The sequence below is a fragment of the Mercenaria mercenaria genome, chromosome 13 (assembly GCF_021730395.1).
Source record: "Mercenaria mercenaria strain notata chromosome 13, MADL_Memer_1, whole genome shotgun sequence".
NCBI classification, from domain to species: domain Eukaryota; kingdom Metazoa; phylum Mollusca; class Bivalvia; order Venerida; family Veneridae; genus Mercenaria; species Mercenaria mercenaria.
This window is the reverse complement of record NC_069373.1, coordinates 3,084,767-3,156,855: the sequence shown is the minus strand read 5'-3', so window position 1 is coordinate 3,156,855 and position 72,089 is coordinate 3,084,767. Positions and strand designations below refer to the sequence as shown.

At 33.3% G+C, this 72,089-nt stretch overlaps 2 protein-coding genes across 3 annotated transcripts in view; one reads left to right on the top strand and one right to left on the bottom strand.

Annotated features, from left to right (window-relative positions):
* Positions 1–1,625, top strand: part of LOC123549566 (baculoviral IAP repeat-containing protein 1f-like) — a 12,392-nt gene extending 10,767 nt beyond the window's left edge. The window contains exons 5-6 of one of the 2 annotated variants that reach the window (XM_053521021.1): positions 227–385; positions 750–1,625. In XM_053521021.1, the coding sequence (XP_053376996.1) occupies positions 227–385; positions 750–937 (347 nt within the window). In that variant the 3' untranslated portion in view covers positions 938–1,625. Of the gene's footprint in view, positions 1–223; positions 386–749 lie in introns of both variants that reach the window. The other variant, XM_053521020.1, reaches the window with a different exon arrangement.
* Positions 1,626–15,025: 13,400 nt separating this feature from the next.
* On the bottom strand, positions 15,026–28,806 carry LOC123549558 (uncharacterized). The gene is made up of 6 exons (XM_053521019.1): positions 28,511–28,806; positions 27,264–27,384; positions 25,054–25,237; positions 21,878–23,447; positions 21,241–21,336; positions 15,026–15,201 (listed from the first exon to the last, which is right to left on the bottom strand). Exons 1-6 carry the CDS (start codon positions 28,629–28,631, stop codon positions 15,041–15,043), a joined length of 2,253 nt encoding a protein of 750 aa, XP_053376994.1. The 5' UTR covers positions 28,632–28,806; the 3' UTR covers positions 15,026–15,040.
* Between the last annotated feature and the right edge of the window lie 43,283 nt (positions 28,807–72,089).

The window sequence follows — 72,089 nt, the reverse complement described above, 5'->3', positions numbered from 1 at the left end:
TAAGTAAAGAGATTAACGACACTGAATATATCGTTAAATACTACGTGAATTTAGTTATAGGTAGATAATAATTACTAAATTGCAAGGCATTTTACCTAGTTATGTTTCCTACGTCTGTTTCTCATGTTCGATCTTGTGCACATGTGTTACGGGAATTTGAATGTCTATGAAACAAAATAAGTGATAATATCATTTTCATGAAACGAAATTACTATACGCATAGTAGGTTGCAGCACCAACACGTCAAGTGCGGGTCTGTTGCCTTATAAGATGCGTTCTCCAAGATACCAGACAATGGCTTCCAGGCTAGCTTCCTTAAAGGACTTTCCCAGGCACATTCATATTTCACACCAGCAGCTTGCTGTGGCTGGACTCTTCTATACAGGTATATCCACATTTTGCTGTAAATCTGGATTATATGTACCATTTTCAGTCTTTGATGTTTGTTTTTGTTTCCTTGCATAATGTAATTATCATTCACCGAGCGGCCAGCAGCACTAATTTTGTCTGGTCTTGACGAGTTAAGTAGTTTGATCTTATATGTCAGTATATTATCCATAAAACATTGAAATATATGATCTCTTAAAAAAAAACAACTTTTTTTCATATTCCGCTATTCTACTACAAGCTATTTTTACTGTACATAATATATGTGTATATTTACCATAAATTGGTCCAGATTGTTTTAATATAGCAGGCATTGAAAATCAGAATGTTAATTGTAAATAGCTTACTATATAAACGTACAGGAAAAGGAGATTTGTGTCGCTGTTTTACATGCGACGGTGGTCTAAAGGACTGGAGTGCAGGAGACGATCCAATCAAAGAACATGCCATGTACTTTCCAAAATGTACCTACATTAGTCAGCTTAAAGGGCCTGAATATGTAAGAGTATTACAGCGTACCCGTCAAAATGAAAAATCGACGGTAAGATAAATAAACATAAAACTGAATGGGAAAAAATAAAATTGTATGGAGACACTACCCCGGACCGGAACATAAATTTCATTAAAAGAAAACATGACATGTTTCACGGGTGTAGAGTAATGTAGTTATAGGCAGGTCTTTTCCTAATAAGCAGGATGTTCAAATACAGCGAGATATTATTCTTCCTTTCTGCTCAATAACATTGTGTTTTGTAATACAGAAGTATGTGTAGCACTCGTTGCATACAAATGGTAGATAAAAATGGTGGCGAAAGAGTTTAAAGTCCCGAAAAAGAGTTCCTGTAAGAGGAGTGTAGTTATTGATGCGTATCGTCATTACATAAAAGCTAACACGTCTTTCTTTCTTTTTTCGGCAGAATAGGTATAGATCCTTATGAGAATATAAGTCGCTAAAAGTCTGCTTGTCTAGAAAATGTCAAAATCACATTATTATGAAGTAAGATTTTGCATTAAAATGAAAAGCAAACTGAATAAGTGGTGTTCAACCCTTTTCGTATAATATCAAAAGACGATGTTTAATTTTCCATGTACTCTTGGATACTTTACAAGAATCCGCGGTTAAATTTTGGTTCTGTTTAGCTTTACTGAGCTCCACTTACGGTGTCGCAATTTAGAAATATGAAGCTGTAATACAGACATTAAAAATTATACGAGGCGAATGTCGTCTTACTAACTGATGTTCTTTACTAGTATCATTCAGTGCACTTCTGATAGAGCATGTATTTGAAATTGATAAAAAATGCATAATCATATGACTACATTGTACATGTCGTATATAACAATGACAAAAATATATATATTTATGCATTCTGATGTTTCGAAATGATAATGATGAAAAGAATAACTTAGTTTATTTGTATGACATCACATAATGCCCTATCTGTTATCATCATTTTATTACTTTATCATGACATTTTAACACATATATATTTATGTCGAAGCTAAAATGAAATATTCACATTCAAATGACTCATTGGCCGTAGTTTAAGACTTTATGAAACATTTGAAATGACATTTGACCTGATCAGAGTTTTAAGCGCTAAATGCCCACACGTTGCCAACTGATATCATATCTGGTATATCAGAGGCTTACTGTTTTATCCTTATGGACATGTCGCACACAAATATATCTTAAGTCAGATGATTTTAATTTTAGTTGCAAACATTTCCCTCGTTTAGATGTCAATATACCCCTTGGTAATAGTAAGAAACATGATAGGGCGTGTACTTTAGTGAACGTTATGAATATATTACCAATAAACTGTTTCAGCAGGGCTACCGTTTTTATAAGCAGTTTTAATTATTTTTTCAGACTTCAGTAGTAATTTGAAATACGACACGGTAAATAACAGCATGGCTTCTATTGGGATGTTATTTTCAAACTTCTTAAGATAATAGCACTTTTATTGTCTGCTTATGAATGCCATACTTTCTTCCTTTATTTTTGTGGTTAACGTATCATGACTTTTGATCGCATTACATGTATAAAGAATTCACCTTGCAGGAATAATTTTTGTTTACACTGTCTTGTAACCATGGAAAATGATGAAGGTTTGATTTGAAGTTAAGTGTATTTAAATAATCGATTTGATCTCCCTGATGGTGTTTCTTCGACAGGTCCTTAAAAACGGTACCCTTTTTTTTGGGTTTGAGCTATCCGTTTTTTTCTCGTTCCCCCATAAAAATGTTTGGGTACATAATCTTTTGATTCATTTAAATTAAAAAGCACTAAAAATTTTTTATTTTGAAACTCGATATTTTTCATCACAAATTTTCGGCAAATAAAACCTGCAATTTTTTTTTGGAATAGCCCTTTTAAAAAAAATTTATGTATGCGGGTTCCATGAAAAAACCCTTTAAAATAGAACATGATAAATTATTGCTTAAATAATAGTTTAAGAAACGCAGGAATACCCTTGCTTTTATGTTAAATGCAGAAAGCTTTTAAAACTCTATTCACTTATCTAAAACAAAAAAAACAATATATTCCCCCCAATTTTAGAAATTAATGTCATTTCGGAAAAACCGAAATCCCAAAAACCCATGTACCATGAAATGAAGGGTTTTTTTAGATAAAAAGCTCAGGGCCCAAAAACCAAAAAAAACGGTAAAAAGTTATTTTTACTTAAAAAAAATGTAATTAAAATTTTTGCATAAATGGCATAAAAAATACACGCCTTTCACAGGGACGCCCATACTGTTTTCATGAGGTTTCAAATAGAACGAAAACGTCCCCTTTCATGTTTTGATTTCTAGTTTAAAAACCTTTGTAATTTTTTGAGATTAAAGATAGTTTTTTTGTTTGTTTGATTTTTTTTTTTTTTAAAATTCAAAACGTTTCTTCATAATTTTTTTGTTATCTCCCTTTTTTGTCCGAAAAGGCCAATAAATTTTTGTGTCGAGGGGCCAAAGAAGAAAAAACTTTTATAAATTTTATTCTTCGTTTTAAAAAAAAAGGTTTTACTTTACCGGGGAAAAGGCGCTACTTTGAAAAAACTTCCCCCCTCACCATGTTTGTCCGAGCCCAAACTGGGTGCATGAATTATTCGGGGTTTGGAAACCTTTTCCAGACAAAAGGGAAAGGGGCCGATGCTTCTAACCCAGGTCCCCGACCATGAGGGAATAAGGCAAAACCAAGCACATAGGGTTTTTTCACACCATTAAAGCGGAAAAGTCGCCAACAAAACCCAACAAAAAAATTAAAAAGGCCAAAACCTTTTTCTTTGGGAATCTGATTGCACGTACACTTGTTTCTTTTTTCCAAATTTTCCAGAAAATACCAGGGGGCCGGGTTTTCAGCTCAACGGGGACAGAAAGGGGTTTATGTTTTAAAATTTACAGGAGAGAAAAGGGGGAAAAACCATCAAATTTCGGGGAGCGACAGGCGGAGAAAACCGGGGCCTTACAAGAAACAGGGGTGGAGCTGCCCATGCAGAAAACTGGCAAAAACAAGCAGAAACTTGAGATATTAACTTTTTTAAGAAATTTCCCCAAAATAGGGAAAAACAATAAAGGAAAAATAAAGCTTTTCCCCCTCATTCAAAAAATTTTACCAATTCTAATTATAAGTAGTAAATAAAAAAAAACCCAAAAATATTAAAATTATACCGTCGTCCCCACAACAAAATTGACCTGCCTATAATTTTTTAAATATAATTGCAAAAAAACAAAACGTAAAAAAAAGGGAAATTCTTATACAAGAGGGTCTATCAATTTGTCAACTTTTTTCAGACCTTAGTTTTAAACCATATCAGACTTTTTACCCAAAAAATTGGCTATTTTGAGATAAAAGTGATTACAGCGAGAACTGAATGGAGGGGGAAAAGGGTAAATTATTTTTTAAATTTTTTTTCTCGTTATTAATAACAAAGATAAAACAAAATAGAAACGGCCCATTTCATAAAACAGACAAAATTTCTTTATACAAAAAATAACTATGTGTGAAAAAATGAAAAACAACCACGCCCAAATTAAAGGGAAATTTTTCGTTTAAAAAAATATATGTAGATGTTTATTTGGTGTTTCCATATACCGCATGTTTATGACACTCCCAAAGATATTGCTAAACAGGAAAATTTCAAACTCGTGTAAAAAATTTCAATGAGGAGTTACTTTTAGAGTTAAAACAATGAAAAAAACTTTTTTAATCTGATTTGTCTGTACATTTTTTTTTCCCCTTTCCCTTTTGAAAGTAAAAAGTTAACAAAAAATAATCAAGCCAGCAGTTGTAGTCTCGTTTTGACCCGAGTCCCTTCGTGGGGGGTTTTATGAAGAACAAAACCCCATCTCTTATACCCCTAAGACGGGTTTAATGAAGTACCTACAAACCCTGATCTCCATATCCATTAAATAAAAAAAAAGAAATCAAGGAAAACAATTAACAAAAATTATTCAAACCGAGTTTTTCCCCCCCCTCGTCTTTTTTTGGTTTCACCCTTTTTCCTTCCAAAATAAAACCTTACAGATTTTTTTAAACATCACAACAGCAAATTTTTAAAGGGGTCTTGGCGGTTTGTAAAAAGTCCCCCTTACTTGTCCCATGTCCAGATGTAATCAATGGTTTAAAATCAAAATCTATCTGGTGGGAAACAAGTAAAGAAAAAATCTGGCATTCTTTCGTCATCGAAAAATATCGCTTTGGGGTTTTTCCCCAAAGGGCCCTTTACTTGGGCCTCTGCTTTTTTAAAAATTTACGAAAATGCATGGCAGGTTTTTTTAATAAAAAAAATTTTTTATTGTATGCACATGATTCGGGTTGCCTTTTGGCTCAAAGCCTATTAAAAAAAAAATGTGCAAACCCTTTCATATATATGAAAAGGGTTTCGGGTTAAGAAAACCAACTCTTTAAATTATTTGGGGCTATTTGGATCAAGGGTTTGAGTTATGAGATCGGGTTTTACATCAACCAAAAAACAAGCAAAGCAAAAACCTTATTTTTTCTGTCCAAAAGAAAAACTTTTTTGATCTTTGTACCCTTTTAAAATGTTGTCTTTCCCCCTTGACCAAATGCCCCATTTTGGGAAAACCCCTGCCCCTGTAGGGGTAATAGGGTTTTTCTCTAGTCTGAAGAATGGGTTTCGGGTTTTCTCAAAAAAAATAAAAAAAGGTTTTTTCCTTAGACTTGAAAAAAAAAAGTCATTTTTATACAGAAATTTCTTACGGGTTGGGCTGGTTACCTGTCCCCAAGAAGAGTGGAACAAATAACTCTAAATCACTTTTTTTAAAAATACTTCATTTTCCCTAACCCCTTTTTTACATAAATTGAGTATTTTATTTCAAGCCGGGTTCTGTACATAGTCAAAAAATACCAATTTAGTAAAGGGCCATGCTTCAGCATTCCTAAAGTCAAAGGTTTTTGGTTTAAAAAGTCATTCTGCTTTTATGGTTTTTTTCTGTGTGGAATAATTATCCAAAAATTTTTAAAAAAACGAAAGAAAGCATCATTTTTTGGTTTTTCAGTACAAAATAATTTTTCACATTTTGGGAAAGTAACATTTGTCTTTTTTTTTTTTAATACTTTGTTTTCCCTTTTACGGGTTACTTTTTTAAACTAAATAAAAACTTGCTCTTTTTACCAAAATTTATTCAAAGTTGTTGTGCCTTACTGGGAAACAATCATTCAATTTAAAAGGGACCAAAAAAGGAACGTAAGGGGTTTAAACCTTCCCCTTTTTTTTCTTTCCTTTGGTAAATGAATCCCTGTCCGGGTACTTTTTTTTCTGCATTTTTCGGGATTTTATTTTTATAATGATTTTTTAATTTGTCTTTCAATTTTTTAATTCCTAGTCATTGTAAGTAATATTTAAAATTTTGGGTTTTTAATTTGGTTGTCCCATCCCTTTGTTTTTTTAATATACTGAAACCAATAAAAAATTTCAATCAATAAATCAATGGGGGGTAAATTAAAGTCAGGGAGTACATTAAATTTTACTATAATAAACCCTTCTTTTAAAAACGGCGCTAGGGACGTAAGATGTGTTTCCCAATTTAACCATTTCCCCGTGAAAAGATTTCGGCAAAAAAAATTTCTGACTTTAATTTGTTTGGGTTTAAATTCTTTGCTTCCAAAGGATCTCCGGCACAGTTTTTTTAATAATACAGGAAGTCCTAATATACCATGTAAATTTAAACTTTTAAAAGATTTTAAGGCTTACGTTTTTTAAACCCCTCATTTTTAAATAAAAACAAACCTTTCGGGTAAAATGAACCCGACAGCAGAAAAATAAAAATAAAACAATACTTGATATTCAGGAGAAGACACAAAATTACTGATCGAAATGTGTCCAGACAACCCCGCGGGGAAAAGGTAAATAAATTTTGTATTTTTTAAATGTATTTTGCATAAATTTTTGCAAACCCCTCTTTTGTGAAATTTTTAAAAAATTTGAAATTTTTTACGGGGTTTATTAGAAATTACATATGGTAATTACGAAATATCCTATTTTTTGAACCCCCCTTTTTAATAAATCTTGAAGAAACCCAATTTTCCTTTTTCAATATATTTTAAAACCTTTCTAAAAAAACCTCCGATATTTTGATACTCGTTGATATATAATGTTTTTTTCCCTTCAGAACGGAAATTGTTTGATTTTTTTTCTAAACAAACTTTTTTTTGTTAAGAGGGGGAAATTTTACCAATATCAATGGTTTGCCTGATGCCCCTATCAACAAAAATTGGCTGAACGGGGTTTTTCAAATTTTAAAAAAAAACAAAATTTTTAAATTCGTTTGTTATTTTAATTTACAGGCGATTCTGAGGAAAATGAGAGACTGCCCTAAAAGGGGAACACGAATTTTTATGTTTTTAAAAATTTTTAAAAAAGGGGATATTTTATTCCCTGCCATGTACTAAACCATCGAGTGTGAAAAAACTGGGGCAAAAAGTTTTTTTTTTGTCCTGTCTGTGCCCAACTTTATAAAGGAAAAAGTGAAAACCTACGGGGGCGTAAATGACCTAGAAATTAAGGGTTTTAAAAAAATTTAGGGTTTAAGTACGCAACAATATCACCCTTTTGGGTTAAAAGTAATAAACTGTAATACCACGGGAAACCTGTTTTCCTTTTCCCCCCTTTTTTTTTAAAAAACGAATTAATTCGAATTTTGGGCTTTTTTAAAAAAAAATGTTACGGGGTAGTTTAACTTCATCATTCAGAATTTGACTCGGGGAATTTATTTTTTTTTTTTGTGGGGTTGTACGTTTTAAAAAAACGCTTTTTTCCCTTTTTAATAACAAAAATCATCTAGTTTTGGGTGTTTTTAATAGAAGTACCCCTTGCCCGTTGATAGTCCCCTTGACAAATTAACGTGTTTACCTGGGGCATTTCTTTGTGCTTATGAAAAAATCGACTTTTTTGAAAACATTCTTTATAAGAAATTTTTAAATACAAAAGTTTTTTAAATGCAACGCTTTTACGTAGGGGCGTCGTTTAAAAAATTGATTTACCCCAAAGCAGGGGTTTTTTTTAAATTAAATGATCGTTTGTAATCAGATGCGAAGGAACAAATATATAACAACGGGCCCACTCGAATGATATAATATAAGCATCTAAATTACAAACAATGATTTTTTTTTTCAAAAAAAATACTGCTTTAAACATATCTTTTCGATCTAACTTTTTTTTCTATTTTCCTTTGAGGGCCAACGGGCAAATATGTACCTGTTTTGTGCGGATTTCTTTCCAAGGGGCCCCGCGTCTTTTAAAAGACGATGTTTTTTTAATTAAAAAGTGACCTAAAAACAGAATTTTTTGTTTTAAAATAACACACGGTTTTGTCTTCATGTTTAAGGAAACTATTTCGTTTTCCCCTTTAAAAATTTTAAATTTTAATTTTAAAAGAAATTTTACTTAAATTTTAACCCGGGACCTTTTTAAATTTTAACCTTAGCCCATTTTTTAAATAACAAGAACTTCTTGTACTGCAACAATACTTCACAATACATTATTGGCATACAGAAGGTCGGTGGTTCTACCCAGGTGCCCGCTCGTAAATGAAAAAATGCACGGGGGGCCCACCTGGGGTTCTTACTCCACCATCAAAGCGGAAAGTCGCCAAAAAAATTGACCTTAGTTTTTTGGGCGACTTTAAAACCCCAAACAAAATAAAAATAAATAAAAAGTAAAATTATTGAGTTTGGGGGTATCGGGCCGGGCTGGTCTTTTTTGGAAATATTAAAATGAGAAACCCAAATTTTTTTTAAACACGAAAACCAAAATAAAGAAAAATGTTATGGCAAAATAATTAAGAACTTCAGTATTCTAATTAAACGTTCAAAAAGGAATGTTTGTTTAAAAGGCAAACTAAATTTCAGATTTTCAAAGTTCAGTTCTTTGAGCATTCGCGGACGAGTCAATTTGGGTGGCGAGTTTTGAAAAAATAAAGATGCCCAAACCAAGAAAGTCCCCTTCAAAAAAAAGTAGAATTTTTTGCCCATAAGCAAGCTGGGGCCCCGTGGGGGAAAAAGGGGAACAAAACCCAATGTCCAACGGAATACCGCACCAAGAAAACCCGCAGCCATTCATTAAACCCACTCCACATGGTTTTTTACACTTGCACAGGGAATTTACACATGTAAACATTTATAAAAAATAAAACGCAATAATAAAAGCACAAACAAGCAGGCAAATTGAATTGTGTGAAATCTGACAAGTATGTCTGCACATAGTAACTGAGTAAAAAACCAAAGTAAAACCAAACTAAGTATGAAAAAAAAACTTAAAAGGTTTTCATTTAGAAAAAAAGCTCAAAAAAATGTTTTACTTTTTTTTAAAAATTGTCTTTTTCTTTTATTTTGGGATAAAAAAAATAATAAAAAAATGATAATAAAATTTTTTTAAAACGAAGTAACATATCTGGCTGTAAAACAGCCCCTTTACATATGGAACACTTTTTAAAATAATTTTAAAAAAAAAACCCTTTTTGTGTGTTTTAAAATACATAAATTTAAAAATTTACTAAAAGGTTTTGGGGAAACAAACTTATTATTGGGGGAATAAACACTAAGAAATTTAAAAATATTTTCGAGGGAACACCCAAAACCCCCAGTTATATAAATATAAAATATAATATAAATATATTATTTTAATAAAACTATTTCCCGCATTGGGGACCATCCTTTTTTTTTTTGCACCTTAGGTAGAAAATTTTTGTATATATCAAAGTCCCCTAATTTTTTTCCAAGGAAGAAAAGCATGTCTAAAGTTCAATAGGGCCATAAACCCCCCAGAATTCCCTTCCCCTTTTCCCCTGTTTTGCTTTTTAAAGGTAAAAAATATATAAAAATGTTGGTCCCTTTATATTTTGTAAGTACAAGGGCAAACGTTAGGGAGACCATTTATATTTTTTATGCTATTTCCCCCTTTGGGGGGGAAACCAAACCCTTTATTATAAAACCTTACGTGGACAATTTGTATATATTAAGTCCCTAAATTAAAAAAAAATTCTAAAGCATAACTCAGTAGAAAAAAAGCATTTTTACTGAAAAATTTTTTCCAAAATGTTTCACCGGGAAATTTTTGTGCCTTTTTAATGTATAACATATTACGGCCCGGGACAAGACCCAAAAGGGGAAAAAATTTGCCCCTCACCTTTGCCCAAAAAAAGAACACATTTCAATGGGGCCGTTGTTTTCAAATGGAGGGGTTTTGGTATTTTTTAGCATATTAATTTTTAAATATTTAATAGTCCGTTCAAATTGTGGTAAAAAACTTATGCCAAAGTGCCTTCATTCAAAGGAAAATTCTTTTTTCTACAGCCCTATGTCTATCCCCGACTTTTAATTTGGGAACAAAAATCATAAAGCCTTTTCCCACTATTAGTTTCCCAGGTGGGGGCCGAGGTTATACGGGGTTGTTTTAAAAATTTCCCTTCTCAAAAATTTAAGGCCTTTTCCCCCGAGGCCGATTTTTTTTCCAAACCCCCAAAAAATATTTAATAGCTCATTTCTAAGGCTTAAAACCTCCCGGTTTTTCATTTCCTACAATAACCTTTAAAAGAGTTATCTACAACTAAACCCAAAATCGCTAGACACTGCGGCCCTTTCCCCAACAAGACATTGAACCTGTACTTAAAAAAGAAAACAAGGGCCCGACTTCGGGGGAGCATCCTGGGTTCAAACCGATTTTTCTTGCGTTTTAAAGGAAACAAAAAAAAAAAGGTCGGGAAAATTTCACTTTTTAAATTAACTTTAAAATTTCATAATTCATTTTACAAGAAAAACAAGTAAATTTCATTGACAAATTTCAACAATCAAATTTAACAAGTGTTATAACTAGCCCTATAAAACTGGGGTTGATAAATACCCCACTCATGGGCCTTGACAAAATTCCCTTTTTCAATTTAATTTTTTGGGCCATATAAAACATCATACCCACCAAAAGAAAGAAATACATTTTTTTCTTTTCCAAATTTTTTTGTAATCCCAAATTTGGGTTTTTTTCAGCATCACCCCTTAAATTGCAACATTAACCTTTTTCCATACCAATTAACATCCCAGATATAGAAAAGGGTTTAAAATTTTTTAATTGTTAAAAGGGAAAATTGGGAAAATTTAGGGTTTCAGAAAAAAATGCCAAGGCTTGAAAACCGGGACAAAATAATTTTTTGGAAAAATTTTTACTTTAAAATTTATAAAAAACGGTGAATCTTTGGGCCCTCTTTGAAATCATCCCTGGGGAAGCGGGGGGCCTCTTTATCAATTTAATTTGCCATAGATATTTAACAAAACATATACTTTAAAACAGGCTGGATTGAAATCATTTCCCCATGAAACATATTTTTATACATTTTCTCAAACCAAGTACTGTTTTACAAAGATATAGTGGAAATAATAGTGTATACTTTCTTTTTTAAGGTGGGGACTGTATACACAATATTCTTCGCCCACATAATTATGTAAGGCAGCGACAATATTTACAATGAGAAGAGCATGATGATATTATGATACAAGCTCGTATATATACAATGAATAGCGTAACGTTGAAAAAAGTAATTTCAACAATTGAAAATTGACACTTGCCATGCTGACGACTTGTAGGTCAGCAGAAAAAAACCCTTTGGGCCCGCGGGGCCATTTACCCAAGGTTTTCAAGCCGCTGACATTTTTTAAAACATTTAATTTTTAAGATACAATATTGGGTAGCTAAGAGCCTGAAAAAAGGGAAAACGCAATAACCTTTTCCGTCTTGACGGCTTTTTTCCCCGATGGCCAAAAAAATAAAAAAAACGGGTTCGTAGGGACAAGGTTAAACATTATGCATTTACAAAACTATTATTGCCACATAGGGGTAAAACAACAGTATTAAATTAAAAAAGTTCACAAATACATACACCCCCGAAATGTATAGAAAGGGGCCCAGTGAAATTTTAAAAAACCAACAAATTTGAACTTTTGGTTTTCCCCAGTTTTTCTTTTTAAATGAACATCAATAAACCCTAAAAAAATTAGAATTAGAACGTGCCTTGTTGCTAAAAAAAAACGTATTTTGCAAGTTTTTTTTTGAATACTTTTTTGTTGTGGGTGTAAAAAACATTTTTAAAAAATTTTTAAAAATTTTGGCCAAAGGCAGTAATATTTTGGAAGACATTCATTTCTAATTTCTTGATAATGTTGACATACAAGTACAAAGTGGTATTCATCTTCGACAACATTCATACTACACAAAGGGAAAAGACCCAAAAAATTGTAATGACAATTTAAGTCCCAAATCAAAGGTTTTATAAGATTTTCAAAATTTTAAAGGGTTTAGGGAAAGCAAAAACCCCAAAAATAGAGTTAAGTTCTATATGTAAAAATTTTAGAAAATAGTCTTTTTCGACACTACTAAAACCATAGATTAAAATTTTTGACTTTTGAGATAAAGCAACAACCCAAAAAAGGGGGTTTTTTTTTAAAATTTTGTTACAACCAAATTTTAGTAAAATGAAAAGATTTTTTTCAACATGAAAAAACACAAAAAATTCCCCCAAGATTATAATTATCTAATTTTAAATCAGGGGGAAATTTTTAAGGGAAACCCTCCCTCAAAAGAAATAAATGAAAGTGGCATTTAAATGAACCCAAAGTGAATTTATTTTTCCCTTTAAATTTTTATTTAGGCCAAAGATTTTGAAAAAATCAAACCCAGTTTTAAATTTGATAAAACTTTTGGGGGAATCTTTTATGGGGAACCAAAACTTTTTCACAACATTTCCATAACACTGAAAAAATACCTGACAGGTTTAGCAAAAAAGTTGAATTTTAAGGGGGAACCTTTTTTTTTGTGGGGGAAAATTAATTTTTTCCCCAGTAAAATTTTTGTTAACTTGGGGGGCGACCTTTTTTTCTTAAATTTTTTTTCTCTCATTTTAAAAGTTTTTGTTCTTAAATTTTCCCGTACTGCTCCCTCAATGCAATTTTTTATCGACTCTTTAAATTGGGGGGGTTTGGGGTGATGAATTCCAAGATTTTTTGTTTAACCCGAAAAACAATAACAAAACATTTTTTACTTAAGGAAACAAGTTTCAGAAACCTATTGTACAACTTTTTTTTGTACAACAAAATAAATTTCACTAGGGCCAAAACAGTGACCTCCAAAAAGCCCAAAATGTTCAAACCCTTTCCCCTTAAAACATACAAGACCCTTTTGCTTTATAAAAGACTCCCAAACTGGACATATTATGGTGAAATTTTAAAAAAAGGGGGTTTTGGTAAGTGTCATAATTTTTTTTGATCAATTTCATTATACAGGGTCATAATTTTTTTTTAAAATTAATATCCTTCCAAAAATGGACAAAACCCCTTTTTATTAAAGAAACAAAATCTATTGCCCATGTTTGGGTTTCCTTTTTAAGAAGAAAATCTTTGTTTTGGGGAAACAAATACATTTATAAGCTTTCTTTTAAAACATATCCTTTTTACAAAAGTTGCGAAGCTATGAAACAAAAACAAAGGATTTTTTTTCCCGAAATAAGGGATTTTTAAATGTAAGTTACTGTGTTTTTTAAACAGAAAATTTGGGTTTAAAACATTTTTAGAGACATTTTTTAAACCCGAAAAGGCCCCCTTTTCTTAATCATAAACCCAAAAAGGGTCTTTAAAAAGAAACCTGGGGCCCCCTAACCAGTAAATGTAGAACTAAAAAACAATTTTCAGCTAAGTTAAAGGTCGCTGTGACCTTGACCTTGCTCCGACATGACCCATTTTCAAACTCGTTCGAGATATTATCGGGATACAACTTCACGCAGGGTTAAAAAAAAAATCAAAACAACAAGAACACCGCAGGGGCGGGGGGCTAAAGCTCGGCTGTTAAAGGGCAAGGGCATCTGGGGGGTCAAAATCACAGTTGCATAGTCACTGTGAGCGTGGGTTTCCCCAAGGAACAATGTGTGCAAGGGATGAACCCCAAAACCATGGGGAAAAAGAATAAATTTTTAACCAATATTTAAGTTTTTTCCACGCGACAACAATGACCAGGAAAGCAAAACCCGCCCAAAGGGGTTTCAATACCTCGACTTTTTTTTCGAACAAACCGAGCTAAAAAAAACCCTTTTAGAGTGTTAAAAAGCCAAAAGGCCATTTTCAACTTTAAATTCAAGACGCCGTGACCTTTAAATTCGTGGGGCATGACCCCTATTTAAACTTGGCGAAATACTAAGAGATACAACTGTATACCAAACCCTTTAAAAAATCGAAGCAAAAATGAAGTTGCTTTAGTGTTAACGGGGGAAAATTTTTTGACGACATATGGAAAGGGCAAAAAAAGGATCCTTTTAAATTTTTTTGGGTGGGACTAAAAATTTATAATTTATATTAAAAATCATTTACTCACAATTCATCTTTTCTGATTTAAAATATCATTTTATATAATTTTTTAAAATAAAATATGAACCAATGGTCATTTTTACTGCATGCAAATTAAGGGGGATGGGGGATTTGGGCCCTTTGCAACAATATGTTTGCATCTGTGAGGGATTCATTTTAAACCCCAAATTGTTAAAATTTTGCTTTTGGGTCAATGCATATACACAGGGGGGGAAAGAGGTCACGCGAGAGGGTCCCCTCTGTCGAAAACCCTCCAAAAAAGGGAAATTAAAAGCGAAGATCCCCTGTTGACCCTCTATACGCCTTCATAAAACATTATTTAAATTTTTTCAACGATACGCCTTTTATATGCGTTATTTAGAATTTTTCAACGAGAGGGGCTTTTAAGTAGAAAATCTCAAATAAACTTACTAGGCAATCTCCCTTGTTTGCTTCATTTTTTTTCGAAAATCAGTTCCCCTTGGGTGTAGCTTTTATTTTGTCACTGTCCCCTGTCTGAAACCCAAAGTACTGCAAAGGGGAAATAAATTTTTTATTGTATTTTTTTGTTTACTTGTACACCTGAATGGGGATAGGTACCAACAAGTTATTTACAAATCATGTTCAATGCCACCAGCAGTGATAGGGTACAGTAGCGTCTAAATGATTCTGACAATCAACTTTCACAGCCGAGACACATGGTTTCCCTAGGAATTAATCAGAAACCATGTAACTGACAATCAAACACATCATCTACAAAAGACCAATATGCCTGTTAAAGCTGGATCATCCTTGTCTATGGACGGTATTAATTTACTTATTAGAAAACAATTGGTTCAAAAAAAGATGCATCTTTTGAACAGAATGTTTAAGAAAAATAGAAAAGACAGTTGGACATCTAGGTAATGCCAAACATTTACCTGATATTCGCCTCTGTTTCATTGGTGGGTCTTCGTCTTCGTCACTGGCATTACCTAATGTATAAACAAATTGTGCGACAAATTTATCATAAATATCTACAAATGCATGTGAGCAAAAAATGCCGTTCAATTTCATACATAAATAAATTCATTTTGATTGATTTTGACAATGGCCTCATTAATTTCAGCTTATGGTTTCCAGGGAGTCCCCAGAAATTTGGGTTTTTTTTAGTTTTAAGCTTAAAAAAAAATTTCAAATAAAAAGGATCTTTTAACGTCCTGGGGGGGCCCCTCACCAGAGCTAAACAGCTCATTGTAGCTATTTTTAGCTTATCAAGGTCGCTTTTCCCTTTACCTTGAAACCCAACATGATCCAATTTTTAACTTAAACAAGCTTTCAAATGGCATTTTCTGGGCTAAGTCCAAGGGCGCGTGACCCCGACTTTACATGACCCATATTTTTAAATGGGGGTTTAAATTTCTATCAACTAAAGCTTTTAACCAAATATTAAAAAATTTCCCAAACAATAGTGCCGACAGACTAGTGGGGCAACCCAAAATGGTCTGTTATGACTAAGCCAAGTTTCCCCTTTTGGGCCTTTACCCCTTTAACCCCAATGACCCATACGACTGGGGTCCAATCCAATATAGCTAAAGCTTCATACCTAATAAATTTTTAAAATTTTAAAGGGAAAAGTGTCCCCTTTTTAAACTGGTGGGCAAACCCAAATTTTCCTTTTTTTTGGGTAAGTTCAAGGACGTGGTGACCTTTAAACCCCCCCCTGACCCATAGCAACTAGGTTCCAGATACCCTCTTGCCGAAGCTTTATACCCAAAAAAATTAAATTCCATGCAATAAAGTAGTCGCTACAAATGGTGACAAGCCCAAAATGGGCCTTTTTGGGTAAGTCCAAAAATCGCTGTGCCTTGGGCCAGACATGGCCCAATTCCCACCCGGGTTGGGGAGATACTAACTAGCTGAAGCTTCATACCAAAGGGATCAATTAAATTCCATGTGGGTAATGAAGTCGCAAAACTGGTGAAAACTAAATTGTTGACAGAACGGGTGGACGACGGAAAAAAAAAAAAAGTGCCACTGCAAAGGCTTGGGGGAGCTAAAAAAAGCCCTTGAACCCATTAGGCTTTTCAAAATTGAAAAAAAAACTCGGTCCCCTAATATTCACAGGGGGGTTAGTAAATCAAAAAACAAGAGAAGTTTTTTAAAAAACAACTTTCCAAAGGAAGACACCCGCAGGGGAAAAGGTTTTTCCCGACCAAGCAAAATTTTAAAAATTTTTTGTTTTTTTTTTGTTGTGGTCTTTAAAAACCTGTACCGTTTAACAGCCATAGGGCTGTTTTTCTAAAAAATCCCCTTAAAGTTGTGGGCCCTACTTTTCCCTTCCCCGGGGACATTTAAAAAAAAATTTAAATTTATCAAAAAAACCCTTTCGTTGTTGTTTTTTTTCTAAAAGGGCCTAGAGTCACAACCAGTAAAATCACAAAGGGGCCCGCTCAATTTTTCCCCCCAAAAACAACGATTTAAATAACTGGGAAATTTAAAACCAATAAAGCCCTTTACCCAAGTAAATAAGTATGACCTTAAAATCTAGCAAACTTTTTAAAAAAAATTCTATGCTTTAAAAGTTAAAAAAACCAAACAAGAGGCCAAAAATGTCAAAAATTTTAAAGCCCGCCAGCAAAAATTTTTTCCCTTAGCAACCCCGTATCTGCAAAGGGAAATTTTTTAATTTTTTAGTTGGGTTTTCAAAAGTTTGTTTTTTTTTTTGAAATTATTATAAAATTTTTTTATTTTTCTAAGCCACAAAAAAAAAACCCTTAAACCCGGTTTAAAATAAACCCTTTAAAAAAACCCCAAAATTTTAAAATAAAATCAATGTTGTACCCCAGGGAAATGGTCTTGGTTTTTTTTTTCCCTACAGTCAATTATAAAAAAGTTACAATGTAAAATTAATTTTTAGTAACAACTAAGGGAAGTTAAAACTTTTAAAAAGAGAAAAAAAAAAAAAAAAAAAAAAAAAAAAAAAATTTCAAAACCACAAAAAAATCCTTAAACCCGGGAGAAATAGCTTAAAAAAAACACTTCAAATTGGGTGTAACAGATGTTTACTACAGAAAAAATGGTTTTCCCGATTTTTTTCCCCACCTTGTAATGAAAAAGTTACAATATAAACTATTTATAGTAACAGCAAAGGGGGAAGGGAATTTTAAAAAAAGGGGGCCAGTGGGATGGGATTCCTTTTCATGAGGTGTAAAAATTGGCCAATTTTTACAAAATCCCTCTATGCATGAAGTAAAATGTTCCTTTAAAAAGGGTCATTCTTTTTTCTGACCTTTGGCCTCAAAGTGTGACCTTTACCTTAGACCTAGGGAAACCCCCGGGTTTTTGACATGAAAAACTGTCCCCATGAGGGGGAACAAAAAATTTCCAAAATTGTATCAAAAAAACCCCAATGCATGAAAAAGAAATCCCGACAAAGTTTTCATTTTTTGTATCTTTGACCTCTAAATTGTTTACCCTTTGACCTTTGGGGAACCCTGGGACCTGGTTCTTGCCGAAAAAACACTCAAAAAAAAAAAGGGGGGCTCAAAAAAAAGGGGGGGTGGGGGGGGGAAAATTAGGGGGGGTGGGGGGGGGGGGGGGGGCCAATCCCAAAAAAAAAAAAAACAAAGGGCCTTTCCCAAATTCCCAATGAAAGGGGGGGGAAGGATTAAAATTCTTTTTTGGGGAACCAAAAGGGGGGGTTTTCATTTTACCCCCTTGGTAAAACCTTTTTGACCTTTTTTTAAGTGGGGGCGCTTTTTTACCTTAACCCTAAAGGGACCCCTTGGTTTTTTTGTCATGACCTCCCTCTTCATTATGGGGAACCAAAAAATGGGCCCAAACAAAAAAACCAAAATCCCCTTTAACAAAGAAAAAAAAGGGGATGCTCCGGGGGGGCCAAAATCATTCTTGAATTTTCATTCTTTGTATCAAATTTTGGGCCCCCAAATGGACCTTGAACCCTTTGACCTAGGGATCTGGTTTTCAAGCATGAAAAAAAAAAAACTAAATCCGGGCCCCATGAAAGGTGAACAATTGGGGGGCCCCAAATTTCATCAAAATTTTCCCCCCATCATGAAGGGAAAAAATTAAAACTGGACAAAAATCCCTTCTTTTTTAAAAATTTACCTTTTAAACCCCCCTAAGTTTGACCTTGAACCCCTTTGACCTAGGGACCTGGTTTTTTGCGCATGAAAACCCGTCTCATTTATGGTGAACAACTGTTTCCCAATTTTTTAAACAAAATCCCCCCCTCCAATTGCTGTAGAAGAAAATTCTCCCGGGCAAGGTCTGTGGACGCCGCCCCCCGCCCCACCAGGGGGGTTTTCCCATAATACTCCCGTTTTTCAAAAAGGGCGTATAAAATACCTCCATCATATCATGTTTTTTTTTCCCCCTTTAAATTTTTTCCCTTTCTTCCCGTCCCTTTTAAATCAATCGTGCTGAAAAACCCAAAACATTTTTGTCTTTGGGTATAAAAAGATTAGTTTTTTTATAAATTTTATATCCCCAAAAAGTAGTTCTGTACAGAGCATTATTCCTCTATGGTTCTTTATAAACTATACTGTGTTCGCCCATTTTTGCGGACCATCATTTTTCACTTTTTCTTCAAAGTGTAATGGTTTAGCATAGATTCTTCGACATTTTTCGGGCTATATCCGGTGAACGGTGTACAAGGGTAATTAAAGAATTAAAAAAACAAGAGCTGTCTCCATAGGAAGACCCAAACCCCCCATGGCAAAATTTGAAAAGAATAGTTATGGCCGAGTTAGAGTTTAGGCCTTTGACCTACGGACCTTGGGGCTTTTCGCGCGACAAAGTCTCTTACTGTGGTACACATTCATGCCCAATAATTTTTAAAACCATGCTGAATGACAAAAGATATTGGGCCGGACACGCCCATCAATGCCTATCTTTTAAATATGGGGGCCTTTAAAAGTCCCAAGTTGGGCCTTGACCTTTGACTACGGACCTGGGTCTTTCGGGGAACACTCGTCTTACGTGGGACACATTCATGCCAAGTTAAATTTTAAAATCCATCCATGGAAGAAAAGATATGGAAACCCGGGCAAAGAATGCACTACATAAAAATGACCTTTTTAAAGCTAAGTGGTTTACCTTGACCTTTGAGCAAAAGGACCTGGGGGCCCTTTCGCGTTTACACGTCTCTTTCTTGTTTAAATTTAAGCCAATTAAATTTTAAAATCCTCCATCGAAGACCCAAAAAAATTTTGGGCCTTCCCCCAAGCATTAAACATGAAAAAAGACCTTTAACCGTCAAAATGGGGACCTTTTACCTTTGAGCTCCCGACCTGGGGGGTTTTTCGCCCCGACACGTCCCTCCCTTTCAGGGTTCACCCTTCATGCCAAATTAAAAAGAAAAAACCCCCCTCGATGACAAGATTGGACCCCCGGACACGAAAATTGGGGGACTGACAGCCCGCCCGCCGGTTTTTAAAAACAAAATGCCCCCCCTCGGGGGAAAAAAAGTACATATTATAAGTAATAATTTAGCTAGGCAATGTACCCTTTTTTTTTACCTACAAAACCCCATGACTGTAAATTTGATTTTCCTAAACCCCGAAACCCGGTTTTTTTAAAGTAAATTTTCAATTACATCCAAAAGCAAACATTTAAAAAAATTTAAACACCTTTTGATAAATTTTAGAAGTTTTAAAATAGGGGGCCCCCCGTGGGGGAGTGGTTAACGTCGCTACTTGTAAAACCCCCTTGCCCCTCCCCCGCTAGTTGGGGTTTGATCCCACCAGGGCAATTAAAAAATTTTGTAGAAAGCCCCCAGCTGGCTTTCGGAAGGTCGGGGGGTTTTTACCTAGGGGCCCTTGGGAAAATTTGGGTTTTTCCTCCCCCCATCAAAGCTGGAAAGTCGCCAAAAACCAAATAATGTGTTTTGGGGCGACGTTAAACCCAAAATTTTAAAAAAAGAGCACCACCTTTCGGGGCGACGCTCATCTGATTTTTTTTTTTTGTAATAAAATATTGTCCTACCCATGTTTTTTTAAGTCTAAAAAGGGCCATCATTCTTGCAAAAAGCAGGGGTAGGATTATGTTTTTTTGAAGTTCATGTCCACTTTAAAGGTGAAAAACTGTTGCAAAAATTTTTAAACAATAGCTTTGATAGTTTATGAAAAAGTTGACTTTAAAAAAAATCCCAACCAAAAAATGTTTTCTAAGTCCCAAAAAGGGGGAAAAAAATTTGCAAAAAACGGATTGGGGTTTTTTGCTTGCTGTACAGGGGCACTTTGAAGGTCAACAAGTGTTGAAGTTTCAAAAACAAAAGCCTTTTTTATAGTTTAAGAGAAAAAGTTGACCTAAACAAAAAAACTTAACCAAGAAATTTTGATATTTTCTAAAGTCCCAAAAATTTCCCAAAAACTTTCAAAAAGCAGGATGGAGTTTTTGTTTCTTGCTGTACAAAGGGGCAACTTATATGGGAACAAGGTGTTGCAAGTTTTTTAAAACACTAGCTTTGAAGTTTTGATAAAAGCGACCTAAACCCTAAAAAATTAAAACCCAAAAAAACGATTTTCTAAGTCCCAAAAAGGGGGGTAAATCTTGCAAAAAGCAAGATGGAGTTAGTTTCTTGATGTAAAAAGGGGCTGCTTATGATGGTGAACAAGTTTTTTTCCCAAATTTCAAAACAATAGCCTTTTATAGTTTAGGAGAAAAGTTGACCTAAACTAAAACTTTAACCCCAAAAAATCTGATATTTTCTAAGGGACAAAAGGGGCCATAAATCTTTCAAAAAACAAGATGGGGGTTTGTTTCTTGGGTAAAAAAAAGGGGGGGCCAGCTTTTTTTATTGGGGAACAAGTATTTCCCAATTTTTAAAGCAATAGCCTTGACAGTTTTGGAGAAAAGCTTACCTAAACATAAAACTTTCCCCGGGAACGCCGACGCAGACGCCGACAACCGCTCAAGTGATGACAATAACTCATCATTTTTTTTCAAAAAATCAGATGAGCTAAAAAAAGAAAAAGTTTTAGTTGTCTCCAGAAATGAGATGTATTTACCTGTACCATTACTTTGATCTTTGACTATAGGTTTATGGAAGTTTGAAGTTTGCTCAACATCTGTAGCTACATCATCAGGGACGGTGGCAAAAGAACCTGTACAGATCAAGCAAAATTTGATACACAAAGCCCAAAGGCATTATCTGAGTTTGCTGTAAGCAATTTTTTTCAGTATCTTTCTGTCAATAATCAATGCAGTAGCTTTAATTAAACAGAAGAGTTTCTGCATTGTCATAATCAAATAAACCTACATAAAAATTTTAATCAAGGACTTATTGACAAGTTTTTGTAAAATGTATGACTCAAGGTCAGTGCCCTGGAGAGGCGAGGATACTACATCAGCCTCTAAACAGTGAAAATCAACAAAACCTTGGTTCCGATTAACACTAGTTTAAGTTAGTTTGTTTTCTAGCCATTATGCCGATTACAAGCTTAGAAGGTAGCACTTTCATGAATTACTGCAACTAAATTTATTACAAAATATGTATAGCAATGAAAAAATAACTAAGTTTGCTTACAGACATCAAAATTTTGTGTGCAGACAATTTTTTCTGCACAAAAATCAAAATATCATTTACATGCCTATGTTCAATGTACGCACTTGAAGAAGTTTAAGAAACAATTTATAAAATTTCACCTTGCTCTATAGTCTTCAAGATCTTCCCCATCACCTTCACTGCTTGGACCCCGCGAGGACATTGGTAGTTGTCCTCATTGATGTGTTGCTCATGACCCATATGCTCCAGGAAGATCTTCTGCTGTTGTGCTGGCATGTTGAGAGAAGCATAGATTGTAGACAGCCTGTGTCGCATTCCTGTAGCAGTAATTGGTATTTTCACCCCAGCTGCATCACAAACTTCACTCAGTGCATGCCACCCTGAGCAATGTGAAGTTCCCTTTGCAGTTGCAAACACAAAATTGTTGCTCTCAGGTATGTTATAGTTGGCCCTATCCTTCACAAGCAATCTAATACCAGGAACAATATCATTCGGGATCAAAACTGGTACAAACTTCTTCCCCTTTCCTAAAATGTAACAAAGTTTATATTGTCCCACCAGAAATTTCTCTGCCTCATCGCTGATTTTCTCTATCTGCTCCTCTGGAAGCCAAACATTCTTTTCAGCAGCATCCCATTCACTTAACAGCATGCGAGGGGACTCCTCACCTCGTCTAGCATTAAACAATGTTAACCTTGACACTACTAATGTTCTTAAATATTTGTAGTCCTTCAATTCATAATTGTTCACAATCTTTTCAATGTTATGTTGAATGTGATCTTGCAGTTTTCGCAGATCCATCTCACAGGGCAGATTTGCAGGTCTTCTTGATTTTTGTATTGACTGCTTGACACACGCTTGTCTAGCCTGTGGGAAAAGTTCACTAGATTTGTACTTGTACGCTTCCAGATACGCCTTGAGTTCTTTCTTTTTTTCATCCTGCATAGTTTCGGAGAAGTATCCCATTAGAGTTTTAATTGAGCGGAGAATAATTGCATCCAACAGTAATTTTAGTCCATGCTTCTCTGTCTTGTCAGATTTTGTGACCATTTTCTGGATTGCTTCAGCAAGGTCCTGCAAGTGTTCCCTCTTAAACATATCTTCAAATGTCTTTTCTTCCCCAGTAATTTCTTGAAATTTCAAAAAAAGTCTTGCAAGTTCTCTCATATCAGACATTACTACTTTTCTTACTTCATCAGCCTTTCCTTCTTCATGTTTCCTCATATTGAAATGCTTGTACCCTATAATCTGTATTTCTGTATTTTTACGTATGAGATCACCAGCCTGTCCATCTACAAATCTATTAAGAATATCTTGGAATTCCTTGTCACAATCCATTTTGGTTTTATTCACTTTCTGAAGTAAGATCGGTTTGATTGCAGTAGGGTGACTACTTTTGCATTTGTGTTTGTAAAAGTACTTATTTGAATAGTAACCTTTACACTCAGCACATGTTCTGAGTTTATCTTCAAAGACTGGCTTTCTTTCTCTCATTGCTGGATCCTTATTTTCAGAGATTAAATTCAAATTGTACTCTGATATTCCTTCCTTCCTCTTTTCATTAAAGAACTGATTCTGTATTTCTACCGGTATACCTTTCTTCAATATGTTCTCGACTTCTGGGATTTTTGCATGATTTCTTGTGATATGTCGCTTTAACTTCCCATTTTTTACTATTTCCTTGCAGTAGACACAAAAGCGGTCAGGTTTCTGAAAGAAATAATAAAAGAAATGATGATCAGAGCTAAACTCACTACACACATTTATATGTCAGTTGCAGTAGCTTACATATACAAAGGACCAAGCTAGCTCAGAATTTTAGGGAGAAGTAACCTCCCAAATAGCAAACAGGGAGATGCACACTGATAACCAAAACAGTAACCTATCTGCCGAAAATGATGCTTTTGTACCTTCTATAAAACTTATGAGCATGATTCAAGCTCTTTTAAGCTCTGTTCATTTTGAGTTCCGTGACCAGAAACAATACTATTTTTTTATTTGGCCTAATGTCACACAAGACCTGTCAGTCAGTGACACATGCCCCTGAAATGTGTGACTCATCATGTTAACCATTTTACCAAATAAGTGGCCCTATAATCATTAAGTTTGAGTATTTAGATGGACTTTGCATCTTTAAAATTGCAATATTCTGGCTCTCTACAAAAGAAGCTTATCTCGAAACTTTTCTGAATATACTGATAAATTGCTTAGTGAGTGGCACATCTTAAAGCTATGTTGAGCATTTTTTCTAAGCTATTAAAAAATAAAATTATTAAATGAACTAGAACTTTCACTAAAGGTGATTAATACCCCCACATGGGTGCTTGATACTGGAACTGGTAATGCTTAGAATCAATGGCATAAGGTAACACAAGAAACATGGACACATGTAACAGTGACCTTGACCTTGACCCCACCCGCCCCACTTTCAATCCCAAGTGTTGTCTTCACACAAGCCACCTAAACAGCAAGTTTCATCACATTATCTCATTCCTAACTTTAGTAATTGAGTGGAAACACTTTTTTCTATTTTTAGTAACAGTCACCTTGACATTGATCCTAACGGCCCTATTTTTCAATTACAAGCATCAACTTCACACAAGCTACCAATACAGCAAGTTTCATTACAATATCTCATTCCTAGCTAAAGTTATTGAGAAGAAACAGTTTTTCTATTGTTATTAACAGTAACCTTGACCTTGACCCCACTGGGCCCACTTTCAATCCCAAATGTCGTATTCACAGAAGCTACCTATACAGCAAGGTCCATCACAAAATCTCATTCCTAACTAAAGTTATTGAGCAGTAACGGTTTTTCTATTTTTAGTAACAGTGACCTTGACCCCACGGGCCTCACTTCCAATCCCTAGCGTCATCTGCATAGAAGCTACCTATACAGGAAGTTTCATCACAATATCTCATTCCTAACTAAAGTTATTGACCTTGACCTTGACCCCACCGGCCCCCAAAGTCGAACTTGACCTGTATCTTGTGATGTAGACCTGTGTACCAAAAATTATTTAAATCTGTGAAGCCTTTCATGAGTTATCGTCCGGAAACCATGAAACCAACAGACAGACAGACAGTCAGACAGACAGACAAGCTTACTCCTATATACCCCCCCAAACTTCGTTTGTGGGGCTATAATGAAGGCTTGGATGTGAAAAACACAAATACATGTAAGTTTAAAGTGACATCTTGAATTTTATCAGAGAGACCTAGGTTGTGTAAGACTACTTTTCTTTGCCAGACAAGCTGACATGTTGAAGTACTGACTGACCTATAGTCACCAATGAGTACTGTATACGATATTTACCTTTGATCCCTTTTTTCCTTTGTTGGGTATTGAAAGGGGTGCTTCACCACAGTTAGTATTGTCCTGGCATGGTATTTGAAGGGGTGCTTCACCACAGTCAGTATTGTCCTGGCATGGTATTTGAAGGGGTGCTTCACCACAGTCTGACTCAGACTTGTCCTGGCACACCGACTTCTGAAGTAATCTGAAAACAAATCATCAAAAAAATTTCTAAAATTGTTCCTTTGTTTCAATTTCTTTTCACATATTTTTACATATAATTTCAAGTCTTCAAAAGTTTTAAAAGGCATTTTCCATGTAAAACAAGGACACTGGTCACATCCTGCGTTTGAGTAAGGGTAAAAATATGTGTATAAAAGTTTTATTTCAATGGTGGGCTTAAAATGCAAACAAAAATGTAAAACAGTGCCCTCGACTTTTCTCAGTGTCCTATGAGAGTATAATCCAATGCTTGATACTAAGGTCTGATGCTTGATTGTGAAATTCAAAGCTGGATAGTAAAATCATATGCTAATTGTTTGAATGTATGCCTGAAATACACTCCAGTTAGACAAATAAGAAATCAACATTAACCGCATAAGCAATGAAAATAGTTTTTTCATTATATATTATATAGTGTACCTTAAGGATTTTCCTTTCGGTAGATAGCGTTTTCGGTAGATATAACTTAAAGCGTTTTATGATGTAAGACTTTAAAAAGGTCAAAATTTCAGAATTATATTTGATTAAAGCTTCAGCACTCTATTATTAATGTATTTGAAGACAAAATCTGTTCTTAAATTGCATCAGTTGGTAAAAAGAGGACATACAGTAGTTAGTTTTTCTAAGAGCACGCTCAATAGGTAACCTTTTGATTTCTAATTATTATCGAATCGTTTTCTTAATACCAACTTTAAACTTTGATTTGCAAAACCAATGTAATAAAGATATTTGGTGGTGTTAAAGATCAACAAAATTCCAACAATTATGACTTTGAGAGCTCTGAACATTTCATTTCGGTAGATAGTATTTTTAGCGGGACAAACATGTTAAGCGGAATATTTTAAAAATTAAATTCAAGTAAGATCTATAAACGCTGTCAAGCTATAGTCCAATTCCTTTTAAAACTACATTGGGTTCAAAAATATCAGTAACTTAACCGGTTTTCTCAGAAAGTCAGCTCCGAAATATGTACAAGTCAATCTGGACAGCCAAAATTTACTGATTTTTCCCTCATTGAGGCATAAAAATACGTATTTTTCTCAGTATTACCATTTCTATGGGGTAAAATGAAATGTAGGAGATAGAATATGAAAATTGATTATTGTATGGTAGAAAACCTTTTCAAAATGCAACGGGATAAAAATGAGACCATCAGGACCAAAGTATAAAAACGATTAACGTTTTCTGTAGAATCACTGGTTGATGATAAATGAATATGTGAAAGTATAAATGAATATCTTAGTGCTGAAGTAGTGTTTGATTGAAAAAAAATTTAACCTTATAATACATTGATTTATAGGATAGAAGTATGGAAGGGGGCTTAACTCTCAAAATACTTGTTTTAGGGTTATGGGCCTTGCTATTATGGTACAGATGTTGATGATCAATGATCATGTGAAAGTACAAGTGAATATCGTTAATAGTTTTAAGTAGTGGTTGATTAAAAAAAACTTAAACCTTACAATGCATTATATAGGCAATTTTCTAAGTATAAAAGGGCCCATAACTCCCAAAAAAGTGGTTTGAGGGTAATGGGCCTTGCTAGTATGGCAGAGAGGTTAATGATAAATAACTATGTGAAAGTATTGTTGGAAACCTTTGATAGAATTGAAGGTATGCTTGTTTTAAAAACTACAACCTTGACAACCCCGACGCCAACAAAAGAGACCATATAAGCTTTCATTTTCTTCGAAAAGTCTTGCAAGAAAACTATTCATTTAAAGGTTCATCAAGAGGCACATACTTACTGGAGGCCAAATATGCCTCAATTCAGCTCAAAATATAAAGTGTTAATCAACACATTACAGTCCCTCATATGGTATGTGATATCATATGTGGGACATAAAATATGTCATGATAATATTTAATGATTAGAACAATTGAATATATTCTAAGCACATTCTAGAGCATTTAACTTGTAGGTCAACTTTAGGCCAATGTTTATTAAGCTGTACTTGATAGCAAAGTTTCAATATTTTTAACTTGCAATCACAAACAATCCCACTGACTTCTGTTTATCCTGTTTTGCCTGTTCCTCAGCCTTCATCTGCTCCTGTAACTGTTGTGTACAACTTTCTAGCTCCAGCGCTTTCTTGTCCAAGTTCTGCTTCCTCTTGCCCTCATATGTTACTGGAATTAACTCTACTCATGATGAATCCAGCATATTACAGGTTTTGCCACCAGCAAAGGTCAGCCGGCACATAAAATGCCTTCTGACAAGGATCTTTACTGATGGCTATTCAAAAGGTGAAGGTTCACAAATGCATAATATATTGGCCAAACACATCCCATTCTTTATCTTTTCACCAAATTCTTGTGTAAAAAAAGGAAGACTGTTGACGTATGTGCTGATGGTAATTTTTTGAAGTCAAAGTGCCCAAAACATAAAATATTGAACAAACCACAGCAATTTGGAAAAAATATATGGGTCATAAAGCCAATTATGTGATGTCTACATACCAAATTTCCAATAAAAATAATAGCTAACGTTTAAATTCAAACTTTTAAATGTGGATTCCTATTTAGACCAATTTTGGGTGTTTGTGAATTTTCTCCTTTAGATCATACTGTATGAATAGCCAACAATAAAGAGCCTGGTCACACAGCATGTTATGTGCTGGCTGGCCTGGCTATTTGCTGGTGGCCTACGCCTTAAAATCAGCATGACAAGAGTTAAGATGGCAAAAAATAATTTTTTGAGGGATTTTAAGAATATTTTGGCATCATGGCAATAATAAAAACTTTAACTTAAAGCTCTTATCCACTGGGTGGAATCGTGGCTACAACGTGGAGCGTTTCATGTCCACAGGTTGGTAATGATTTATGACAATTGTAAAGCAAATACGTTGATTTTCAATACAATAATATGTATAGTAAATCGACATGAATCTGAAACTATCGACATAAAACTGTCACGGTTTAGGTTTCATGTTGATTTCCAATACGTATCATTGTACTGAAAAACAGCGTATTTCCTTTCCAATCGCCATGAATCCTTACCCAACCTATCGACATGAAATGCTCCATGCTGTAACCTCGATTCCACCCAGTGTTATCTCTCATTTATGAAAATATTATCATGATTTGATAAAGGTGTTATACATAGTAATGTAATAAGAATATTTACAAAGTTAACACAGGAAATGTTTGAATTAAACTACAGATATTCAAACTAAGGTAATAAATTTCTCAAGATAGTGCCCATTTTTGTACTGGTGGCAAAGCCCTTTTGAAGGTGCACAATGATAAGACCTACCAGGTGAGACATTGACAGGCTCCCCATTAGACACAGGTCGAGGCTGCATACCCATAGATCCTACCAGGTCTCCAAATCTGTTCTGATTCGGTACTGTAACATAATTGAGGTGATTATACATTTTACCTAATATTTAAAATCTTTTTAGCTGCATTTGATACCTGTGTATGCTTTTCTTGACCAGTACCTTTACCAGACAGGTCAAAGAATGAGAAAATTTGTACCAATAATACTTTGGGTGTAGTAAATTGAGGAGGTTAGATAAGCTGATCAACAACAGTCGTCAGATGTACGGGAAGGGAATGTATTATTGTTGCTCTCGCTACTTTTAAATGTAAACAAATGAAGTTTTCAATCTTTCAATCTTTTATGTATATAATATTAAACTGAAACAGAAAAAATGTTTTATGAAAAAGGCTTTTATTTTCATCTCATGATATGAAAAGGGAACGTCACTTGTGAAATATTTTATTTTCATACCAAATGATGAAAATAAAAACCACATTCATGAAAATAACTTGTATATCATCTATATATGATATGACATGATCATGATCATGAATCATTTTGAGTTAAATACACTTACTGCATGCACCAAATGATTACAATTGAAAAATCAAATATTTCAAATATGACAAATGTTTCGGTTCATTTAACCCATTATTACAATAATTTTCGCAGATAGGTAAATACAGTTTCATCGGATAAAAGATATAAAGCATAACGCTGTGCATTCTCTACGTGTGTGCAGATAATCTAAGATGTATCTGTATATTTCATTGAAACTTCATTATGACTATTAAAGTTATCAGATGTAACTAAATTGAATTATATTTCTTAGATTTCACTAATTTCCAATACTTATTCTACAATAGATTTTTTTTTCTCTTCGAAAATATGCTTTTAATGCGTAATATTCGATATATATGACAACAATATTTATGAGGATTTTATTATATTGTTTCTGACAATTAATTGAAAAGTAGTTTAGAATTTTCCTTGAGTGTATTTTTAAGATATAAGAGTACATCTTTCGCATAAGTTGCACATAATTTGTGTCTTTTCACTGCATTTCAGTAACTACAGTTGCGTACTTCATTTCCATATAGTGTTAAAAAATAGTTCGGTACTACAAAAAACATCTATATGAATAGCAAAGTATAAAATTATATCAGTATCAGCAAATGCTTATTTTGATACAGTACCCAAATGGCAGCACACCAAAATTTAGAGTCGCATGATAAAGGACGCTGCACTAACATTTCACGCAAAAAGTACAGACATTGACATAATACATTATTTTGCATATTAATAATACGAAGCCTCGGACAAATGGTGGGAATTGTTTATATCAAATTTAAAACAAATAGTTAGAATTTGGCTATACAGTTTGTAGGAGTGCGCTTAAGGAAATGCAGAACTGCCGTTGACATCGACATCTCACAGCATACATATTCAGTATTAATGTACACATGCTCATATTTGCATGCAAGCATTAACTCTTGGGACTAAGCAAAGATGTGTTGTTTTTCTTTTTTCGACGTCATTTTTCCATTTGGGGATTTCAATAATTGATAATTATATCTAAATGCAACTTGGTTTTGAAATTCCGGCTCATAAAGCCCTCTTTTCCCTCATCTAATAAGGTATTTCTCTTTTCCCTCATCTGATAAGATATATGCAGCTCTCGGTTCATTTTTCAAAATTTTCGTTTTCAAACCTTTTTCAATTAGAGAAACGTTAGCGAACAGGATGGATCAATGTTGAATGGGTGGTGTTGGTTTTCTAATGATGCGCTCAAACAGCCGGTTTGATATCTCTGAATGGAACCGCAATGTAAAACAGAGATGGGCCGATTGACAATCAATTTGTACCATAGAAGCAGCTTTCGAGCATCTAAACAAACTTGGAGATGTGGCATAGGATATGAACAAGGTCTTTGTGGCCTGCACATTATTATTGAACTGACATTAATACTGTAGCTGTCAAAAAATAAGATGTAGATGGACTACTCAGTAATGCTGATGATGATTCTAGTCATCATGACGAGAAAATGTAAACTTTACAATATATACATGTCAGTCGTTCATACCCAAAGTCACCAAAATATATCTAATATAATAAGTTTTATATACTAATATGAAAATAGAAGAGGATCACGTTAATTTATAAAAAATCTTGTAATGATACTTGAATTATCTTCTTTACTGGCATTTACAGCAACTTTATCGCAAATCATTCTACTTCTACATACTTTATGTTCCGTCTGTTATAGCTTTGAAATAAGACAAGCCCCCCCCCCATTTTTATCCACCTCTCAGGCTTTAAAAGCACTATTTGGAAACTAGGGTATTAGCCTAAAATAATGGCCTGAGTGGCCTCGTCTAAATCTATACTGTTGTTTTTTTAACGGTGTATGCTGCAGTAATAGTTTGAAAATGCTCGTTCAAGTCAAGGAAATAAGAGCAATAAGTCTATGTTTCTAGTTTTAGAGGGCCAGAACTCATGGAAAAGCGATAGAAACTATCCTCTGTAAAACATCTGAAAGAAATATTCACCTTCAACATTGATTAGTTCATTATAATTCAAGATTGTGCATTTTTTTCTTTTAAGTGCAAACAGAAATACAAATGACAGTTTTTTTAAAATAAGTGCTTTTCTAGAATTGTTGCCTTTTCGAGTGATGTTTTCAGGAGTCGAATACCTAAAAAGTAGGATTTTTATGTATTTTGGTACCACTTGAAGCCTCGTCGCTCTTTTGTTATAAAATTACTGAGAACCAAAGTGTTGTAAACTTGTTAATTATTAGAAGACTCGTATCATCTGGAAACATCTACATATTTAGAGTTTTAATAAAATTTATAGGGATTTCCTTTTTTGGAGTTTTCAAATGGATTTCGTCTTTTAATTGAACAGTGATATTTATATGTACCTCTAGCAACAAAACTCGTGATAATACTTGCAATCGCTGTCCAATAATACTTATTAGGAGATATACCGTCTTTTGGAATTTTGCGGCCATCTTGCGGAAATCTTGAATATTTTCAAAATGCTCATGTGGCAAAGTTTGGGGGGCATCATTCAGTTTCTATGATGAGATACAGTGTAGAACCATTTTTTTTTTTTTTTTTTTTTTCAATGTAAAAATATTTTTTTCATACTCCAAATTTGGGTTTTCTGTTCGCATACTGACAATAACCATTTGTGCTTTGAAAGCGTTTTGCTGAATATAAGCCACTGTTCGTTGATCTGGATTTACATCCAATATAATACTTTATTACAATGCCTATACAGTGTATTAATAGTAAAAAATATGTTTCCTTTTGTGAAGAAAGCATCAAACCTTGGTACGTAACTATTTTGAAGTATGCTTATTTCCAAACAAAATAGAGGAGACACGCAGTTCGATAAAACCTAATTATCTAAAATGTGGTCGCCAAAGGGAACCTACATTTCATTTACTTTACTCTAATGTTTGAACACATGTGCAAAAGATTAATCTTTGCCTAAAAATAATTAGTTTTGACATAATGTTTATCTAGGTAACATTTTAGACACATTTTATATAAAAAGTACTTCAGACAAATGAACATAGACGAGGCCTTAATGGGAAACATGTTTAAAAAAGTCGCATTTACAGGATGACTTAATTATTGTGTGAATGTGTGAGGTTTGTGTACTATATCACTTAGGTAAACAAACATGAGTTCAATATTTAATTATATCAAAGCATTATTTAAACACTCTTTAGATTTTGAGGTTCATTAAGCGTATTTTATAAAACAAGTTTGCATATACATACTTACTGTAATTTATATAATCGATTTGACTGTACTTATATAGTACAAGGGGTGCCGATATTTAGATTTTCTCTATGAATATTATTTCTTGGCATTCAAAGGATGCTATAAGAGGTTATATTCAAATATAAATTCATGTAAAATAAGATCAAAACGACAGCATGACACCGCAAATGCAATATTTTTATAAAGTAGGTGCCCCTATTTCACTGGTTGTTTGTCAGTCTTGTTTGTCTGTTGCTTATCTTTCTTTTTTTGTTGTCATCGTATCTTCCTCCTCTTCGCTCCCCCTATTGCCCCCTCCATTCCGTTGCATTTACCTATTTTTGCATCCCCTCCCCCTTTACTTTTGATTTCGTTTTGGGCTCCCCTTTGTTTTGGCATCCTTGGCAGCCGAACCTAAGACGGTACACAACTGTTTTTCTACTTGTTGTTGGTGCGTTTGTATGCTTGGTGAGTCTATAACTGTTTTTCTTGTTCGCTTTTTCCTATGTTATTCATCAGTCGTGGCTGTCATGTTTATCTGGTACACGAAGAAGTTTTTTTGTGCTTGTGTTTTACTTTTGTTTTGATCCCTGCTATTAAGGAACTTGGCATTCCCTTTGTATATTGGTCCTTGTTTCACTTTCCAATTCGAGTTCCTTATCCCTCCCCGCCCCCCAATCTCGGCTCATTGCCCCTTACTATTTCCTTTCCTATCATCTCTATTTGCATAATTAATATGGTACTCGTTATATGTTTGACGCAACACTCTGAAATATTTTCCATAGAGCTGCTTTTTATTGTTGGCCTACTATGCCAAATTCTTTGGCTCTGTACTGCGTTTTAGTGCAACTGTGCTTCCGAGAATCTACTTACCTATTTTTAAAAATTCATTGTTAAGAGAGGAAAATATAATAAGAAAAACGAAAGTAATTCCAAATAGGTTTAGAATGTAAATCTTTGACAGTTATATAATCGGACATATATAAGAAAGTTTCCTTAAAACAGCTAAGCTATAATTATCATTACATATTAATACCGTTTTGGACAATAATAAAACGGTACTGGTTGAGTTGCCGCAGGAAGAGCCTCGTTCGGTGGATTCTTGAGTCTGACATCTTCATCCCATTAGAGACATTGAAGTAATTCTAATTTTTTTAAACCATATAAGTCCTGCCTTTTATACATATTTCATTAGCACTGCCATGACATCTTTCAACTTCTCACAGAAAATCCTTCTGCACTTTAGTACCTAATATGTTTGTTTGTTTCTTGGAAAAAAACGGTCATTTTCATTCAATTCAACAGTAATTTCTGTTCATGTAACGTCATGCAGTTAAACCAACCAGGCTCCTGGATTCCGCCCAGTACAACCTTCTCCGCAATAACTCCAACTGCCCCAAATTAAGCAAAGTGGAGGACAAGGATTTCAGACACATGTCGTTTTATCAATGGTCAACGGACAAAACAGCCCCCCCCAAGGATCAAACTCACGATCCCGCAATTCGTACAACTAAAGGCTCTACCTACCGTAACTAAACTGTGGTTTAACTTCCGTACGTAGATAACTGTACTGTATGAATTGATGAATGTTTAAAATGCTACTGTTGTTTCATGATATTTCACTATAAAAACGATACTACAAACAAATAAACGGTGTACAGAATGTTGGTTGCCTTTCTGAATAAACACATCATGTTTTGTACCGGTGAATGTTATGATTCAATTTTACATTGCGACGATGCTGTAATGATCCTTTTAAGAAATAAGATACATTTGATGTCATATGACCCCAAGCTTACTACACACTACAAGAAACATTACGAAAACGGAATATATAGAAACGAAAAATGATAATACATAAAGAAGTACGGTTCATGTTATATTTTATCATGTTTCCTAATATTGAGCAAAAAGAAAATTGTAAATAAAATTCACACGATTATGTCGTATGTCATTAGATAATACAATTACAAGAGTTGGTACAATAAAAACAAATCATATTTAAACTAAATTTTGTTAATAACCTATTGGCGTACTTGAATGGAGCAACGTGATTTTACGTTCCTAATTTTACTTTAATATTTTCTTCTGTAATCAACTAAATTAATTCTTTACAAAAGAAAATAAAATGTATCAAGTGTACCATATGTGTTTTAATCTGATAAAATTGTGTTAACTTGGTACAAGCGAGTTTAAATTATCTTATCTTGCAAATTGAACAAATAAACGAGTCACGTGAAAGGAAGAACATTATGGTTAATGTGTTTAAAAAAAACGTAAAATCAGGTTGGAAATTTCGTTTTATTTTACCTGCCGTTCGTACCACACAATATCGGTTAGATTTAGTCTAATGATAAACTAGCATTTCGCTTGATAGTTTACGGGTGGAGCCCAGGTCCGAGTGGAGGAGTTGAAAAGTTTAAAATATAAGTAATTCCTTATTAAATAGTCTTGTAGTTTGATAATAATAATAGCCGAATGTGTATTGTAATCTTAACTTGTTGAAGAGTCACAGTGTTCATTTATTACAAGCTCCAATTTCTTACCTGAAGTAAATTATTACGATATTACATGACTTTTACCTAAAGACTTTTAAACTTAAAGGTACCATTGTTAATCGTACCAAACGGGTGTAATGAACCGTGCAAATTCTTATTTTTACATTCCAATTGTTTACTCAATTATTTTAAAGTACCTAAACATGTTGCGCATGTAATCAAACATATCCGACGCTACATTAATCACATCAAGTAATTAGAAAACAAAAAGTTGCAAAATCAAAAAGAAACAAACGAAACACGTCGTATTAGTCGGGAACGCGTTTCAGCATTCAATAGTGCCAACGTCCATTGCTGTCGGCCACAAACCAAGACTGTCTCAAATATGTTACTCAAAGAAGAGAATCAGTTGTAATTTTTTAAGCACGTGTGTTTTTCTTACCATAAAATCCTCATGTAGATTTAATAATCCATTCTAACCGTAAGGTTAGTGACGAACAAGTAATTAAGACAAATCAAACACATTATGGTCGTTTAGATATGGGGGTGCAGGTAAATGATCGTTAGAACTTCTGAGCTTACACCACGTCTGTTCGTTGAAATCAACAGTTTTACAAAATATAACGTTTGGTTTATGTGAAGTCGCTATAAACGTGGCAAATAGTTTTCATATCTAATATTGTAATGTTGACAAGCCGCAATACTCGCGTATTTATATTGTATCAATGTATGTAGATCTCAAAGAGTGCAGTAATGTCCCCTTAATTCATCTAAATGCTATTGAAAGAGAAGGTAAAAGAAAACACCATTTTAAATTACTCATTGTTTCTGATTAAACATATTGACTACAACCATAATCATTAGAGCATACATGCCACTATCAATCATGAGGGCTTTAAGAATAAATAATGCTACAATTCTTTTTTGTACGACATCTTTTACATTCATGAAAGCCTGAGTAAATGTAAATATGTAAAATTATCTCAACATGCACATATTGTTACTGTCGACAACTTCTCATATCACAATTAAATTAACAATTTTACGATAACATTTCTTTAATTCATGAAACGAGTTGGATTTTAAACTGAAAATGTGACTTCATAGATAAAACTTTGCACACAATTGACTTCATTAGGAAAGACAGCACTCATTCCTTGAATAGTTGAGCGTTTCAAATTAATCTTATAATGAGAAATAGTTTCACCACTTATCTCTTGACTAAAATCGGCATAGCTAAGTCATTACTTTCGTGCACTCCAACTTACACAGATAATAGTAAGTGAATGTTATTATAAGACAAATGTGAGTAAGCTCCGCGGCATGCTTTCGCGTTTACTGCAAATTTCATTAGTTGGGTTTACATTCAAATACAATTGAATATATACACTTTACGACTTACATGCCGTTCGGAATTCGTAACTTCTAATAGGTTTGCTTGTGACTGGACGGTGAAAGATTTAGTCAAAGTCCATATTTCTATCTCTTGCAAAATAGCACTCTCATTATTCAGAAACCCATGCCCAGTTAAAGCCAGATTTTTTTAGAAGGCCTGATCATAACAGCTAAATGTAGATGATTTCTTTTTATTCTGTACCTATAGTTGGCTTAACGCAAAACTGTTCCATGTGACATTTTTTCACAAGAAAATCACCCTTTTTTACATAAATCTGTACTACTTGTCCTAATACAATACTCGGAAATTATTAGCTCATATCTGTACAATATTTTCATTCAATTTTTATACAAAATGTGTCCCTTTCGTGAAAGCAAACTAATTTCCCTGCGAACCTGTTCCAAGGGCATTCCTGCATATAGAAACAGTTTCCAAGTCCACAAAAAATAATTTGTTTCCAGGAAAAGTTTTTATTTGAAAAAATATTATCTTATCATTATCTAATTTTTCATAAAAAAAAAAGTGTCAGACTGCATTTTGTTACACATTTTCATTAAATTATATTTTTCCTTTTCATGATAGAACAGTTTCGCACCTCATTTAATTCTGTTATTTTGATGAATACTTTACTCGAAATGTTCTAAATGCAGGCTTGTTGTTCAAATAACAACAGATAATGTCATTCTATACTCTAGTGACAGCATTTCCTGGAAATATAGTGTCATAATTAGTTACGATGATGTTAGACATATTGCGATGACTAAAAGGAGATAACTGAGAAGGCCCATACATAGATAGTCAGTACACTATAAATAAGCTAAACAAAAGTATTGTAAATGAAAACATACAGGACTATAGATATAAAGTTATGTATACATAGAAATTAAGTTATGTATATATATATATTATAATATATACATCAAATTACGGTGTGGTGGGTGGAAATGTTTCAGAAACGATGATGTACGTTGTAATGTATGAGATCGGAAACGAAATCATATTGATCCTACACAAGCACAACCGCATGAGTTTTAACTTTTGTAACCATAACAACGCACAACACTTGTGTGCAGAAATTGAAACACTTATTTTGTAAATAAAATGATTGGTATTATTTTATGACTACGAAATTAGTAACAACAACATGACTCACGCAACACAATTAATAAACAATTTGCATTTGTCTAGTTGCTGATATACATATATATACATGTACATTCAAATGTTGGCTAAAAGTCTAAACTGATATAATATCTAAATGCTTTCAAAGATGACCTTTAAGATTTTAGGAAAATTGTTGGGCAGTATTATATATGGCCACGCTGAAAAATCCTCAAGAAAACCATTGTCGTACCAAAGAGCACTGCTTAGGATGGGCAAGCCACGCGCATTTATAATCATATAGTTTCTTATTTGATGTGTAGAACAAGAGCTGTCCGTAAGACAGCCAAGCTCAACTATTTTAAATATTGTCCCAGAAGCAGAAAAATATTTCCCAAAATGTATTAAGCATCGAAGGAGATTTAAGTTCAAAAGGGGATATAATTTGACCAATTTACATATCAGAGTTATGGGACTTGATGCTAGCAACTAGTTAAATAATCCCTAAGGCACATGTGAAGATTCAATTCAATCTCTGCATTAGTTTTAAAGAAAGTGACTTGCAAGTAAAACTACTACCAGAATTTTCTAAGCTCCAAAAAGGGACATTTTACCAGAAATACTTCCAGAGTAATGGGACTTGACCAAGTGAGTTGGTAATTGATCTAGAAAAAGAAAAACATAGTTTTCCAATCTCCTATATGCCTTTTAGTATAGCTATGTTTATTGCATGCAAAACTTTCACCAGGATTTCTAAGTCCAAAAGGGAAAATTTCGCTAAATGACTGGTCAGAGTTATGTGACTGAGCTATCAGCTAGTTTATAACCCCGAAGACACTATTATTTTCAATTTAATATCTGCATTAGTTTGGAGATAGTAGTACATGTAAAACATTAACCAGTATTTTCAAAGTCCAAAAGGGAGCATAATTTGCCTAAAGCCCAAAATACATTTCAGAGTTATGGGACTTGATTTGTGAGGTTGGTAACTGATCTAGAAAAAAAAAAATAAGTTTAAAATCTATATTCCTTTTAGAAATAGCTGTATTACTTGCACGCAGCACTTTAACCAAAATCTATGTCCAAAGTGGGGTATATTTTGGCCAAAATGAGGTCAAAGTTATGGGACTTTGTTTTTCAACTAGTTTTATAACCCAAGACACTATGTGAAAGTTTCAATTCAGTATCTGCATAGTTTTCTTTAGATAGTAACTCTTGCATGTAAACCTTAACCAGAATTTTCTAAGTCCGGCGGGGCATAATTTTGCTCAAATACATTCAGAGTTATGGAACTTGACCAGTGGGCGGTTGGTATTGACCTAGAAAAAGGAAAAATAAGTTCAAAGCAATATGCCTTTAAATGAATATCTTGTATGTACTTGCATGGCAAAAACTTAACCAAGGTCGACGCCGACGCCTATCCATAGTGATTAGAATAGCTAGACTATTCTTCAAACGGACAAGCTAATGCAAGTATACAATATATGTACATGTACCAGACACTCCCAGATTATTGACATGGACACAGTGGCCTTGTATACCTCGCACATACACATATCAACAGACATTGTACATTATTACTTAACCACGGACAAATCTGGGAATTGTCTACGTTACTATACTTGATATATACATGGACAACGGAACCGTCATACTGTTGAAGTGTTTACCTTACTACTTTGGCGACAAAATGGCTTTTGGGTACATTTTCTACTTATCGGAGAAACTGGGCTGGTTTGTGTACATACATGTAAATAACTCTGTGATTTGTCTAAGTCCATGGCTACTACAGTAACTGAGACTGTAACCACTTATTGCAAATAAGCACTACCAACTACCATGGCGTTACCAAGATATAGCAAGCAACAGTGGTGTTTCACATATAATCAATCATCAAATTTAAACAAATGACATTTTCAACGCACGCACCTGCCCACTCATCCCCGGCTGATTTGTTGCCCAATAATGTATTCCCCCAAATCTCAAATCACTATCGTGCCGAAATTGATGAACACTTTCTCCCATTTCGTGCTGCCAACCTTAAGTAAATATTTTAAATAGGCCAGTTATTGGGTTAGGTCAATCTATTACGGGTAGTTTTGTCACGTTTTGGTAAACCGAAGTGATGGCGTAATGTCTTTATCCGGAAAACGGAGAAATAAAGCCTTGATTCGTCATACGAAATGAAAATCATTTATGATTAATGAAATATGTGATTAAAATTAATCCTATGGCACTGTTTGCACATCTAAAGTCACAATATGATATAAACATAGAACATGATAAATATTTAAAATATGACTAAAAAGCGTGAATGTCCAGGTTCACTTTAATGGTTGTCAATATTCTCAAAATAAGCACCCGAATCTATATATTTTCATTTCATAAAATTATAGGTCATAGATTTATTTACACTGTGAGAAAGTTTTCAATCATCATCTACAATTGTAAAAAGAAGTCGGTGGTTCTACAATGTGCCGCTCGTTAATGAAATAATGCACGGAGGGCTCCTTGGGTTTTCCTCACCATTGAAGCTGAAATCGCATATGACCTAACACTTGTCGGTGCGACTTAAATCAACAAAAAGGAAAAGAAAAAAGAAAGACCCTTGTAGAAAAAATTTCTATTCGCGAAAATGTTAAGAAGTATTATTGGTCCAATAGACTCCCATTAATGAAATATTTCCGTCAGGTCCAATTTTGTTTCAATCAGCCCTAGCAAAAAATCAGCACACAACCCTATCATTTTTATTTGCTGACTTTTCTAAGTATATTCTGAAGTTTTTGAAAAAAAAATCAGAGTTTAAAGTAAATTCTACATTGTATAAAAAATCCGATCCAAACTGGCAAAACACCTTAAACTATGAATAAATGCATATTTTTCAATGTGTATTGATTTCATTTAAATTAAATATTTATTTCTTGTCGAAGCAAAATGACTGCCCTCCAAATGATCACACTTACAATCAAGACCCGCACATTTTGATCCAAAATTCGACAATTAATTCATTGTCAACAAAAAAGCACACCATATTCAAGTCGCAATTTTTCCTGATATATTCTGAGCTGGAAAAAAAACAAATCTCTGCAGGATATCGAGTGAACTTTTGGTTCTTGGGCGTGAAATGCACCACAGTATTCTGTTGGACGTGCTAAAAAGCCCAAGCTGTGGGGCCTTATGCCCCTGTTCCTCCTTAAATTGTTCGTCGATTCTTTTTGGTACGACTATGCATTGGAATGTTTGCTTCGAGTAGATTTAATATCGAAACATGTTTGCAAAACTTGAGTTGTCTCTTAACCATACTTTATACCAGTCCCTATGTAAACAGACTGGAACGAAAGATAAATGTATGCAAAATCAGAAAAGAGTGGGTCATTTCTAAATGCTATGCAATCTTTTGCCAGTTGGATGCCCAGGAAAATGTTCCGAGATGATGAAATGGACCCACGAGTAAGAGCTTGATTTTGTGATCAAAGCCTCTTTCCTTAAATATGAGTCATGCTTGATCTATGGGACTGAACAGACGCTTGTTTAATTAACTTGATTGTATTCCCATATCGTATTGCATATCTGCATATTTTTTTTCTCGTAGATTTGTCGTAATGGGCCAAGACAGGTTATTATTTATACGCTACAACCACAGCCTTTCATTTGGCTACTGAAGTCGATAACATAAATTCACCGTTGCCCCAATGGTTGAATTTCCTATGTTTAAATGCGAACATGTCCAAAACTCTTTATTTTCTTTCCCAAAATTGATGATATTGAACCCTGAATAAAAGGTACCCTGGATCTGTTGCAACTATTTTGGAATCTCAACATCTCCCTGACTCCTCTTTCACAAATAGTATAGTTTAGCATAAATTGCCCACTGCATAATCAACAAGACATACTGGTGAATAACTAACTTTTCAAAAATGATGATGTACACTGTACAGGATCGGAAATGGAAATCAGACAGATCCTCCACCAGGTATCACCGCATGAGTTTTACGGTTCTAACCATACAAACAATATAACCTTTCAGTAAACTAGGATCAACTTTAATGCTTCGAGGCATGTTCGCACTTAAGCCTCAGAACATACTACGGTAAACGCCGAAGTTAGCGGCTAGTCACGCCACCTAATTGAAGTTGAATTATAGTATCCCATTTGACAGATTTCTTTCCATTCAATTAGCATGACTAAAAGACTTTTCATAATTTTCCCAGCCCTAATAAAGTTTCACATTAAATATTAACATTGTATAATTTATATCTTTTATCTTCTATAAATTACTCCAATATTTGTTATTCCAACTGCGAAAAAAGGGTCAATATACTGGGTGTACGTCCCCGTATATTTCGAGAATACGGGAGTATACGGGATGTATAATTAACATAACGACCTAATATCGATCCCGTATTCAACATCTAGTATAGTATACGGAAAAGTTCCGTATATTTGTCATGCATATACGGATCCCGTAATACGCCGAATATCATAAAGGTATATTTCCCTATATATGCAATTACAACTTTTAATAAAAAATCCCTAGAAATGGTATTATTTGTGTCTGCTTTAACATAAGTTCATTTCATGTAATTTCGAACGTGTTTGAGACTTTTTTCCCGTATAATTCCGTATTTTTAGAATATACGGAACACGTATACGAGCCTGTTCTTCCTAATATACGTAGTATACGGATCCCGTATTTGTCATATCGGACTGTGATTGTCAATCTAATTATAACGGGGCATAATACGGAACTTGTAATTTGTCTACTATACGGGGCTTCGGATTTTTTCCGTATAACGCATTTATCTAAAGTATCGGATCCCGTCTTTTAAAACATATACGGGGCAATACGAACTGAACTTTTTGGTATACTGGCTACGGACTAGTCCCGTTATGCCATGGTAGACGCAATATACGGATTCCCGTACTTGTGTCACTATACGAATGTATTTGCATCTGATAGAGAAGGCGGACTATACGAACCTGCAGTTTTTTGATATCCGAGGGCCAGGTTTTTCCCCCATTTTTAGCAAGATTATGCAGATTATACAGATTCCATATTTTTGTCACATTTAGACTAATTTGGTTTTCGTATTCGTGGTTCACGGACCAGATTTCTAAAAGATACATTTACCAGACTTTTCCCGTATCTGCACTATGTGTAGTATACAAATCCCGTTTTTTTCTTTATGTGAACTGATTTCGTATATGGGCACATACTGAAGATGACAAAATGAATGTCAGTCATACCTACAGCAGAATACGGTATGTTAGAAAAAAGCAAGACAAAGACAGGGTATGAGAAAAAAATTCATATTGTTATTAATTGGAGACATGTCAGATTAAATTAAACATTTTATTCACTTAAATACATTTTAAATCAGTTTTTCAAACGATTATGAATCATTTTCATTTCTTGTCCAAATGAAATAACAGAATAAAATGTGAGTAATCAATAACATCAAGCATTTCTTAAACATGAAAAACCAACATAGTGGGTTTGCGACCAGCATGGATCCAGACCAGCCTGCGCATTCGCGCAGTTGATCAGGATCCATGCTGTTCGCTAAAAGTTTCTGTAATTGCAATAGACCTTGAAAGCAAACAGCATGGATCCTGACCAGACTGCGCGGATGCGCAGGCTGGTCTGAATCAATGCTGGTCGCAAACCCACTATGTTTGTTATCTCATGGCACGGCTCAATTATGTTCATTTCTAATTGAAAAACAAGCAATTCGCACATTTAATTCTGCGCCGTTGACTCAACAAATCAGTTGAGTATCACTTATTTTACTAATGTCTGTACATGTTTTCGTTATTCCCATGAATGTTGATTACCGCTATAGGCTTTTCGGTTTGCCGTCTGCTAAGAAGAGCAGTACACCCCTTCTAATGTCTGAAGATGTATTCAAAACGAGTGCTTTAAAAAGACGCATGTTGGTTCTGTGCTGGAACACGATATGTAAGCAGGTTACAAATGATGAACCAAATGGAAATATTCAGTTTTCTGATCTCAATAAGTATAAGCTTTTATCTGTTGTTGCGAATGTCACTGAGAACGAATGGCTCATCCGGGCTGTCTGTCTGCATCTGTTGATCAAACTAGTAGAAACTTCACACATAAATGTATTCTCTATCGTGAAAATAAATAGTCGTCCCGTTTTCTGATTCCAGTAAACAACTCTTGTGTCAACCTGGAATAAAGAAAAATGCACGCATTAAAAGTTATAAAAATGGACTCTTGCAATTCATAGATACTGATAATTATATCTATTAAATGATGTGAAAAATTATGACGAATAAAATGCATGTGGCAGGGATGACGACATCATTTAAGTGTCAGAACGCACCATACTCATTTCGTCGCGAAAAGAAATTAGATATCATTAAATGTGCCTGTTGATATTTAATACAAGTTATCTACAGTGTTTTATTTGCATTTTATGGTTATATTACGTTAAAATCTATCTCCCAAATTATATTTAATATAAAATGCATGGTATTCATAGTGCCGTCACACGTTGTCCGGCCAATCCTCACCTCATTTTGATGGATTGTCTTCAAACTGACATACAGTAATAACAGTAAGTACGGGAGAGACTTTTTCAAGAGAGATTTACCTGTCACAAAACTTCAAAGCACATAAAGTGCGGTAATGGGATCTAAATAACACCTCCCATTTTATTCCTACCAAAATGTCAAACTACAGCCACGGTATAATTTAAATCAACGCTAGCGTTAACGTAAACTATGCTAAATTAGTGTTCCTTAACCTGTCCGCCATTACGCAATCCTCCGTGTTAGAACTTGACAATTCAAATATATTGCCTAAGTTAAATCTTTTATAACAGTTTGAGATAAATCAATATATCAGGTAGACATATCAGACAGTCATATTTTAAGCTTTTTATTTAAATTAATTTTAACATCTCTTTTAACACATTGTGACTGAACAAGTTCTAACGATATATTTGCCTCTAAACGTTTTAATATTTGGTTAAACAATCTGAAGAGTTTCCAGAATTTCCAATTTCGCGGTCAGTATAATATTCTTAGACAATAAAATATTCATCATAAACGTCTCATCTCTTTATGTTCAAATAAATGTAATGCATCTCGGTTTTTTATTCAGCAATCCTGTATTAAAGTATGAAAATAGAAAACTATACTGTAAATCTGGATTTAAAATTATCCAAATCTCATAGATTAACCTAACAAAATATAATAAATAAATCAGGGTATCAATATAATTTACATTATTTTCATATTAGAGTTGCCGAATATTCGATAATAATTATGTAACATGTACACATGTCTACATCTGTGGTAAAATGACAGAAATGGTACTAGTCTGATTGAACGTTTTGCACATCGAATTGACAAGGCATACTCGATTTCATTCTAACAAAGACCATTTTGTTTTCAGAATGATTGGTTTTGCACGAGCGCCATGTCTATCGTGCACGTGACCAGGCCTGGCTAAGAGTAACAGAAAACGGTAGACATTCAAAGATAGACCTTCCTCCCGCGAGAGTTTATTGTCCTCAAAACAGTTTTTTTTTTTTTTTTGTTTTTTTTTTTTTTTTCGAAATAAATATAGACCCTAGCAAACAGGCTTTTAATATTCCTTAATCAATATTCCTTAAATGCACAGGATATTGCTTGACGATAAAATTCTAAAAATGACATCTAAGGGGGGCGGAGTAAAAAATTAAAGGTGGTTCGATTAAAAAGCAGAATTATCAGTTCATCAAGTAACCTTTTAAGCTGACGTTGCACATATGAAACTTAAAATAGGAATATTCGTTTCTATAAACTATTAAAAAAATGTCGTATATAGGAAAAAAGATGCGCGCCGGGAAACGACCTGACTGCAGCGGCAATAAAGAATTGTCCACTGTCGTTACCAAATAACGCAAGGAGGGTTTAGTGTTAATGCGCGTTAAATATACAATTTTTATCGAAAAATTAGATTTCACTTCACCCTTTAAATTTTCATTGTGTATACAATATTGCCTGGGATAAGAATATCCGGTCAGTTTGTTTCAAAGCTGGGGTCATGATAAATATGTTAACCCACTTACTACAGGTATAGGTACTTTTTAAATGGTTTTTATGTCTTTTGGGGGCATTGTAAATATACATAATCATTTCCTTCTTCAGTTCTTTATATCGTCTTTTGTCTTTCTCCGGGGAGGTTACGTTCAGAATTTTTCACTCATGTCATAAATCTTATGACAGACGGAGAAATCAATACAATCTATTACCCAGCCTTAGAATTAACAGAATAAGGTTTTGTACCGTAATGGACATGTTAACAGAGTGCATATACTATGAATATTGAACCAGTAAAGATCCTGGCCAAATTTCACGAACACACTTAAGTACATTATTTTTACTGGGTAGGGGAAGCGCAATGGTAAACTAGATCGAATTCTTAAATTGACCACCCCCATCATTTTCTCGCTCCTTTTTTTACTTTTGGAATCATAGTGAATGAATCATGTACGCTTTTTCAAAATGTAAAAAAAACCAGCGGGCAGTTGCAATAAATACGGCGGCATTACGCAAAATTTGGGTGAAACTCGACGTCAGGTGTTTTGCGTTCAAAATCGTTTGCCTCAATAGGAACGTCCTAATAATAAACTTGACAAATTATGATGGAAATAAATGTGGGGGCAGCCAAATAATTTTAACACAACCAATGTTTGTGCCGTTTTTTTGGTTGTATAATAGAAACGCTACTAGAAAACCTGTTAAGTACTTCATTTGCCCCCTATGTAAAAAAAGACGTATGATGTGGTCAATATTTGGAAGATTTACAGCTGTAAAATAGTAACAAAGAACAGAAAAAGTACCTAGTCAATCGGAAATATCGTCAAACGTGTAATGTTAAAATGTCAAATGGTCCGTTGAAAATCGATTAAAAATAACAGACTAAGCTGAGCAATTACTTATTGTTTTATATTAAGGTCCTGAAAGTAAATGTTTGTTTTTAGAGGATATAATTGTAACGATTTTTAAAATATGTTAGATACCATATTCATATTACTAAGAGGACTTTTATTTGGACAATAATTAAAGTATTATATACATATTCGACTTTGTTCCGCCTTTTCACTTTAATATTAATTTAAACTTCATTCAAGTACATCGTTAGAAAACGTTTCCTGGAAATCTTAAGATAAAAAAAATTATAATGACCAAAGCTTTAGTTTATCGAATCACTCCCACCCCCACCCCCTGTTACTACAACAACAACACTTAGTACGGAAATCGACAAATTGGATGATTTGTTCTTAGTAAAGCTCTTCCCGCTTTAATCTTTTAAAGATGTTCCTAAAAATTGGATAATGCAAAAGATCTATATATGTATGTATTTTAGGTCACTATATAAAATTCTTACAAACTTTCAGATTTATATCCAAATTTTACATATTATAAATTTTTATATTACCAACCTTTTTTATATAATACTTTGAAAAAATAATACGCTTCACAACCGCTACATAACATACAAAGTCCTGTAGAGATAAAATAATCTGTAATAGTATCAATTCTTCATACTGACACTGTATTTACGCAGAAAAAAAACTATTTTTCTCTATCTAGACAGAGCAAGAGATGTTTAATTTTTTGCAAAAAGTGCATCTAGAAAAAAAAACGTTATTTGTCCAGATTACCGGTACCCATTTTCTAAAAAAAAAAGATTGAAATATAAACTCAATATTCTTTTCCCCCGGAGATTCTAGTTTTAATCGAATAAATGAATTGCGTGCCGCCTTATTCATTCTTAAAGCTAGCCTCGGCGACCTAGCTTCTACAAATAAACTTCTTATCCAGGGAGTTGTTTTTGTCCGTTCAACTTATAATCTCGTTTAACCTCCAGTGTATTCATCAATGATTTTTGAACGATTTTTTTTTTTATTCAAACACTGCATCATCAACTTTGGTGACTGACATCCCTTGTAGACTATGGATAAAGCATGAATAAATAATAGCTTTAATGATGAGTTGTGAAGAAATGAACAATCGGAATGAATGAATGAATGAATGAATGAACTATTTAACGGCTATTCTGAATTTCTTTTTTATATTTAATATTAACCGCATCTCATTCTGCAGATATTTGTTAATGTATTAAACGATGGCACAACATCGTTAAATTAACAAATTACGCATAACCACAACTAAACCACAATTATACTGACCTTTTTGACCGCTTCTGAATTGGTTTTAAAGGCAATAAAAAGCAACCCGTGTTTCCGATTAATTGAAATATAATTTCATGGTCTGGTTTGTCCCCCAAAAAATCAGTGTTATTAAAAATTAAAACATATTAAATCAAATAAGTACTTACTCGGAACCCTTCCTTTCCCTCTGAAATATGCAATATACAGATTATAGCGGTGCGGTGCACTTGCGCCAGAGGTTATGCGCTTCGGGATATGAACGCGCGAAGCGTTTTTTCTTTTTCCACTGATTGGATACCTAATACTATGCGTTAAAGATCCCACTTAATTTGCGTTAATTTGTGTTTAATTGGCAGTATCGAGTTTCTATATTGTCAAGTTGCAGGTAGAAAAATTTAGAAATTGTCCAACTGGATTACCAGGTTTAAAGGGTACATGGGCTATCTATCTCATTTATTAATATGCCATACAATTATTATCAATTAAAGGTTGCATGTAAAAACTGTACGCAGAAATTATATGTACAGATTATTTTCGTGGAGATGGTAAATCAGTGTCAATGCTTATATCATCTGGATTAATGAAAGGCACACATTAGTCTGTGCCAATATTTTTCGACGTTTTTCGTTAACTTTTATGCATATTTGTATTTAACAGTTAATCGTGTCACGCCATCCTCGTCACCACGGTTATCAATCATTTCTTTAAAGTAAGTATGTGATGTTATCGCCTACCTGTTTTATCTTTATATTTTTTTTTTTTCTTAAAGTAATTTAGTTTCTAGTACCTTGTGACAGGTAATATGTCTTTTTGTCTAGAAATTTAAATAATTGACTTTTTACAAGGCGGGTGAATATGATAACTTTCAATAAATGGACCATAAATATCCGGTGCGTTGACAAATGGAAAGGTTTGCAAAATAAAATTTAGGGGAAAAGGTATGGCCAAAATTCGATCCCTCTACCTTGATATTGCAGCTAATCGCTTTGCCGCACAGTTACCAGCACATGCACACAGTATATATATCAACTAGAATTATATATGTAATATTTGTTCGCTATTTATGGTTTGGACATAGAAAATGAATTTACGAAATATACGACTAATATTCACGTGGGCTAGGTCCAATACTAAAGGACCCTTCATCCACGAGAAATAAAAATATCTGCCGCGTGATACAACAGTGGAATAGAGGGGACATAGGAAACATTTTATTTATCACGTGCACACGATGTCAGCACCAACATTCGCACATGTTAGATACCACGTGCGAATGTGTGATTACCACGTGCGCACGTAAATAAACACTTAGCTAACACTTCGCATGGGGGTTGGGATAGCGATCACGTTCGCAGTTGTTAGCTTGACGACGTGCGAACGTGAAAAAATTACCAACAAACTAATCGAATAACAGCCTTTTTTCAAAAACACGAAACACTTTCTTCGTAAATTACAGCTAACTATAAAATAACACTTCCTATGAAAGACACATCAACTAGGAAAATTGCAGATCTTTCACGCTCTATCAAGATCAGCTAACACGTGCGCCCGTGTTTAGTTATCACATGGGCAACCATGGTATATAACGGTCTGTCACTGCGCACGTGAAGTTATTATACCCGCGCACGTGTGAATTAAACCACATATGCACGTGTAGCTAACACGTGCGCACAGAACAATATAAAATATTTCCTATGTCCTCGCTTATGCCACCGGTACTATACATAGAACATCTGGCAGAATTACTTCGACAACCAAATCACGATATGAAAAATATTTTTTCGCTTTAATGATTTATAATCAAGTAACAGCTGAGAAGTGAACATTGAACAAAAAGGTATAACTACATATTTATACTCTTTGGAATGATATTAAACAAATACTTTGGTAATTATGGCTTTCTTTATTACCACATGCTTAAGTTATCTACATGTTGGTTTAAAGGTCGACCCTACCCGGAGTGGATTCTCCGTGGTCGAGTTGGTTTAGATCGTTGACCTCATACCAGTTGCCCATCACGGATGCGGATTCAAGCCTCACTCAGAGTGTTAAAATTCTCCATGTGAGGAAGACATTAAGCAGGTGCTCGCTCGTCACGATGAAATAATGCACGTTAGGGCACCTGGGGTATTCCTCCACCAAGAAAACAGGAAAGTCGCTAAAGGACCTATAAGTGTGACAGCGCAACGTTAATCCCAACAAAAACACAAAAAACCCGACCTACTCGGTCGGTAGCAGACGATACTGTATTAAATCGAACGAAAGGCGTTTGTTCGAATCTTTGGACGCAGACACATTATATCGATTATTTTGCGTCTGTAAAAATATTAGAATTGATTTCATAAGTAAAGTATCAATACATGTCTTATATACTTCTTCAATACAAAATATAAATGGATTAGTTCCTCTTTTTTTCTATAAATATTTGCATTGTATGCACAAGCGTTGGAAATGTCCAGAAAAAGAGTTTAATTTATGCTTGCATTAGATTTTTACAATGGCGATGATCCACGGATGTATTTATCACTACAAATAAATAGGGATGAATTGATTAATATTTTTCTTTTCTCAATCGGCTATTAAGATTAAATGTTAAAATAAATCGGGAACGCGCTAGATGAAATGATGGATTCATTCATATTTGATTTTAAATTTATACCTGTTTTTGGTCCGTGAATGCTTTTTTCAATTCATGTCATATTAGTATTAAACATTTCTTTCTTTCAATATTTGCATTCATTCTGCATACACGTACAAGTTCGAAAACATGCAAAACGTTTGACCTTTGAAATGGCCGGAGAATATAATTTTCACTACACATGAGGAAGAATTGACCTCATGACCGATATTGCAGAAAATCGATATCAGGGGAGACAACAGCTATTTGGTATTGGTAACAGGTGACCGGTATTGCGATGTCGATATCTACTGCCTCCGGGTATTGTCACCTGGATGTTTATATCAATTTCAAGTGTAATAAAAGAGGTTTTTCATAAGATAATTAAACAAGCTTAATTGAAATGTCACTGGAGTTACAAACTATGGAAAAGGGATTTTTCATTAGAAATAAAACAAGTCATTTTTATCAAAAGAATGTTTAATATGTAATTTTCTGAACCATAGCATTTTTAACATGTTATTTTATAATAATTAAATTATTTTTTATATCAATATAACATATCTGTCAGCAATAAAAACCATATTTTCATATAAAATTATTTTCATACATATTCTTATATAAGAAGAATGTACAGTATATTTTAACATGTTTTCAAAAAACAATGTAACAAATCGGGTGAACATTGCTATCTAGATATCTGTAAACCATTTAGATTCAAGTTAAAGGCAAATATCGATGAAGTCTTTTATTTATTTTATTTTTTTTCATTTTCAACCAAATCTGAAAAGTAAATGACCCTTAATCTCTAGAAAAAGGATGTTCGTACCCATAGACACTTCCTTTTATATTTATATAGCACTAGCATTGATATTTTTACGGCGTCTCCCATCTATAAAATACGCTGTCGTTGAAAAATAAAATCTGACATATATATTTAAAGAAATATGATCTGATTTTACATTGTTTTGAATAACGCTGTCTTTAAGTATAATATGTGTAAAAGACCTAGGTACCACCGCCCCCCCCCCCCCCACCCCCTCACACACACACACAAAGAAGATCGAACCATGTTTTATACGATTTTATAACTTTTACGGCAATAACACATTCTTGTCCCTCCCCCGCCCCTCACACACACACACACACAAGAAGATCGAACCATGTTTTATACGATTTTAAAACTTTTACGGCAATAACACATTCTTGTCAAAAAAAAAAAAGAAAAAAAAAACAACAAAAACAAAGACAATTATCAAACAGGGAAGTCACAAAATACAAATAAACTTGACGAATATATTTTAAAATTGTCTGATTGATATGTATTATACCTGCTGCCAGTACCACGTCCATTCTTATGTCACAAAAATACATACGTATTTTTTTTTCTTTTAAACAGCTGTTTACAATTTATAATTACACAGGTGTAAGTTTTGAATTATTTTATTCTGAAATGGTTGAACATCACACGTATATTAATTCAGTAATTCTTAAAATATTGGTAAAATAGGAAGTTTGTAAAATTAAAAAAAAAAGATAGTGGCAATCAGCGTGGTACAGGTATTTTGCCGTATTCAAGCAGACATTATTCATTTTAATATAACTACACATATACCACCAATATATGAAAACTGCTTGCAAAATAAAAAATATGCGAAAGATTAAAATCCCATGATAATTATACCTTGTAATTACAAAAAGAAAATACCCGTAATTCAAAACGCAATTATAGCCTTATCAGTGTTATAACGTCTGTGTTGTTTTAACGTTCCTTATTTAGAGGTAATTGTCAAGTTTTATTACAGGTCCAATAAAAGGATTTATTGCGTGATGCATATAACATTTTATTACTTCTATAAACTATCATTCAATAGGATTACAGTATAGAAATTAGTTTTATGTAAAATTATCTTGAATTGAACAGTACAATAAATTATGAAAGTAAGTTAATCACGACGACATTTATGATAACTGAAAAGATCATGAAACCAGGTAAAATTTTCACGAAAACAAAAATATATCATTAAGTTACTGAAGTAAAATTCAATTCTGTTTTAAATGCAGATATTATTTACATTGCAAAAACATTCTTCTACACAAAAATGCTCCGGACATAATTAACTATTCCAGCTTTAATTTGATTAAGGCGGACCTTGAATTTATTTACTAAAAATTATTAAGTAAAATATATACAAAAAATTCTGTATTTTACCTTTTTACGACAGTTTGCATTTGTGATCCAAGGGTCGTTAGGAAAGCTATCTCTTTTAATGTTTAATTGACATAATTGGCATAATTGACACTGATATTTAAATGTATATGAAATAAGGTGAGAACAACAACATAAGAAGAAATGCGCGTCTCTTTCTTTTTAGAACCGAAATATTAATTGCAATTTTAATTGCATTTCTTGTATTGTTAATTTGTGATATTAACACAAAATGAATTACTCGCGAAGTAAAATTACTTTAAATGATTAAATCTTACTTTAACGTTTTGACCACATACCGCATGTTTCACGCGGCATACTGTAATATCGTCTGCTTATGACGCTACAACAACAAGTTCGCGTTGAAGTTAATTTTTCTTCGAAATTAGTGAAAATAAACCGTCTGAGACGAATCAAATTTTTATTTCACAAAAATGAATAAATATCATCAAAGATAAATTCAATGAGAGTAGGAAAGTTCTTGCACCTAAGCTTTCATATCAATGGTTTTATACAAAAATGCTTTGAAGAAACGCATGTATGAGATTTTTGCACATTTTATATGGAAAAAAGAAGGGAAAAATGACGAAATGATGGCAAACAAACTTCATGCGAAGAACGAATCAAAAATTAAGATAAATTTAATTTAAAAAAACCTTGTGATGAATCAAATGTTGAACTTTGGTAATATTTTTGCACCTTAAGGTTTCTTACTTTTAGTAATTTTGTTTATTAAGTAAATGTGTACATGCCCTTTTTATTTCTATATAGAAATCTGACCGCTATCGATTAGTGGCCGGAGGAATATTCTTCGGTATGCATATTGATTGCATCCCGTATTTTTGAAATATATAAATTATTTAAACCCCATATACGGGAAATATACGGAGTTGTATACCAAGCATATACGGACATATACGTCCCGTATTTTCGAAATATACAAATTATTTAAATCCAGTATTTCCGGCATATACGGGAAATATACGGAGTTGTATACAAAGAATATACGGGAAATTTAATCCCTGTATTTTCGAAATATACAAACTATACATATCCCGTATATCCAGAATATACAGGAAATATACGGGGTTGTATATGAAACATATACGGGAAATATACATCCCGTATTTTCGTAATATACGGATTTATGTATTCCGGTACACCAGACATATACGGGAATATACGGTGTTGTATACGATCAGAATAACCCTTTTTAGAATTTCCCGTATTTCAATAATATACGGGGTATCGTATACTAAGAATTCCGTATTTCATAGTATACGGAAATCCGTATTTTATTAGTATACGGACTTTTAAATATACAAGCCCCGTACACGCCCGTATTATAGTTTTCCCGTATTTCTTCCCGTATACGGGTAATATACGGGATCCCGTACACTCCCGTATATTAACTCTTTTTTCGCAGTGGGAAACCGTTTTACTTTTCCTATATTCAAGGAAAATTACCGAAATCATATTCCTCAAAGGGACATGCCTCAAGATCTAAATGAAATTTCAATAAATTTAAAACAAGTAGCAATTGAAATTTGATATCAAAAATGTTTGAGAAATTTCTACAAAATGTATTGACTAAAAAGATAATGTTGCATATAACAAGTTTATAAAACGTAGATCTACGTAGGGCATTTTAAAGAGAAACTCTCGAGTTTTTCTGTCACACTTCTGTCGTAAAAAGTCGCGAATTACGGACGAAACCGCGACATTTTCTTTTAAACATCTAAGCCTCAAGTTTTTATGCCGGGAAACGTCTCATATAAAAAGTCGCGGCTTCTTTAAAAAAAAAAGTCGCGGATTTCTTACCCGCGACACTTTATAAAAATGCGGATGCAAAGCGTGATTCACCCGGAAGTAAAACGGGCTTTAAAAGACGTGTGCAAAGTTAGCAGTTGCAGAAGCGGTAGCAAACATAGAAAATAAGATAGTGGCAGTAGCAGTTATTGATGCGGTTAGCTTTGTAATTTGTAAACAATATCTGCCATTTACAAACTTTTTAGTCCAATCAATTTTCCAGAACATAACTATTGTTAATCAACAATGTACAATGCCCTTGTACATAAGCCTCTCCCCTACCTAAGGTGTCAGAGACAAGTTTACCTAAACCCTAAGATTATGACACAAGACCATTACATCTATGGCTGGACTCTGGCAACTACTAGGTAAGTATTTCTAAGTGTGTTTTGTATCTGTTACTGTTTCTGTTTCTGCGTCAATCTGATCATATTTGTTGCATCCCAGTTTCAAATGCTAATGCCTGTGAGAGAAGCTAGCTGATGTTCTTTTTTTTTTTTATCTTTTTTGTCTTTCTTTTTTCTCTCTTAAATGATTTATGTCTCAATTGTAGGCTATTCAGCGGCGTACATTGCTAGGCACTGTAGGCACATGCCTACATTTATTTATCAGATATAGATTTAAAAATGCTCAATTCAGCTTACAAACATGTACAAAACTACATCTTCCAAACTTTACATGATAAAAATAAGAAATGAAGTTTATAAGTAAGGCATGATGTAGATGTGATAGTCTGGCTGAAATTTTGTAATGTAGAAAAAAAATTTAAAAAAAATTAAAAGATGGGGTTGAATTGGAAATTTCAAAATCGTTAAAATATCAAATAATCTTATATTTAAGAATTCAGTTTGCAATTTTGTCTTTGTTCAGAAACTTCAGTTTTGCAGTGTTTTTTTTTTTTTTTTGAGCTGAACTAATTACGAACTGGCGCTGCGAAACTGCATGTTCATATAAAACATGTTATATACTGCGTCTGAAGTTAAAAGCAATTAGGCATTTGCATTACAATCAACATAATATATTGCAACATTATATTGGTGTATGCGAGTTGATACATTTCATTCTTTTTCTGTCTCATTTTTCTGTTGTTCAACTTAATTTTATGTGAAATGTTCAGGCCTTCAGTTGCACTGGTTCAACATTACATAATTATTATTCACAAATTATCAGTGACAGTTCAGTCTTTCTGACTGATTGTGACCAGACAAGCTATATTTTCTCTTTCTGAAAACTGAATTTTTAAAGATTAATTAAATTCGGAAGTGTTTCCAACCCATACGTGATATCTGCGAAAAATAACTTTCTTTTCCAAAATAATATTTACAGTACAATGAGCCTTCACATTCTACATAAGATCTTTAGGGCACTGATAAAGAAATATTTAGTACAGTGTCAAGAGTATTTTAACTTTTGTTTGTGACTTTAACTGCTCAGCGCAAGCTTTTTTGTTTAAAAAAATGCTAGCTTTATCAATATAGGTAGAAAAATACTTTCTTGTATTAAATTCATTTCCATTCGATAAAACACATTGTCTAGTAAGCATTTACTGAAGGAATTCTATAGAATATTGCTTTAAAATACTCACAGAATTCTACTGATTATCTCGAATTAAGCTAGAGCTGTATATCTATGTGATGACATTATAATTTTAAATTCATTTTGACTATTTAGGAGCTCTGTTTTATTCATTCATTTGTTATATATAGCTGTAAATATTTCTATGATGTCCTATAGTTATACAAAAGTGCAGTAATTTAAGTTGTCTTTTATTCTAAATAGACCTATTTGCATTATTATATACACGACTACCTCCTCACCTTTAATACACTTAGATAAAAAAGTCATGGATATTAACACTGGATTTCAGCTATGTAACAATTTCTACGTCTTACAAATACGCATATAGTTATCTTCTACAGTGAAACTGTCCAAAATAAGAGACGACTACACTATGACTGCCGAAAATAAAAGCTATTAAAATGTGTCTTGTTCCACAAGAATAAATGTCATAAATGGGGCTTTACAAAACATGTAGATGAAAAGTTAAAGGATAGCGTAGATATTTCATCGCAGTGATTTTAGTTATACAAATGAAATGTTTATAAACTACCAACTATGGCGAGAAAAAGTTATTGTTCAACAGCGTTACATATTATCATAAAAACGTGTAAAACATTCTGGATATAATGTTCATGTAAAATATTTGTTATTTAAAAATGTTGCCTGTTTTGATCAGAGATTTCTAAAATTACATATGAAAAGGAGTGGCGTCGTCATGAAGGTAGTATATACTACCTTCATGACGTCATTTAGCTCTAAATTAGAGAAGTAATGCATACATTTGACATACTTGTATCACTAGGCTTGTTCTTCAAAATTCTTCATGTCAGTTGTGTATGAGAGTTACGTTAGTTACAACGAGTCTTGACGTTACAATTTAAGTCTGTGGGATCTAATTACGTGTACTTATTCCTAAATAGCCTTTGAAGGTGGGCTTGATTTATGCTTTGATAATATTTCAGGACGTGATGGCCAATTGGTACATGGACCTGACGCTGTAATATCTATGTTAGACCATGCATTTGCCAACTACAGTTTGGGTGAAAATAAGTGTAGCTTGCATGCAGACAACTGCTTTGGTATGTGGTTCCTTTGTTGTCCTGTTTTTATTCAATAACATTTTAATTAAAAAAGCTTGCTGTAAGCCTTCTTTTTACCTATATTCGCAAGTAGTGCTATAATTATAGGTTATTAGCGTAGTGTCTCTGTTTCGATGTTTCAAATTGTAACGGACAGAGAATGAAATATGTATTAACTAGTTAACTAGTTAATTCAAAACATGTATTTAATCGCTTATGGCTATCCTTTTTATAGGTCAAAACAAGAAATGTTACGTCCTCGGTTACCTGTCTTGGAGAATTATGACGCAGCGTCACCAGAAAATCACGTACATGATGCAACTTCCTGGACACACACGGTAAGCTTTAATTTTAGATTAAAGACAGAGTTGTAACAGTATTGAAACGGATCTCGGCGAATTTAGTGATGGTATGTGGAACTGATTAAATCATAGTAATTAGCATGCTGACCCTTTTTAAAAATATTTTTGATTAATTAATGAAATAATCAAAGCATTCGGGTTATTTATAGTCGGGTATAACGGGATCAAGAGTTAAAATGCGTAAGGGTGTTAGCCCAGTGGTTATATATTCAATAATCAGAACGATGCTAAGCACTGGGCCGTGCCTAGACATATTTGAATATAACAATAAATGACATGATTAACTTTAACGTCACGAATCAATTTCTGAAATTCAGTTACATATACCTTCAATGTCGGTCTTGAACACCAAAGCTGATTGCTTCTGTATGTTGTTGCAAAATGCTATTTATTTTTTCTTTAAGGTGTTTGATCGATGCAGGATTTAGGAACCGAAGGAAGGATTGTGACACATTACAACATATAGCTGAAGTCGTTAGCAACAGTTCCCATAGTAACCAGCCTGTTACCTATGACGGAGGAAGTGGAGGGGTTTGGAGGGCAAAACTTTCATTGGTGATAGATTTAAGAAAGTCGCAAAATATCACTTCTTCCGTTTTAGTTCTGAGGAGCCAGGGGTAGTGTACATGAGAGAGTCAGCTGTAGACGAAAACGAGGTGCGCTTTGTTATTTGCAAAACGCACCTGTTGGAGATGGCCAGAGATGACGTCCCGTCTCAGATAATTCCTCTCGGCATTTCTGCTGAACGTGTGCGTTACCTGCGTTTATGCCCTGCTCCAGAAGAGTCGTAAAGTGTTCGGACTGTTTTAGTTTAGTTTTATAAATGACAGTTATAAATGACAATTAAGTAAACATGTGTTATTTTAATGTCGTTATGAATGAGGCATTTAGAACATCAAGTTAAATCAAGACAAAAGGTTTACATAGTTTTAGTTTGACAAAATGGTGTTGTATGGACTTTAATTGAATAAAGATATACATAATGTCGTAAGAACGTAATCTAGACGTTTAACGTTTTAAACGACGTCATGTACTTCCACGTAACGTCACTAGGCATTCTTACTGCCAACATTATATTATTTTTTTAACATTTTTGTACCCTGTGATGTATACATTTTCTTAAAGCTAATGAAATGGGCAGTTAGAAACTGTAAAATCATGAAAATGCTTGACCGGCTCATATCTAAGTAAGAAACATGCTTGATTCGTGTGCTGTATTTATCAAAAGGGAGGTAATAAAAATTGTTACTTATTGCAAGTAAATACCAACATTTAGAAGTATTAAGATATTTGAAGTGCCAATAAGTTTGATAGGATATATTTTGAACATGTACCTATAGTATTTAATTTAAATTTGTATTAAAAACTCTTTGAATTGGCAAAATAGATACAGTATATTTAGAGATGGTACCTATCCAAATAAATCAAAGGGGGACAACTCTGAATTGATCAATAAACTGAAGCCAACATTAAACATTGATCAAAAGTGAAAGAAAAATCAGATAGGTCCTTTTTCAAACAACTTAACAGGCAGACAAAATATGACCTACATTTGTTTAAATCCCTTTGTATTCAATATACAATATGCACGCTTTTCTCATGACTTACACTGACAGTTATTTTGTAAGTTGTAGTGAGGCCCTGATAGAAAGTTTAGAAATGCATGAAGATTATATAGAATAATGCATACATTCCTTTGAAGAAAATTAACGATATTAAGAAATGTTCCTAAGTTTTGATCTTTTAGCCAAAGTTGTTTATTTATTGTTCTCAATGGTGAAACATTGGTTTACACAACATTTATATATCAAAATGTAAAATGTATATATCCAACAATAAGAAATAACCAAAAAAAATTAAATTGGTAACACAAAAATTCATTGCTGTCAAATATAATTACAATGTTTTAAGGTAGTGGTTGTAATTACTACATGTTAAGGTAGCTGACAGGTAATGACTCTATGTAATGTATTTTAAGCAATTCTCAATTTAAACATTCTCCGGAGGGAACTAGCACGATCATTTGCTTTCCTTGAAAAACGAATAAATGCTGAAAAAGCATATGGAGATTACTCTATTTGATGATTTTCGTTACAGGTCAACTACCCTAAACAAACTAAAAGGTGTTTTATTTATTGTTGAAAACAAAGTAATCTGATAATTTCAGATATCAACATTAATTTAAAACTTATACTGTTTACACAACTTGAAAAAAGGTTTTTGTTGGGGCCTCTCATTTACAAATATCAACAATTATCACCTGAATTGAGTGCATTCATGAGTGGAAAATATTGATGGTAAAATGGTGTAGGGGTTTGTTTACAATATAAAATCTTTAAAAACTTCTTTAAGGTACATTTTTGGTATGGTTTTGATAAGCTTATAATAAAGAGCATGTCATTCTCTTTCACTCGGAATTTTTTCAAACGTTTTAGACTCTTGGCTAGTCTTGGAATTTGACTTTATTAAAAGACAAAAGGAAGTTCAGTATAGGCTCTTTCAAAATATTGAAAGTAGAGTAAACTTACCTTATACTCTGTTGAATTTATTTAGCTGTGGGAGCTTTAGATATAGACTATAATTGGGGAAGTCCTAAAATCTTTGAAATACGGTCAATACAAGAGTTGTCCATTTTGCTTCAGATATTTTGAGAAAGTCATTTTTTAGATATAAAATATTTCTATTTTTGACATGGAGAAGAGGAAAACCATAAATATATTTAGAAAATTGGTGCACTTAGCTATAATTTCACTCTGAAAAAAGCCTATAAAGATGAATTTGAATTTTTTAGGTACCATCTCTAGTATATTAAAAAAAATGGACAGGTACAATATATGATTGACATTTATGATACTATGCAAAATAAATAAATTTATAATTATTAGAAGTAGCATGATTATGATTAACTATAACATGAGTGTGACCAAAAGTTTATAAAATCATCTGAAACAACCCCTCAATTTAAATGTTGAGTGTCAAGCAAGGGAGTTACCCGTACTTTTCCAACATCATTGGTATAACACAACAGAGACACACAAAACCATGGTGTTCCATTAGGGCCAGCGCCTACTACCAATGAGCATGAAGCGAGAAGGTATGACGGAAAGATAGCCAAGCGTGACAGTACAATGGCAAAGCGTAACTGTACACTTGTGATAACACGATAGTATGAAGGCGAGGCGCAACAGTATGCTGGCAAAGTGCAACAGTACGATGGTGACAGCCCGTCATATTTTTGTGCTTTGCCATCGTACAATCACACTTCATCATCAGTGTCATGCTTCGCAATCGCACTGTCGCGCTTCCCCATTGTACTGTCGCACTTCACCATCGTCCTGTCATGCATAGCCATTGTATTGCCGTGCTTCACCATTGTAATACTGCACTTTGCCATTGTACTGTCAAATTTCAATCGTATGGACGTTTTCACTATAAATGTATACTCGCCATGACATTTTTTAGGGGCTCCGGGGAGCAGGCGCTTGCCCTAATAGAACCCCTTACATAACCATTGGCCTTGAGAAGTATATTCCTTTGATGTTATTTTTATTCTTTTTTGAGCAATTTGAAAGTATTAAGTGGTTGTTTAAAGTAGGGGCTTTCAGACAAGTTAAAGAAGGAAGTCAGTTTGGAAGTTAGGATTGGCTGCTTTAAAAAAAATGGCGCTTAAAAGGGGGCTTTTAGGCCGGTTCAACTGTAGCCCATTTCAAAAAAAAAAATGTTTGTATCTGTACCACAGTGGAGTTTTTTAAAAGAGATTAGGGTTATAACACAAAAAATATTTTTTTGTTCTATATTCTGAAAAAAATTTGAAATATTCCAATGCCCACAGCACAATCGGACCGGTTTTTAAATACTGTAACTCATTTCTTGGAATATTGTCGTGCTAAATAAAAATCAAAAAAAAGTGGGGGTCTGTTGACAAGGAAATATTAAAAACTGTAAAATCGAAAAATGAGCCCCCAAATTTGGGTGGTGTTTGTTTTAAGTTCCATAAAAATTTTGGTCAGTTGAAATTTCATTATAAAAAATGCTACCTACATGTGCATAGATTGTCATGAATTTTAGAAAAAAAAAATTGAAAAGAAAATCTACAGAGCAAAAATACGACGAATTTGAATTGCATTTGCGAACCTTTTTTTCCACGCATCTTTTCTATTTGTGTCTGTTCCCTAGATGGGGGCTAGCCATAGGGATAGTAAAAATTTGTAAAAAATTCGTTTTTTTTGGATTTCTTTTTTTTTCCCATAATAGTGACAAATAAGTGACAGTCTTTTTTCAAAATTGTATTGTCCCAGGAAGTGAGGTTATTTTTGGACCTAGGATGATATAGAGGGCTTTTTCCCAAACTTTAAAAAAAATTTAAAAAGAGAAATGATAGTAGGACTATCAATGTAGATTTCAGGAAAATTTCAAGGAGGACGAGGGTATCTTGCCCTTAAAGATGTTGATAATATGGCTCTTTTTTCATTCAAATAATTATTAAACAATGTGCCCAGAAATACTGCATATGCATCCCCGTAAAACTATGGTTTTATTATTTTTTAAGCACCAACTCCTGCAACTGCAAATCAAAGTTTGTGTTTTTTAAAATTTAAGTCATGATGTGAAAATTAAAATTGCTGTTATATGTTGCTTATATATATATTATATATATTTAATATATATATATATAAAATATATCATCAGTTTGGTATTTTAGAAATACTTTGTTTGACATGTAAGAATCAAACGTTTGTTTTTTTGAATTTACCTTTTTAAGTTCTCCCCCTGTGAAAAAAAATTTGATAATTTTTCATTTTAACGAAGCATATATATGTTTACAATTAGTTTTAAAAGTTCCCCGAAGAATGTAATAAATTTTTGAAAATATATAAAATTGTAGAGAGATGATCATTAAGAAGAAAAAAATGTTACAAACCCCAAAGGGTAAGTTTATCTTTACAAGTGTTTTTTCCCAAGGAAGCCTTTGATGAAATTCGATTTTTAAGATAAGGTAATTATAAGAGCCCAAAAAAATATTTATTTTAAGATGTGAAAACCCAAAATATAATTAACATGCCCACGGATTTTGTTTTTGCTATGTATTGTTTTTTTTGCAACATCAAAATAATTAAAAACGAACCCCCCCCCTGTCTCTTTTTTTTAAAAATTTAAAAAAAAACCCCCATTTCGTTTAGATTGGGGGTTTAAAAGTGGGGTTTTAAAAACTGTCTGTAACATGTCCAGTTAAACTTTTGGGTAAAAAATGTTTCGTCTGGTAACTGTCTTTTTCGAGGGCAGCTTAACATATGAAAAAAATTTTGTTACATAACATTTTTTAAAAAAAATAATTATCAAAAGAAAAAAGAATATAATAAATTCTTTTTCTTGAATTATCTTATTGGTAAAAAAGTCTTATCTTTAGACAAGTTTTGATTTTTTTTCAAAAAACAAACATAATTTTTTTTTGATTAAATGTTTAAAAATAGGAAATTATAAATTACCGTTAAAATTTGATTATTAAGTAATTTTAAACAAAAATCACAAAAGAAAAAATGTCAAAAAAAAAGTTACCATGACAAACCAAATTAATAACAAAAAAAAAATTTTTTTCTTTAAAGATGTTAAAATTTTTTTTAAACAAAATTTAAAAAAGGGTTCATATTTTTTTCTAAAAGAATGAAATTTCCCCTTTAGCAGTAAAAAATTTTTTGAATTTGGAAGATTTTTAAAAGGACCTTTTAGGAATGCTGCTTAATTTGCAAATCAGAAATTTTTTTAAAAAGTTTAAAAAGTTAAAAGTGTAGAAGTTTTTTCTCTTAGCCTTTCACTGCTGTCATGGAAACAGACTACTAAAACCAAAATTAGATTTACCCTTTCACTGGTGTAGCTAAATCGAATGACAAATTTTTCGAAATTTGAGAACAGGAAACAGATTTTTTTTATAAAATATAGAGCTTTTTTCTCGTTTAAGTTTTTGGGGCGTTCATTCATCCCATGTGCTTTTTTCAGCGGATGATGCGATTTTTCGGTTTCTTTTTCCCCTTTCAAAATTTAAGATGTTTATTTTCCTGGATTTTTTTTAATTATTCTGCAAAAAAAAAAAATACATTTTTATAATGTAAGTAGAAAGTGAAAAACAGGGGGGTGTAAACCCATTTTTAAAATGTGACTTTTTTGTCAAAAGTTTGATAAAGTATGTAATAAGACCATGAATACATCAATCTTAAAATTTCAAGACAAAAATGCAGTTTTAAAGAATACAAAGAAAAGCTTTAGCGCACACTGGTAATTAATTAATTATTCCAAAAACAAAAGTAGACTAAAAAACTGCACTTTTTTTAAGAAAAAATACTTTTTGATGCAATTTAATCATTATGATATCTAACTCTCACTCTTAAATACTAAAATTTTTAAAAATGTTTATTTAAGCCCAAAAAAAAATAATAAAAAACATAATTTATAGTATTTTAGTTTTAAAACCCCATAGCCTTACTATTTTCGAGGAAAAGTGTAGGTTTTTCCCATGAATTTATAGGAGATACAATGAGAATAATGAGAGAAGCTTTAAAAAAACGATTTTAAAATTTTGGAAAAGGGTAGAGTTTATTAAAGAAGTTTTTAAAAAGTTTGTAAAAATAAAGCATTAAATATAGTTAGTTTTTTTTATTTTCATTTTCGGTTTAAAAAGATTGGTTAGATGACGACGGTAATTTTCAATAATTGACCATGCCACTTGAATATTCCCGGGGGGTAAAATAGATCAAAAAACTTGGTTTTAAAAAAAACAATGCAATTTTTTTTTTTAAATTTTTTTTGGATACTATTTGCCCCAACAATTTACTAAAACCCGCCGGGCCAGAAAAATCCCCCCCGTAAACCCCTATACGGACGTTTCTGGCAAAAGATTAAACATAATTATACAAAAGTTTTATCCCAAAAGTCGTCTGCCGTTTTCATGCGCGGCGCAAATTGGGGTCGTTTACTACGGGAATTTAAAATAAGAATGATATATTTAAATATCAAATTTTAAAAAAATATCCTTCCCGGGACGGCCCCGAGAGTAAGACTTTTTTTTTTTGGAAAAATACGTGTTTCCCTTTGCCCCAATAAACGTCCCCCCTTTTCTGGTCCGAAAACCCCATCAGTACAAAATATGGAGTGTTGTTTTTTTCAAAAAAATTTCCCCCAAAAAAAAAAAGGAATTTAATTCCTTAGGTTTAAAAAATTTTTGTTGAGTGGGCCTATTTATTAATTAAATTATGGAATATATAAAAGTGTTATTTTGACAAAGGTTTTTAAAGTTTCCCTTCAAAACTGTTATGAAGGAAATTTATCCCGTTGTAAGGGGCCGTCTTAGTTATGTCTTTTTGTTTAATATATTGTTTCGATTAAATTTCCTTTTTTGGGCCCTTTTGTTTTGCACATGGAAGAAAAAGGTCGTTTGCAAAATAGATGGAGGGTTGATTTGCTTTAATCGAAAAGGAAACCGATTTTTTATACTTGCTGATGTTTTTTATGGACTTAATTATTTATGCGCATTTAGTATTGGGGGAAAACTTTTAAAAAGTATTTTGGGATTTGTTTGAGTGATTTTAATCTAAGTTATGCAGTTTAATAGCGGGGGGTAAGTGGTTTATTTGTTATTTTTAATATAGTTTGTATTTATTGTACGGATATATCTGTGTATTACCCAAGGATTTAAAAATTAAATTGATTTAAAAGCTTTTTTATACTTTGGAGTTATCATAAGAAATTTTTTTTTGGGCCTGCTACAAATTTTTCTGGAGTATTGAGGAACACTTTAAATAGCATGAATATTATTTTATACCCGTGAATAACTATTACAAACTAAAAATGTCGACAACGAAAAAAATATTTCATGGAAAATTTAAATGTATTGCTCAATTATATTTTAATTTAAAAAATAAAATTATAATATTTTAAAAGAAATTATGAAATGTGGCATAGTTTTTTATATCATGGTTTTCAAAAACTTTTTTTAATAAGTTTTATTGAAAAATGTAATTAAAAAATTTTTTGATTTTATTTTAAAAATTTTTAAAAATTTCCTTTTGACCCCAATAAATTTGGGTATCACTTACTGAAAACCTTGCTACTGACCTACCTTTAATTTTTTAAGAAAAGGGTTGAAATTTTATGACGAGGGAGTTTTTCATATTTATTTAAAACTATTTTACGGAGGTCGGTTGTTCTAACCCAAAGGGCCCCTTTTGTGATGAAAAAAATGACGGAAAGGGGACCCTTGGGTCTTTCTCCCCAGCAAAGTTGTTAAGTCGCCATATGATAGAATTGTGTCGGTGCGACGCTAAAACCCCAAAAAAATAATTTTTAGTGCCCCTTTAATGTTTGCACTGACCTACTCTCTTGATTTTAAGATCATCTTTTAAAATTTGGATGATATGTAAGTTTTGCGCGTTTTTTAAGCAAATTTTTAGTAAAATCAATGTGACCAGGACCTACTTATTGTTTTCTAAACCAAGCAAAAAGTAACTACCCCTGTAGTATTTTTTAAGATTTCGGAAAATATATTTCATAACTTTTCTTAACCAACCTCCTGTTTTCTTGGTTTTAAAATTTTTGTAGAAAAATTGTTCAAAAAAAACTTTATCAGGGAGCTGTTGTTTCAAAAAATCTGTGAAGGGTTTTGAAATATATATTTTAAATTTTTTTTTTCAATCACCAAAATGGTGTCAAGTGAGTTACTCTTTAAAATCAGAAAAATACATTTTTCCCGTTCTGGTAAAAAGGGAAAACCCCAAAAAGGTAAGTTGAAAAAAAAATTTTTTATATATTTATTTTATTTGCACAGAAAGATTTTTTGAATAGTTAACAAATTTAAATTGACCTAGAAAATTGTTTAAAAAGATGATTGGACATGAGAAAAGAGAAACCTATTTGATTTTTTGGGTTTAATTGAAAAGGTAAAGGTCACTTAGGGCCCCGAACTGGAAAACCCTTTCCCAAATTTTTATGAGAACAATCGGCCCCCAAAAGTGGAAATTAGTGGGATGACTTTACATGCCAAGCAGAGATTCCTTTTGCAGCTTACCTCGTGTTTTGTTCGATGTTCCCCCATGGACTTCCCGCCCATATACTATGCATTGGGGCAACATGGTTTTACAAAAGCTTTTTAGAAATTAATCGGGGAAATTTAAAGTTATTTAAAAGTGTAACTTGTAAAATTAACATAATTTTAAAAAATTTACCTTGGGGAGGTTGGTTTTTAAATAAGGGGAACAAGAAACTGTTGCCCTAGAGGATAATATTTTTTTGGAAATGTTTTGTGTAGAAAAAAACCTTCAAAAGAGGATGAAAATATAGAAAAATTTTTACTTATTTTAATAATAACATTAGGTGTAAATGCTAAAAATGTTTAAAACGAATGGTGTACCTTAGGCATGTTAGGCGATTTGGTAACTGACCCGAGATAATTGCTCTAGGGGTAAAACTCTAGGCCCAAAAATTTTTAGTTTACAGTATCACCTTTAAAAAGGCCAATAAAATTGTTAATCAAAGTTTGTCTCCCCCAGCTGTTCTTATAATTTAAATTCAAGTGGTATATAATGAAATTTGGAAACTATTGTTCCCTTTTTTAAAACTATTAATTTTTTGATTTTAGGAGAAATTGGGATATTTCAACAAAATTTTTTAGGGTTCTGTTGTAGGGGAATGCACGGACTTTTTAAAACCCTTCATTTTTTTTATAGAAACCCGCAAAAAAACTTTTTACTAAAAAAAGTTTGCAGTATTGCCGATACCTATTCAATTGTTCCCCCTAAGGGAAAATTTAGCCTTGCCAACAATAATGAGAGTTTCTGAAAGTAATATTTACATTGTTTAAAAATGAGTAAATTAAAAAAAAAAAATGTAGAAACGCGTCACTTTCGAACGAAAAACTTCATGAAAGAATTTTAAAATGATAAAGTGAATAAAAAAAGTCGACCCCCTTTTGGGCCGCAGGGGAAATGAGCTGTCGGAAGGTTTACGAGACAGAATTCTTGTCGGTTTAACAAATTTTCTTTTTTTCATTGAAAAAAAAACAAAGTTGAAATTTTGACCAATTTAAAGAAGTCGGGAAAAAAAAGCAATGGTCAAAAATTTCTTTCAGTATCAAATGACAGCAGTTAAATTAAAACAAAATAGGGGGCTACTTCCCTGACTGCAATTTAAAAAAGCGAAAAACTTTAGAAATAATTTTTAAAAAAAACGTTTTTTAAATCTTTTTATTCAAAAGGGCATTTTTGTTTAAAGCAAGAGCTGTTTTCTTGAGTCGGATTTTATAGTGTTCAAAACTTTACTAGAAATTTTGCTCTTATAATATATCTGGAATTGTATTGTTAGATCAATCTGACGAAATTTTTTATTTCGCGTTTTTATGGCACCAAAAAGTTAGGTCGGCAAAATCTTTGTCAGTACCCGAAAAAAGGGGTTTTTGACATCGAATGGGATTTTAAGAGATTTTACCCCAATGCTGGGAAAAAATCCCGACATCCCCCATACCAGATGACTTTGTGCTGTTAATGACAATAGAGATCCTGTCAAATTCGGGTTTTGAATAAACGAAAGAGTCAAATATACAGATAGGTTTAATGTGGATATTTTTTGATTCAAAATAGTTATTATGTTTTAAAAACCAACGTTACTTAAAAAATGATAAAGTAAGGGAAATTTAATATTTTGCATCACTGAAAAGTTGAGTATTCTGTTACGCCATCTATTTCCCCCATTTATTTACTACTTAGGGAATGTGCTCAGAAAATTTTTTATTTGCTTTATTTTTTATTCATTTGTAAAATAGAGTGTGCATGAAAAAATTTTTGTCGAATTGTGAAGGAAAGGCCGACGGCGAAGTAACCCTCAAAACAATCAACACCCTTTACAATATTACAAAATTTATTTTTAAAAAGATGATTTAACAATGAATAGATATGAAAGAGAAAAAAAAAAACTGATTATAAAAATAGAAAAAAAAAGAAAGTTCAGTATCTCTAGATACAAAAGTTCTTATAGTCCATTCTAATCTGACGGGGAAAGGTCTTTAATGTAATTGTGAACTTTAAGTAGCACAAACAAAACAGATTTCTAAATTCAGTCCCTTTAAACCGTGAATACGTTGATTCCGTGTTGGCTCCCTATGGTGGTAGGTGATTGCATCCCTGAGCTGACTTTCAGAGGATAACAAAAATCATCGTCTTTGCGGTTTACGGCACAACCATGGGACGAAAGCTCTGCGCTGGGAATATCACTTTCCAGGCGAGTAAAGACAAGTGAACCTCGGCATTGTATTCCGGGTTATGACATCACAGGTAAAATCGTCTGGCGGAAGAAGCTAAAAATATAAACATTTGGTAAGAAACCATAGCAACACAAAAAGTCAGGGCATAAAACTGCCCCTTTGGGTACACCATAACCCCCGTAGGCTCATAATAATACGTGCTACTTATACAAAAATATGTGCTACTAAGTTCAAACGTCACATGATTAAAATACGTCACTTTAAATTTCTTCCATTATTACAAAGATTACTTACTTAAAAAACTAAAGTTAAAGTAAAGAAAAGATATGAAAAGTATATGATGAAACATTATAGATACGGACTGAAAAATGCGCCTATTTTTCAACTACAAATTAAAAAAATTCAATTTTAAATCAAAGTTATATCATATTTGGCACCCTATACTAAGCCATAACTACAAGGGGACTTAATTAATGTAATAGACGGGCACCCCTTTTTCTATTCAATAATATTCAAACAGGGTATTAGATTTGCCAAAAGATTTATACAAAAAATACAATGCAGTAATGGCGTTCCTAATTAAAAAAATTTTTGACTAATTTTTTAAAAACAGTGCTTTACAATTTAATGTTACAAATTTCATAAAAAATCTAACATCTTATATAAACGAAACGTTTTTTAGACTCCTCTTCTAATAATTTACAAAAGTCGGGAAAAACCCAAAAAATTTATCCTGACATCCCGAAACTAGCCAAAATATAGCGAAAAGAAATGTTAAGAATTTGTAGAATGAAAAAAATTTTACCAAATAAAAAATCGCAATTTTTAAAAAACATACAAAAAATTTAAACCCCAAATAAAATTTTCTTACCCGACGAGCATATATTTTTAGCAAGAAAATAATTCAGACAAGATTCGTTATAAAGTGGGAAGGTGGTGTGGAAAGGCATATCTATCCAGTCTTTTTAAAAGGGTAATGCCCCAAAATTCTAAATTTCGGGTTCAGGGCAAGCCGTGGCCCCCGACATTTGTTTTTCCAGGGAATTCCGTATCCCGGGGAATCAACTACTTTGGCGCGGATTTAAAATTTTGACAATTTTGAGCCCATTAAGTGGTTTTGGGGAAAAAAAATAAATTACTAAAATTTAAAAAAATATAATTTTCTTATTACTGAACAGAATTTAATAAAATTTTCAGGAAATTTAAGTTATGAAAACAAAAAAAACATGAGAGGTTTTTCATGCGAAAATCTGACTTTTTACCTCAATAACCAAAAATTTACAAAAAATGATAAAACCCTCTTTTTCATACAGATAAAAAAAGGCCCCGTATGTCAATTTGACACACTTTCCCCCCTTAAAAAGAAATTTAAAATTTTTCAAAAGAAACAAATGACATACTAAAAATAGCAAAAAACCAAAAAAAAAAACACTGTCTATCTGTACACCATATAATTAGCCCCCTGTCTACACTTACTCAAATAATCGGGCCCCCCTTTTCCTACCAGGAATTGCCTAATACGACCCTATTGGTTGCAATCCCAGTCCCCACTCTAAACCGGGAATTGCTAAGTTTCGCTTTATTCAAATAAGTGAGCGGTGATGATCTGTCTCTAATACAAGTCTTTCCCGAAAAAATCCCGGGAAACTTAGCTACTCCCCTCCCTATGCAAACACTCCTTCTTATCACTGAGTATTTTTGCTCCCTAGGTAGCAATTTTCAAAGTACGCTCAGGAAATTTTTCTCTCCATCATTTCCTGAAGCAATACTGAGCCAAAGCCTACCATCTAAAAGCATCTACTTCAAAAAAAAAGTCGATCTAAATCGGCAACTTCAAAATAGGCGGACCATTAAGCTACCCTTCAATCGGGAAACCCTTTTTCTTGACTTTCACCCCCTCTACAAGATTTGGCTGCCCCTTTTTTTCGCAAATTGTGAGTGAACTGCAATTGGGCAAAATTTGGGGAAATAAATTTCTGAAAAACCCAATACCCCTAAGAATAACGTATTGCCTTTTTGGTTTTTCGGTCTCTGGGGCATCCTGTATAGCCTTACCTTATTTGAACGTTAAAGGGCTAAATCCCTTCATGTGCCCTAAAATTCAAAAACTTCTGAAAACCTTAAAAACTTAGTCGGTTTTGCTGTTAACTTAGCTTCTTATCTGGTTAAAACTAGAAAGAGCATTACATTTTCGGCCAGTGATTGTATACACCAGGATAATCTTAAAGCGTCCGAGTGCCCCTGGGCCCTTCAAACCTTCCCGCATCAGTTACAAAACTTTGCAGGTGCTTTTAACTAATCCAAAGGGCATCTTACGGAACGGAAAAAATTTTTTGGGGGTTTTTCAAAAGCAGTCATGGGTTTGCCTTTTCAGACAAAGGAACCTCCAAACCTTTGCTCAAAGTCTAGTTTAGAAAAATTTCTATCTTAGATAGCTTTGAAAACATCTCCCCCAGTTTGGGCATGGGTTTCAGCATCGAAAAGTCATTTTGTTGACTGACAAAATCTATACAAAACCTTTATACGTTATCTTTTTCCTTACGAGGACAATAGGGGAGGAAAATGGAGCATTTGATTTTTGTTTACTCCCAACCCCAACATTTTATTATTCCTCTTTCATTTACTGGCTGCAAATGAAAGGGAAATAGGAAAACCCCTTTCCCTTTTATCGGATCTGTAGTTGACAACTGAATATAGTTCAACAAAGTTAGTATTTCCAGGAATATCGTCAGTACATTGAGAAATTTTCTAACAAATCTACTACTTCCTTTTCATTCTAAAAATCGGATTTTTCCCCTACTCTTTGTACTTTCTGTACCCTGTTTTATAGGACACAAAATTTATCCTTTTCACTTACTTGAAAACTCACACACTTTCATTGGTTTTAATCTGATAATCTCTTGATCCTCCTTACAATAGCTGCTCCAACCTTACTTAAAATCCCTTATCTGGATAGACTTATTCACCCTTCCCTTTTCACGACTTTTTTTCAGCTTTGTTTGCTTTGAAAAGTTTTCAACTTCCGTAAAATCATCCTTTAATCTTCTATTTATCCTTACTACAGTAAGGCCCTTTCCTTAACAACAACTTTATGTTTTCGTGGGTAACAAACAAATCCTTCTCCCTCCCTTAAAACCTCCTATCTTGGTTTTCCTATTGAAACTTCTTTATCTACATTTTTTTGGCTAACTGTTGCTGAGCTATTTTAACGTTCCTCCAACTTTTCTTGCAAACCCATAAATATGGTAAGTGGTTTTAACCTCATCATTCCCCGTCTTACCACCCCTAACTCTCTTAGCCATTATCGGCCCACGGATTGTTCTACCAAAAAGTAATAAAAGGGGAGAAAACCCCCAAAATTTTCTTGGGGAAAACTTCGCGGTAGCAAACAACTAGCATTCAAATACCTACCCCAAATCTCTGGGTCTCTCACTACACATCGTTCAAATTTGTTTCAAACTACCCTTTAAAAACTTCTCTCAAAACCCTTTAAACCATAGGGTGATACGGTGTTGTATTTTAACTGCCTTAATCAATAATTACTTACTTTGCCATAAGTTCTGACGAAAAATGCGATCCACAACGGAAAGCATTTCCCTGGCACTCCTAATTACTGTACATATTACAAAATCCCTCGCTACTCTCTCATTTAAATACTAGTATTTTTTTTGTTCGGGAACGTAGCATAATCTACCAAGTAAAAATGTCCCTGTTTTTCATCATCATAGGTT

What these genes read in the sequence shown, in the direction of transcription:
- LOC123549558 (XM_053521019.1), bottom strand. Translation starts at nt 28,631, where the DNA reads ATGTATAATCACCTCAATTATGTTACAGTACCGAATCAGAACAGATTT. An exon ending in GCAAAACAGGATAAACAGAA is followed by an intron (nt 25,238 to 27,263) that starts GTCAGTGGGATT and finishes ATTTGTTTTCAG; the next exon opens with ATTACTTCAGAAGTCGGTGT. An exon ending in AGATCAAAGTAATGGTACAG is followed by an intron (nt 15,202 to 21,240) that starts GTAAATACATCT and finishes TTTATACATTAG; the next exon opens with GTAATGCCAGTGACGAAGAC.